Consider the following 67462-nt stretch of genomic DNA (forward strand, 5'->3'; position numbering starts at 1 on the left):
TTCCTCAGTTCGATTAAAGGTTCTATACCACCACCATCGTGTTCCTCTAAACGAGAAGAAGCGGACCCAGTATCCTGAACCATCAACTTCCATGGACGCCGCGAGCGCCGCCGCGACAGTAATCTTCTCCGGCGAACAGGTCACCGGAAAATTACGAATTTCATTTCTGGTTCGTTGTAGCCTTTCCAAACGTATTTTTAAGCCATATTTCATGATTTAAGACATGAATAACCTGTTTTAGGGGTCTGGAAGCTAGGATTTCAAAAGGAAGCTTAGTTTGAACTTTCAATATGGATTTTGACATATTCTACACTATTCTGTGAGTAACACCAACCTCTGAATGATTCTGGAACTTTCATAAGCCTTGAATGTTGTTTATAAGTGCTCAGAGAAGGAAGAGATAGCTTGAGAAGTGAGAAAATGGATTCTCAACCCTAGGTCACTATAGAAATCACTTCCATGGTAGTGTTCTACCATCCCTCTAGCCTTGCATGTGCTGTATAGGTACTGCATTAACCTTAAATTAACTCTGGACCAGAAAAGATTGAAGAGAACTAAGGTTTTAACTTGTTGTTGTAGTAGAATGAATTTTTGGAGTATTAAAACCCTAATTATGGTAAAATCATGAGGATTAAGAACTAAACTTGTGATTATTGAACTTAATTAGTACTAAGAGATGTTGTTCAGAAAACTTGAAGGTTAGAAATGATAAAAGAAAGTATGATTAATGAGAAAATAGTTAAACTATGCTTAATTAAGATTATTAGTAATTAATTATAAGGTAAGCATAAGCTCTTATGCCAGTGTTTGGGATGACTTATCCAAACAGCTTATGGTCTGCCATAAGCTATTTTCAGCTTATTTTCATAAGCTACTCAGGATAGCTTATGAGAAACAACTTATGCTTATGTACAACTTATTTTCAATTTATTTCAATAAATTTTTAAAAATAGCTTATGAATAAGCGCTTATGACCATAAGTGCTTAATTAAGCTGTTTTTCCAAACTGGGCCTTAATCTAAGTGTAGTTAACCATGTTAATTGAAAGTATACTAAAGACTTTAAGAGCGTAATTCCACCTAGATGACCAAGAATAATCATAAAGCTAAAGCTTATTTAAACATAAATTTTATAAAATATAAATATTGGGAATAATTTTGGGTTATGGTAATTTCTATCCCAGTTCCCTCCTCAGGATAACTTTTATACATGATAGACATGATAGGATAAGCGACAAAATAGTGTTATCATATCATGCTGACCCAACAAACAACATATTACAGCAGGATATGATTACTGCTATCATATCCTGTCTGCTTATCATGTCCATCAAACGGGTCCTAAGTTTGAAAATGGTCTCTCCCCAAGGTAAAGTTTGAACTTAGTCCCTTTGCTACATGGCTTCACAAGTCCTACGTGGAATTGCCATATATTTAATGAAGTCTACATGGAAGCTTTTTCTTGTTTTTTTTTGAAAAATTCATTTTTCCACCTCAAATTAACTCATTAACTCTTGAGCTAACCCTTATAACCCTTATTCACAAATTAACATAACTCCAAACCAAATCAAACACATGTAAAATCCCCAAACCCTATCTGTAAAATTCCCAAATTCTATCGACTCATCTTCTTCAACCGTGTCTTCTCCTCCTCTTCATCTTCGAGCATCTCTCCTTATTCCCATCCTTCATCTTTGAACTTCATATTCTCCATTTCCCTCCCCATCCTTCATACAAATTTCATAACTTGTATACTTACTTCCCCAACCATTATGTGAACCTGTATACCCTTTTGACCACATTTCTAGCAAGGTCATCAGACCACCACTTTTGGCAGCGACTAAAACTGGGTAGTTTCTCAAATAATAAGGACTAAGTTCAAACTTTGCTATGAGGAGAGACCGTTTTCAAATTTAGTGCACTATACATGAATTAAAACCTTATTTAACCCAAACTTTTAAGATTGAACCTATATCAATATATGATTTAGCTTTAAAAAAATACATTTCCAAGTTAATATTTGTTATTCAAATTCCCGAAGGGTAGTTGAAGTGGTAAGAGCTATGGACATAAGGGTTGGGTAAAGGATGAAGGGTCCATATGGTTCAAACGCAGAAGAGGACTAATTTACTAACATTATTAACAACTAACAAATGTTTATAAAAAATTTTATTATTCATGAGATTAAACAATTCTACACAAGAATTTGGCCGTTCAATCTTACAAATTTCATAATTAATAAGGGAGAACCAATATTCACAAGCTCATATTTGGATTAACATTTTTTCTTGCGAAAAATGCACAAAGCCACCTCAAATTTTAGTGCTTTTACAAATAGGCATCATTAACTATATATCATCCTAATTAATTCTTAAGCTTTAATCTATCTATCATCTATAATATATAAAAGCAAAGTTTTGCAGCCTTGGGGGCAAAAAAGTCCTTCAGCAATTTATTCCAATATCTATGAGAGCTGGGTATGGATATTTTTGTAAAAAAGTCATTTTATTTCACTCAGGTTTGATCTCAGCCGTTCATTCATATCAATTTCATTCATTCTTTCATTCAATGGATTTATTAAATTAGTGAAATACTTTTCAGTTTCAAAAATGTAAACAGACGCTTCCCCTTTCACCTTACCTTCTTCCTTTTCTCCTTCTCTCAGCCGTTTCTAGGTTTCAAGTCGTTTAAAACCTTCTCTCAGACACACTGCTTTTCCGTGTCTGCCTCTGATTTCAGGACCTCCTCGACACCCTCCCTCGCCCTTCCACCGCCGTCTGGAAAACCTTCATCATGGGCTTCATCTGCGACCGGGTGCCAGGGTTTTCATACTCGATTTGGGTTTTCCTGCAATTTTTCAGGTTGGTTTCTCTTTCTCACATCTGTGATTCGTTCTTCCTCCAAGCATCCATTTGTTCCCTTTGTTTTTTTTCCCAGTTCGTGATGGAGATGATTTTTGGCTAAGCAGATTTGATTCAAATTGTTCACTGTGATTCCTGTCCTGCAGATTTGGTGCGCCTTTGCTGGGATTATGGGGTTCCAGTTTGTGCTTTGGTGTCGTTCTTCTATGTTGTTCTTGATTGTGGTATTGAATTTTCTTTCATGAACCAAAAACACAATTTTCCTTAATTTTTTTCATGGTTTTCTAGACTTTTTAGACAGTGATTGGGTTTGGATCTCTTGATGACATGAAAAGGCCTCAGCTACTGTTTTACCTTGGTATTATATATGTTCTCTTGGAGTAAAAAAGGCAGGATGTTATGGCTCATTCTACAGAAGTAGAATTTATTGCAGCAACAGTTGTAAATCAATCCTTATAGTGTTTTTACAGTTGAGTTTTTTATTTGAGTTTTTAGTTTTTTTCTTTTTTTTTTTATAATTTTGGACATGAGAAAGTAAGGGTCTGTGGCTAAGTTGTGTTACATTGCATCTTGATGTTCATTCGAGAGAACTGGTGAAGGGGCAGGGGCTTAGTGAGCGGGGGGAAATTATTCTCTTCTATAAGGTAACCTCCCAAAATCTGCATTATTGTGTGTCTTTTAAGATTTTTATTTCCATCTTGGTTTAATTGGTGTAGAATTATCCAAGTTCATTCTCATTATATGCTTCACTTTGATGCTTATTCAAGAAAATTGTCTATATAAAATGACAATCACTGTATAATTAAGTAATTGTTATTTCATGAATTATTACTCTACAGTTTCATTTCTTCCATAACGGCTGATTTCAATCTTGCCAAATTACAAGTTATTTTCATTGAATTGTTATTATGATAGTTAATATAGCAAAGAAGCCTTTGATAGCTTAGGCAGTTTCAAACGGCATTACTTTTTATAATAATTGCCAATAAGTGGCATTCCTTTTAAGTATCTTACATTAATAGGCATTTGCATCAACATTTTTATTGCTATTTTGGCATTTTATTTGTGTGACCTACACCAGTATTTTGGCATCTTAGTGTTTATAATCATTCAAGTTAGCGAAACTAATGCACGGCCTAATACCTATTTTCTATGCACAGTTTAATTACCTATGTTATTGGTTGTGTAGGCTGAACCTAAAACAGATGAAGTATATGATCAGACAACTTTGCTTCCTGAAGCAGATGTGAGTGCGCTCTGACTTAGAATCAGAGTAAGAGAGTCCTACTGCTAACCTTATTTTAAAATCTTTTATAATCTTATTTCAGTTTGAAGTATCATTTACTAATTATAGAACTTGATCCACATTGTCAATTTCCCTCCCAGACAGAGATTGTGGTATCGCATCATAAAATTTGTTCTTTTCTCACTAGCTTTTCTTCTTTGCAGATATTGTTTCTGCAACCACAACTTTTCTTTTTGCAGATATTCTGTCTGCAATCGATCTCATCCCTTTGTTGCTTCAATATTCTATAAATGCTTCTCCTGGATGTTCCCAGTTGCATTGTTTTGGATTCTCTTTGATTCTACATGCTTGGATGATCAAGTAGCCAATTAAGGTTTGAATCTTATCTTGGTGTCTTCAATCCATACCATATTTTTCAACAGTGATGTAATTAGAGTAAATGAAACTCCTATACTTTATCCCTTTTTTCCTCATTATGCTTGCACATGCTCTTGACTTGCTTTTTGCTATGATTCCTAAATTCGTTAATTTGCTTTCAGAAAATGTTACTATACAGCATACAATAAGGTCTTAGTAGAGAGTGGAATGGAGGAATGTGCTACCCTAAATTTATGAGTTGTATCACTACCAAGAATGGTTATTTATTTTCAAGTTAGAGGGAAGAAAATAGGAATCACATAGCCATGCTGTTGGATTTTTATTTTGGTTTTGACATTCATATTAAGCATATGCATGATGCATCTGAATTTTAACATAGTGATAAAGCTAATGAATGAAAGATTAAAAAAGCACATGATAGTAGCTTCTTGGTTTTGATTGAATATGTTTCTGTTTATTTTTATTTTCGCAATTCCAAGAATCAAGTCTCAAATCTAAATGCTAATCTAACTGTTGCAAGGTTTTGGATTCTCTGATTCTGCATGCTTGGTAGAATGAGTTGGAAATTAAGGTGGTGAATCTTATCTTGGAGCCTTAAATTGATATCACAACCAGCTATATTTTTCAAGAGTGTGGTTCAAGTGTATCATCTTATCCGAACTAAAGACAGATGTTCTCAGGAACGAAAAAAGTAGGAGTAACGAAGAAGATAAATGAGAATGGATATGAGAATTCTTACTGAATGTACAAGTTGCTGCATTGTTGTCTCCCACCAAGGTATGAATCATCCGTCTTTTTACTTTTTTCACCTTTGTTATTTCTTTCCTCTTTCACTCCCATTCCATGTTATGTTTTTTTTGTTGCCTTCTTTGAAGTTTTATTTTTCAGCCTATGCATTCCCAAGACTATTCACAAGTACAATGCTTATAAGGATGTTGGTCTTTCTACTTACTGATTATATGAATTAGAATTATGTGAGCAGAGAGAGAAGGCTGGGACAGAAAAATGCTAAAATGAGTTATTTTAGATTGCAAGAACGTCAATCTTTCCAGAACAAGAAAGTAAAGTTCTCAGCCAGCAGAGGCAGCATCAAAGTGAAGGACAAGAAAGTAGTGGACAGGAAGATTCATATGTACAGGTTATTGTTGTTGATTCTCAAGAGGATGATAGTACGGATAATTGAAGCGCATAAGCTTTGTTGAGTTCAACACTACAGGTTTTGGTTAAAATCTGATGGCTAGAATGGTATATGTGGAGGGAGAAGGATTATGGAAAAATTGTCAAGGCATGGCACTGCCCATTAAGGTTATCCAAAGGCCTAAGTCACTTGATTTAGGAGTGCAATTCTCTAGCAGCCCTGATGAGCCAGCCACTGAGGGAGCTATGATCAAGTCTTCAAGAATTGGTGCTTTGGAAAACATACCAAAGAATTTGGATCAAAGATGATGGCTAAGACAATAGGTAGAGAATCATAATGTAATTACACCATTGAGTGTTGCTAGGCTACCGAAGTCATGACTCATGAGGACTAGGCTCCAAAAGTTAATTTAGATTTCTTTGTTTTTTGCTCCTTTCTAATTGTATATTGGCCTAAGATTATGCTTTAGCACGCATTTTCTAACAATGGAATTCACTATGTTAAAATGTTATATTTTCTTGCGTCTATAAACATCTCTTTAAAAAAGGGAATGTTATTTGAGAAGTATCTTTCTAGGGATTTTACTTAAATATGTTGTTTAAATTGGCATTGAAGATGTTCCTTTGCTAATGGAAATAGCTTTTGTGCGCTCTTAAATGTTAAAACTGTGAATTTTTTCTTACGGTTGGTTATACCTTTAGATTATTGAAACTTTGTGAACTTGAGTAAGCTTCCTTATCTTTATTCGACTATTTCAGTAAACACTGAGGATGAAAAAGTTATAATGAATTGTAAGAGAACAACAACGAATGATACTTGGGGAGCGGTTGATAATTCATCCAGTTGCTGAATTTAGGAGAGGGAGATAGCATTGGCTTTTGCTCTAAGGGTGACGCATAGTGACTAGGTCTCATCCGGTTAATGTTAGAAACATTCTTTTTGTGCCTTTTAAAATTCTAAATTAAAACTATAAAAAATTAACCCACTATACTAATTAGTATGACAATAATAGTTCTTAAGTTTATTCTTAATGTAAATGTTTCACTTGAAAAAAAATTAAAAATATGAAGACTTACTCAGTGTCTTTTTTTCTCAATTGGAAAAGTATATTTAATGTCTTTTATTAGCTCATACTCCCTCCGTTCCCTATTATAAGTCACATTTTTTGAAAAAAAATTGTTACAAAATATAAGTCACTTTCTAATATCTAGGAAGCATTAAATAAGTTTTTCCAAGTTCACCCTCATATTTAATATGAAAGAGATGATAAACTTTAGAAGTATTAACTTGGAGAGAGAAAATCATAGGAAAGTAAATAAGGGTAATCTAGGAAAGTAAATCATTTTCTTTACAAATTTATTACTAGTAACTACTTTTCTTAATCTAAGAGATTTAGTTATTTGTGACTTATATATAGGAACGGAGGGAGTATATAGTAATCTCATATTAATTTGTTTGATAAAAAATCAAATTAAATAATGGAAGTGCAAAAGTTTTAAAGAGCAATTTATACACACACCACATGTAAGGTAAATAGTTAGTGAAAAGTTGTTTTTGGCATTGATATAAAATTTAATGGAAAAACCTGTAACGTTAATTTTAAGGATTAATACTAATATATTCAATAATTCTAACTAATAAATTATGCCTTATGAAATTCTCAAACTGATATGAATTAAAAACTATTATTATGCAACCAATAATTTTTTAATAAAATACTACAAAACATTTTGAAATGGTTATAAACTATAATGATAAATTAGCAGGAGGAAATTGATAAATTAGATCTATCAAGTATTAACTTAAATTTGTAAAACAGTAAAATAAATGTCAATCATATACCCACTTAATAAACAATTATGTGCACACTTCAATTGAGGTGGTTACAAAACATCTTTTATGTTTTAAAAAGAAATTGAGGTAGTTACAAACATAAGTTAGACTTTATCTCAACTTAAATTTCAAAAATGCAAAATAATTTTCAATCATGTCCCCACTTCGATCGAGGTGGTTACTGAGGGGTTTTATTCATTGACATTGTGAGGATGAATATGAATATGATATTGTTTTTATCATCAATTTGCTAATTATTGGAAGGAAGGGGAAAAGACCACAGAAGAATGAAGAGAAAACATTGAGAGTGATTTCTCATTAGCGGTGGGTTGGGTAAATTGCTAATCTAATCGGCCTATTAAGCTTCTAGCTGAGCTAAGGATGATTGATATGCTTTTAAGAGAGGTTTCGTGCTTAGGTGTCACTCATGTTTTTAGAGAAGCTAATGATCTAACTGAGCTGATCACTTAGAAAAGGAGGGGTGTGGTAGGACTTACCCTTTGTGGAGTCTCTTACCTTAGCTTGGTAGCTCTTAGCATAAAGAATGTTTGTATTTCCTACTTGAGAAGGACGGTCTCACGCTTTTTCATTAATAAACTATTTCGTTTCCAAAAAAAGAATCAAGAGAAAACAGACAATATCATTGTGAAATTATAAAGCTTATATTAAATGCAACTAAATATTGCTAATGGTTGAAATTTGAATTAAGAATGAAACAGTAAGATTAAAATTGAAAGCCAATTAGTAAATACTAATTTGCCTATTCAACTTTTGTTTGGGTAGCTGAAATACTGATTAAGATTCTAAATTAAAATATTTTATATGAATGCAATTAAATAATGATTTAGATTATAAAAGATTCTGAGTTCAAAAAAAAGATTATAAAATATTCCATTAATAATGATTTTATATGAAAACATTAAATATAAAAAAAAAAGAGATTCAAAAACATGACTGCAACAAACACGCTGCCATTTAAAAAAAAAAAACACGTTGCCCATTTTTTAAATTTCAAAATTGAATTTAAAGCATTTAATTAGTACTCCCTCCGTTCCTATTTAACTGTTCGGGAAGAGAAGAAACACACATATTAAGGAGTGCAATTAATTTTGTTGGTTTTCATAAAAGTATTATTTGTTTTTCATTTTTACCCTTTTGATTGCATTTTATCTTTCTTCATTTATTGTTTCCACAAGGGTATTACTTGGAAAAACATCAACTAATGCTCTCTTGAAATTATAAGTGGACAAATATATAGGAACACAATATTTTCTTCAAAGTGGACAGTTAAATAGGAACGGAGGGAGTAATCAATTTAAAAAAAAAATAGTAACCGCATTATTTTCAACTGATTGAAAATTTAAAGGAAGACCTATTAATTGCATTAAATCCTGATATTGCAGAAGGAAATATTTTAATTGGTTCCTATTTTAATATCCAGATTTCATATAATTCACAAGCACAATAAATTTATTTTGTATGGCATTTATGTGATTGATCTACCGTTAACTAATAACGATCCATAAAAATGAAAAAAAAATGAAAGATTTAGGGATTCAGATGAAATTTTAAGTAGAACAAACAGAAGGGACAAATCCAAATATAGAAATTCTAAAAAATTTCATAATTTAATTGACCTACAGTAGATAGATTTAGTTTCTTGGTTCCAACGTGTATGTACTCAATTAAGTAGCATAATAATAATAATTTTATTTGACATTTTAATTTTTTTACGGTAATGTTGTTTCAAGTAAAATTACTAAATGCTATGTAACACTGTTAAGTGTATTAGAAAAATTGAAACCCGTGTCAATTAATACGTAGGGGTTGTGGACAAGTATTAGTGTGTAAATTGTTTGATCAAAGTAAAACGTAGGGGTTAGCAAAGTGATGGAATCCCAAGGGGATTTTAGTGAAGCTTACAATTGAATAATAAAAGTACATAAATTAATAAATTTATATTTTTTAATATGTTTTTAGAAATATGCTTCAAGTACTAACTTCCCATTACCTGTCTTATGAGAGTGACTTTTTTACTTCTCTTTTTCTGTCCACCCATGTGCCTCTTTGTTTTGTTTTAACTAAAGGTTGAGTGACACCATTAAATCTATTAAAAAATTGAAACTGATATCAATTGATACGTAGGGGTTGTGCACAGGTAGAGCTGTCAATATGGGTTCCAACCCGCGAGCCAGCTCGACGGGTTGGCTAAATGAGCCGGGTTGGGTTGGTTAAATTCCAGCTCGAAAAGAACTTGGGTTAGTGCAACCCGGCTCGTTTAACCCGCGGGTTAGACGGGCCAACCCGCGGGTCAAGCGAGTCAACCCGTCGGGTTAGAGTTATTTTTTATTAAAAAAATTATTTTATTTGTCTTTAATTTAAGGTTAGTTTTATAGATTACTTTTAGATAGAAAAATGGAAATTTTCATTTCTTTAAATTTGAGACAATTTTTTGTGTTTTATTTATTGTTATTATATTATTTATCTTATTTTAAATGTGACAGTAAAATAATTGTGTTTTTAAATCTTGTCAACTAAATTATTTTACTATATTTTGTAACCAAAAAGTTACTTTACTATATTTCAAATGTGACATACAAATTAATGGGTTGATAAACCTCTTTCTTATGAGTTGTTACCAATTTCTTTAAGTATTTTTGTGAAATTATTTTTTTAAAACATTTTCTAATCCAATTTATCTATTTTCTATTTTTTTTTTCACCCAACCCGCGAGCTCGTAGCGAGCCGGGTTGGGTTCATATTTTCCTGGCTCGTTAAGGCCCCGAGTTGACACAACCCAACCCGTTTTCAACCCAACCCATACGGGCTGACCCATATGGGTCGGGCTGGCCCGTATTGACAGCTCTATGCACAGGTATTAATGTGCAGATGAATTGATTAAATTAAAACATAGGGGGAGTTAGCAAAGGATTTGGAAAGAATAAGGTGCTTTTACTATTAATTTCTTTTTGTTTGGATGTTTATTCTGACTTCCTCATTTCTTTATTTATTATAATTATGGTATAAATGAACAATCATAAATAGGTACGAATGTAATTATTGAAATGGATAATATTTTGTTGCTTACTCAAATCAAATGCATTACATTATGTAACCAAAAAAATGCTTTTGCACCCAAGTCTCATCAGTCATCCTTTCTATGATCGATGATGAAGGTACTTAAGTTAATAAATTAATATTTTTTAATATAAGTTTAGAAATGTTATTTAAGTACTAACGTGCCAGAATTATGTCAAGACCGGTGTTTTTACATGACCTAGCATTCTCTAGAGTCACGCATCGTACCTCATTTATGATGGTGATGGCAGTAATTCTAATAGTACTTCAAATGTAGTTTACAAAGAAGTATTTTCAATGTAATATGATAAAAATGTAAAATATTATGTTTTCAGTTTTACTCTCAACAAAATAATGTCAATTCACATCAATGTTACTTCAACTAGCTAAGATGGACTAATCAATAGAAACAAAAATAATATTAATCTACCATTTAAAACAACAAGTCAAAAGATAAAAACAAAACAACAACACAAAATCTTTTGATTTATGCCCCTCTAAATATTTTTATTTGGTATACACCCTTATTTTGAAAATAATATGGAGGGATAAGTCTCAGTCGTCCCCTCCGCATCAATGTTAGAGGGACCAAAGACATATTTAAGCAAAAAAAAAAAACAAAAACAAACATTAATAAAAATAACAGATTTAACAAAAAAAACATACACAAAACTCAAAAATGAATATCCCTGTGCATCGCACGGGTAAAAAGTACTAGTAATAATTATAATAGATCATCTTGTTAACAATTTTTAGGTTTCCAATAATTGATTATTGATTTCTAATTAAAAAAAAAACATATTTTTGAACAAAAATGAATCAAGAACCTAATAGCAGCAAAAGTGAATTGAAAGCTATAATAAAAGTAATTCAAAATGATTTGGACATCCATTGTAAAATAAGAACAAAATAGTAGCAAAAGAAAATTGCATTTGTTTTTATCGAATCAATTGTAGTTTTGATTTGAGTTCTGAGCGAATAAAGACCTACATAAATATTAATGTACAATGATAACTTTTATACTTTAGTTTTTTCCAGAAAAAATCATGATGAAGGATTCACGGGGATATATGTTACCATGATACCATTGTTTATAAAAAAAAAAACCATGATACCATTGCAATCCCAAATCCCTCTTTTCGTTAATTTATTTTTATAAATTATTAGCCATTGATAACTTAACTTTAGTTAACAAGAGGACCTATTTTAGTGGTTATTAAAATTTAAGGATCAATTAGGATGATTTAATAGTTAGTTAATGAATCTATTTACAAAAGCTATAAAGTTTAAAGTGGCTTTATACATTTTTCCCTTTTTTCTTTAATGCATTTTTTTGTTTTGCAAATTCTTTTAAATATTTGAGTTTAATGGATATGCACTGACAGTGTAAAATAGTTTTACACAGTCATCCAATCAAAACATGCCACATAGGAGAGATAATTACATTTGACTTTAATTTTAATTAAAAGAATAAGATATTTTTTGATTTGGCGGAATTCAATTGGATGTCTGTGTAAAACTATTTTACACTGTCAGTGCATATCCATTAAACTCTAAATATTTTACGGGAGAAGAAAAAAACCTATAGTTTTTTTTTTGACGAATAATTGAGAAACTTCATTAATCAGGAATGGACGCTAAGTCCAAAAAAACAAGATTCTGAACACAGGGAGGAGTGCAACCCACCCAAACACGCCCAGGGAAACCTAAAGCGTACTGAGAAAGCTCATGGGCAACCTTATTAGCTAGTCTACTAACATAAGAAATCTTCCCAGGGAAAGAAGAAAAGAAAAACCTAATATCAGAAATAACTCTCCCTACATACGTGTTAGAAAGTTCCCCACCTATGATGGAATCCACAACACTCTTGCAATCGGATTCTATGTGCAAATTCTGGAAGTCATACTGAGCTGCTACCTTGATCCCCTTCAAAACCGCCATAGCTTCAGCGTACTCCGCTCCCAGCTCCACCGCAAGGTCCTCTGAAGCCGCCACCAAGACATTACCAAAATGATTTCTGAAAACAGCACCAGTTCCCACCGTTGGCCCGCACCACCCGCGTCAATATTTAATTTCACAGTACCCCTCGGTGGCAATCTCCAAAACTAATTAGCTGAAGGCTGATCTTCACTCCTCCTTGCACAAGCAACCTTCTGCTAGGCCTCCTGGAACTCCCGCACCGCTGAAAAAGCCTTTGCTGCAACATCCAACGCATCACTTGCTATCTCCTCAAAACACAACCTGTCTCTTGCAATCCATATGTGATATAGCGTGGAAGCAATCAATTCTGCGACATCCTTTGGAGCTTCCATAAGAATACTTCTGCACCAGGAAACAAGATCACACACCTCACCCACATCCCATGTTAAACCCAATGGGGTCAAAAACCACACCCTGCGACTCCATTCACAATCGCGAAGAGCATGTTCAACCGATTCAGAAACAGTATGGCAGCGAGGGCAGAAAATAGGGCATTGAACACCACGGTTCCAGAGTCGTTGCCTAGTAGGTACCACACCTTTCAAAAAAACCTATAGTTGGAGTGCAGATTTGAAATTATATATATATATATTTATTTATTGGTAAATATTAGTTGTTATGATGATATAGTTTGAACGACTTTTTCACGTTAGCCATACAAAGTTCCCCCCCTAATTTAATTTATAATATAAATAAGATAAGATCACACAATTTAATTTATAATATAAATATAAATAAGAAAAGATTCCATCAACTAATTAACAAATATAAAAAATAACACTATTTAATTTTTAATATTGATATCTTTATTTTTTTTAAAGTGGAATATTGATATCAATAAAGCAGAGTTATTTTCACTATACCTTATTTTTTAACGATCTCATATTGTTTTAAAAATAACAAAATCCAATTTTTTAAGAGATCGCATCTTTCTTTTTTAAATGAAAATTTTATTTCATCTTGTTTTTCTTTTGATATAAATTCCATCTTGTATTTAAAAATAACATAATCTAACTAAGTTTTTAACATATTCTGTAGTGATTTTAAATATTAAAATTGTATCCCAAAGTTTAATTTACATATTTGATAGGATATTTTTATTTTTCATTATATAAGAAATAAACTTAACACCGATATTAAGAAAGGAGAGTTATTTTCAGATGTTATCTTGATTTTACATAACAATCCGATTCCATCTTGTTTTTAAAAATAACACAATCTATCTAATTTATATATATATATATATTTGATATGATATGATGAGGTTGCGGTTAGGGTAAACCCAGTCTGTGTCAATCTAATGGCTGCACTTGGTGGTGTATAGCACCTTGCTTGTTCCACATGGTACGCCATTTTCTCCTCTCCTCATTCAATTATTCAATTTTATCGGTTATTGTTTTGCAATATGTTGCTATAATCATAATAATTTCAATTTCTTTCATACACATACATACATACAGGATCGACCAAAGCATCAATGTCTTCCATCCACCCAACCACCTTACCCTTGGCTTCTTTTTAAAGGCTATCCGCAGATCTTTTGCAGCATATCAGATCCTAACGAAACCTACTCGACAAGTATTCCAGAGTTTGAGGAGGCATATCTGTTGACTTGTCAACATGGTTGGTGCCTATCGGAGACATGGTCTGAAATATTATTTCTTTGGAATCCTACCAACTTCGAGAAAATCATCCTCCCACACTTAAAATGCGATTTCGGGATAAATCAGTGCATTTTTTCGTGCTCTCCAACTGCGACTGATCAGATTTGCTTCATATTTTTACTTCCATCCTTCAATCATCGAGCTAAGAAAATACTATTCTGTCAACTTGGAGATAGTCAATGGACTGAAGTGGATTATAAGGAGGAGACTAGTGAATTGTATCTTGTTAACCCGGTTTACTTTCATGGTCACTTGTACGCAGTTGAATACTTATCAGGTCGTCTTGTGGTAATAGAGAAGCGTGAACCCAATGGCTTTGAAATAAACTCTGCACATGTTTTCATGCCTCCTCTCCAAAAGACCTTCGAGTATAGAAGCTGGTTGTTAGAATCTAACAACCAACTATTTTGTATTCAAATTACTTTTGAACGTCATGTGATTATTTCTGTTGCGGTTCATAAATTAGATTTTTCTCAAATGGTGTGGGAAAAGGTAAAAAGCATTCCCGACAAAGTTTTCTTTTTATCAACTAATGGCTTACCTTTTGCTTGTCAAGCAGTCCATCCTGAAATAGAAGGAGGGCGTATTTATTTTATCTTAGAGAGCAAGTTTGTCTACATATACAACATTGAAGACAATAGTCATGTGCTTTGTCATGCTTTCTCTAATTTACCAACAAAGCTGTACCGCTCATTCTGGTTTAGACCAGATTTAAGGTATGAAGTTTTACCATTGATTTTTATCGACTGTAAAATTAATTTGAATTAAAATGGTGAAACAATATATTGTTCATGTTGTGTAGGATGACATTTTCACTCCAAGAACAAAGAGGAAAAACACAAACTAGAGGGGAGAAAAGTAGCGTTGTAGTCCGCTCAAATAAGACAAGGGATATAACTACTAACTCTTATGCATTTCCTTTTGAAGAACTTCATTTTGACATGATGAAAGAGGTTGCAAGATGTCTTAACGTGCTTGATTATTTGCATTTTCGAGCTACTAGCAACTTCTTCCGTTTAAGATTTCCACCACTTCAAAGCAGGTCACTCTCTTACACTTCAATGTCGAGTTTTGATGATCTTCCACTCTTTCCATTATTTGTTTTCTTTGAGAAAGAAAATGTCTTAACTTTTGTGCACCCAAAGTATGGGATCAAGTATAAATATAACATTAATTTGCCTAAAGATATCCAAGGAGATTGTCAAATTTTCGGCTCAAAAGATGGTTGGTTGTTATTAGCCGTAGACAATTTTTCTAGCATATTCTTCAATCCCATTACAAGAGAAGTGAAGAAACTTGCACATGGACCTGCACCAGAACAACAAAAAAGGAATACGGTGTGTGTAGGCATTTCACATCCCCCAACCTCTTCAGAATGTGTAGTTGTTGAACTCCATAGATCATTCTACTCGGATAACGATATGATAGTATACACCACTCGCCTTGGGGAGGAAAACTGGGAATTCGATATTAAAAACTCTAAGTTTGGTCTCTCCTACATCAACCCTTGTTTCTATAATGGGGTATTCTATTATCTGAGTTGTGAAGGAAAGTTGGCAACTCTTAAAGAAGATGAAGAAGGAGACATACTTTGGGAGGATTGTGAGAAGCCTGATGCTCCATGCACCGACTACTACATGTCCTTTCTTGTAGAATGCAATGGTAGTCTCTTGTCGGTATTTGAAGGTGCTTTTGGAAATTGGATTGGAGTTTTCAAGTTGAATGAGTCCGAAATGATATGGACGAGAGTTGAAAGTCTTGAAAATCATATGCTTTTTGTTGGTAAACAATCATATTCTGCAGTTGCCGATATTCCTGGAATGGAAAATAAAATATATTTTCCAAGAATTCATGATGAAAATACTGTATTTTATTCACTAGAAACAAAAAGCTACCATACATTTGAAAGCACTAAAGTGGTAGATTTTAGTACGAGTGAAAAATTTAATAGCAGTTGGATTCAACCAAGATGGCAGAGACTAAGTAAGTAAGATGCTGGAGAACGCTGGGGTTGGTAGCCTTCAAAATCTATTGGAGGGAGAATGATGGAGAAGTTTGTTGCTTTTGATATTTTGGGAGTTGCCTTGGAGGGTGGCTTGATCTTGTGGACTTTGATTTTAAGTTTATGTGTGTTGTGCTTTAATTCATCTTTTCTATTTTTTTTTTCTCTATGTACTGGGTGTCATTGTTCTCTTTTTGAATATTTGGTGCAATAATTTATTTGGAATACTTTCAATTTTCATGTGAAAACCGTGTTGAATATATATTTAGAAAATTAATATATATATATATATATATATATATATATTACTAGAAGACGAATCCACTCACTCTAAGATAAATATACACGTGTAGACCGTAAATATAAATAGTGATACTGTCTTTGTATTGTAAAGTGATTGTAGTTATATAGTTTTTATTTTTTTTTTGAAACTGTAGTTATATAGTTATTAAATTACACTATTAACTTGGCATGAAAGATTGTTGGCATTTAGTAAGTCTGTTCATGCCACGTTCAAAAAAAAAGTCTGTTGATCTTTTCTAAATTGCTTATTGACTTATACCTCATTTATATATTATCAAAAAGACATTCAACCACAAGCTTATATATTAAAGTGGATGTTAGTAAAGGTGAACCTTTTCATTCATGACTTGCTATTCCTTGCATTTATGTGTATGTTTGAGTGGTGATAATGTTGAAACTGGATAAATTGCTTGGTTTAAATCTGTTTTCCGGAGTAAGTTTTGATATGAACATGAACACAGCTGCATAATCATAAAAAGGAACGAAATTACTTTGCTCCCATTTTCTGCAAGCGTTGGGGGCAGTTTGGGCAGCAACGGTGTGGTGCATTTGGGAATGCAGGAATCAGGTTGTTTTTCAGAATGGAGTTTTTGATTTGGGGGCAGTCCTTGGATTTGATTCAGGTCAGGAGCTGAAGGTGGTTGAGAGTTAAAGTTAGAGGGTTTTGCTTTTCTTTTTATGAATGGTTGTCCAATCCTCTATTGTGTCTCAATGCTGTATAGCTGAGTTTCGTTCGGTTGGGGGGCTGCTACTGCTATCTTTGGGTGTTTGGTTTTGTTCTGCTAGTTAGTTTGTATTGTCCCTTGCTAGCTCTTATTTGAGTTGGTTTTTTGCTGTTTGATTGAACTCTTTGCTTTTGCTTTTGTTCTTTCTCTCTTGTATTAAAGGTTGGTGTTAGAATATAGTATAAAATCATTAAAGTGACACGTAAGCCTAAAAGCTGAGGTGGATAGTGTGCTTAGAAGTATAAACATTGAGGTGGCGTCGCTATAATAATTACTTAATTATAATAGATAGATTGATTGCTCAAACCCTTATAATCTTATGAAGCTAATGATGTTACAGATATGAGATATCACATGAAGCATAATTAAGCAACCAGTGAAAGTATCACAACAATTGAAGCCTTTTCCCATTAAACAAGGTCAACTACATTAATCAAATCATATAAAAACATACTATATATCTTGTTCTTGTAAGAGCAACATTAGTTCTCTGGGGAGAGGAGACAAACTCAAGCGAACTCCTGATATTGGTTCTTACAGTTGATAATATAATAATATCATGCTCACCACTATGATAACCATCTATGGATTTCACGTTCACATAAAATCCATCATGGCTATCATACATTTTTCCAAGCTTCGCTTGAATTGCAACAACTTGCCCCGCATATGGTGACACTATACCAATAGAGAGTTTCTCCTTGGAAGAAAAAAGCCATTCTGCAACCAGAAAAAAGGACTTGCTATAATTTATATTGACTTCTTTTCATCTAGGGTTCAGTAATGCTGATCGAAAGAAGAATAAAATTAAAATCAATAACATAAGAGGCTACAGCTGGGAATTTGTCAAAAACTTTATGCAAATTCTTCAGTATTGTGACAACAACTGTACCTCAGCCATATTTTTGTAGCTCCTACCTGCATCATCAAATTCTTCTCTTCCACCAATTATATTTATAAAATTATTGGGACCAAACAATGGCCCTGGAAGGCATTTCTTCCCGTAGTTACTCACAACATTTTGCGCATCACAAATTTTGTTATGAGTAGAAATATTGATTTGGAAATAAGCTGATTTGTGGATGCATTCTGTGTTGCATGTTGAGAAGGTGTTTTGGGTGATCCAGTAAGCTCAGCCTCTCAAACAAGCTTCTCCCAAATCCAGCTTCAGAAGAAACCTTACACACAAAAAAGAACAAACACAAACGTAAATTAGCTATAGAAGTGGCTTGTTGGAGGTAATTCACAAAAAGAAAAACAAGTTTTCAAATATGCATGATCCAAACTACTTACATTACTCCTAACCATGGAACTTAATTGACACTCATCACCAACAAGAATAGCGCGGCTTATTCCTGGAAGTAATAGAGGTATTACTGATTCGCATTCTTTCAGGTGAGCAGCTTCATCTATTACCAAAAGGTTCACTGGCTTCATTTCTACAGAATGTAGCTTATATGAACAGGAAGTTGTGCAAAATATTATTGATGAATTTTGGAAACAAAACTTTCTAATTGAAGCCTGGTGAAAAGATTTTATCAATTTGAGTCTATCAAGTTAATCTCTTGCAGTTTCAAAAGCAGATAGAATAGACATTCATTTCTCTTCTCGTACAATCTATATGAGAGATCATTGTATGAGTGAGAAATTCTATCTGATATTTCAAGACCAGTAAAAAGCATTTCCAATCCTTCAAAACGACAATTTTTTTCAATCTCAAACAAGGAATCTTGAAATGATTTAAGTGCTTCATCTAAGCACACTAAGTTCCTATAGTTATGTTCCAAAAGGAGAGATCTAGCCACATGTGTCTCCAAGATAGAAATGTAGGATTTCAATGGCAGAGCAGTACATGGAAATAAATCTTTCTCTCATAAACTCTAAAAAGGATTTGGGCTTATTCATGCTATTATTTGAAGTATTCCTGCTTATTGTGTTCTCCTTATCCTTATCCCCTCTCTGTCTCAAGGAATCTGTGATACTGAGAAACACAATTTGTGAGAAAATCAAACATTGATTTCACAGAAGAACTCCAGCCAGTAAAAGGTGTAAAGCATTCCATGAGGCGTTCCATTCGATAATCCAATTGTATGTCCTCAACATCTTCATCGATGTTGAGTCTCTTATTATTCCCTAGCAACAACTAGTCTCCAGGGGAACAGAACAATTCACCAGAGAGGGAGTCTCTCACAATGCTCAATAACCGCGAAGCCACTTCTCTGATGGCAACATTGGTCGAAGCACATACAAGAACTCTATATTTCATTTTCACTAGAGCAAAAAGCCATCAAGGGCAGTGGAGCTGTGATTGCAATCAACTGCAAAGAAACAGTCACATTGTATTGCATCATTTGAAGGAAAAAAATCTAATGACAATGAAGTGAGTTAACAATTAACAACACATTGTTCAAACCCTTATAATCTTATGAAGCTAATGATGATACAGATATTACTTTGATGAAGCATAATTAAGCAACCAGTGAAAGTATCACAATAATTGAAGCCTTTTTCCCATTAAACAAGATCAACTACATTAATCAAATCATATAAAAACATACTATCAAGATCAGACTATCTAATTATACCAAATTATTCAATCTAATTACTGTTTTAATAGTTTTTTTGCAGTGATAACAAATGAATTAAGTCAGAATAATCATTACCTTCATTCCCCGTGATCGACCTCCATTCTTCATCACTGCTTGTAACTTTCATTTTATCTGCTGCTGAACTATCTAGTATTTCAAAATGCACAAGATTCTTGTTCTTCCAATAGTCGAACATTGGCACGGAGAAATCTTCTCCATCCTCACAAATCCACAGCCTCTTTCTTGTACGTGTTGTGGCAACATATAGTAGCTTGAGTCCAGAACACAAAAGGTTGTGCTTGGAATCAACAAAACTTCGAGTGTTAACATGTGTTCTGGAGTCTAGCATATTCTTTTCCTTCATGTACTCATATATTATCCACCATCGCCTTTTCAAAGGTGAAGAGGCTAAAAAAATTATAGAGCAACACATCACAACAAAGGCCAAAGAAGTACCATAAGACAGATTTTTCAAGAAAACAATGCAGAAAATCAAATCCATGAAGCCATAGTCATTGTAACTTGGCCTCTTCTTGGTTGAACTCTCTGCTTCCATCATTTTCTTTAGTTCAAATATGTTGACAAAATGTCACAAAAGGCATGTGCATGCAATGCAGATATGAAAAGTGTTGGATTAAAACTTCACAAATGCATTTTTGGCTTGCTTGGAGTTTTTGAAATATGAACAGAACAACAAAGGTGTGTCTTCTATTCATCGGAACATAGAAACTTGTTGCTAACTCCTCGTATTTGTCCACTAATAGAATGTGCAGGGAAAAGTTTAAACTGTTCAGCTTCCTCCATAACTTTGCAACTTTTGGATGGAAATTATGTAGTGCTTCGAAGTAATGAAAAAAAGTTTTTGCTACTAATTAGGTGAGCTTTTTACTTCATTAAATGTAAGTTAATTAAATGAAGATCTCTCTATCATCATCATCTGATTTTTAAGGTAAATATTTTATTGATAGAGGGAAGGTTCATGAGAACACTCCTCTCATGATAGAGAAAAAAAAAAAATGAGCCTCATTAAAAACCTTCAATGGGAAAAACCCAAAGAAGGAAAAGAGTACTCCACACTAAAGAAACTCAAGACAAGAAGACACAAAACTAAAAATTAGACCATTTTTTTATTCTAATACTTAGAGTCCCATGCTCCTTATGCATCTGTAGAATAAGAGCCATGCTGCAGAAAGAAAGAAAAAATTAGGATTGGAAGTAAAAATAAAGAAACCAGATAAAAAATGGAAACTTACGGGTGACCCTTGAAAATGTTTCAGTCGGCAATCTCTGATGGCATCTCCGTTCAGCCAAACAGCATCACATGTCGGGCAGCGGCGGGAAGCCTGAGTTGCTTCAGCGGCCTTAGTCGACGCCTCAGCATTGCGCCTCTCTTCGGTCACCTTGTGCTTTTTCAGGCACTCGTTCGCTTCATTCTTGCATGACCAGACATGACCACAGTTTTCACAAGGAAATGTTTTTTTCTCTTCCTGTGTGGTTGGCTTTCCCCCGATGGGACGACCACTGTGCCTGTCATTGTTGCGCCTAGCTTTGTCACCGGCTGTGCTGCTCGCCATTTTTCAGAGGGAGGAAACAGAGAGTGAGAGTCAGAAAGAAAAAGTAAGAAGACAATGTGAGAAAGTAATGCAATGTGAATGATAGAACAGAACACAAGTATATATATATTGAGAGAGGGTGATGAGTATGAGGTAAAAAGAGAGTTTTTTGGTGTAAGTATGGTGTGCTTTTTGTATCTTCCTCTGTAACAAAAATAAAATCATGATTTGGAGGTGAGCACACAATCTCAGTGGCAAAGACGTTTATCTCAAACACACACATGGTTAAGTTGAAAACGTTTTACGGTGGGGTCCACTAAAATCATCTCAAACTCATTCCTTTCCCCTTCCCCTCCATTTATTTAAAATTGATAAATGATCCCCAAATACATTAATCTTCGACCCTGACATTTAAAAATAGGATTGAGTTGAAAGAGCAATAAGCAGTGAATGTGGTGTGCAGATAACAGTGAAGTTGTACATTAGGATAAATGAGGAAAACCGCTTACATAATTCAAGGCATGGGGTTCTAGATTGAACATGCACACACATAATTTATATATACTTTTTATAAAGAATTCTTTTGGCTTACCTCACTTTGGTTAAATTACCCTCATGATATATATGTTGCTATCTTTGACTTTTAATGACTATGAACATTAGGTTAAATGTTATGTAATTAATCTAGGTTTTTTTTAACTAATTAGTAGTAACTAGTAATGATATGTTGAATATGTTCTATTCATCTCGAGAGGGTGTCCTTTGGTTTGTTAAAAAAATTCTTATACGTTTGAGGTGTTGTGTGATTTTAATTAGGTTTAATTGCATTTTTTGTCCTGATGTTTAGTCTTTGTGTAATTTTAATTAGGTTTAATTGCATAATTTTGGTCCTCTTTGTTCCAATTTTGTGACAATTGGGTCCTATCGTTAGCCTTTCATCTAATTGCTAACAAGTAACAACAAGTAGCAATTTTCTAGATTAACTAAATTTCTTAAAGGGTGTGAAGTTGTTGGTTGGTTTCCTTGTGCTAGTAGCTCACAAGGAAACCAATAAAAGGAGCTGGAAAATACTGCATAATTACAGCATGGAGGGACACCACTTCGGCCATTACCTCTTTCCAGTACCCCATTTTGAATTTTGTTGGAACTTAGAGAGAAAATAGAGAAAGAAAATTGAGCTCAGAATGAAATGCTCTCACTATTGAAGATGAAAGTGTCTACAGGCCTTTATAGAAAGGCTAACAACCAAAACACAATTACAAAACCCATTTACTTTCAAGTTGTTGCTTCCCTTACTAAACAACCAAGAGTTTTGACCCAATGACATCATATTTCAATAAGAAAAGAAAAGAAAAAAGAGTTGTATTTACATGATCGGCATGTTTGATTCAATGCATTATTTCATTTGAAAATTACTGAAACCACAAGGAATACAGGGAGTGAGCACATGTTGAAAAAGTAATCTTTACCCTTTACAAAAAGTAAATGATGATTTTATTTCCTAAAATTGGTCTAAGGGTTATTTCACACGAAATTTACAGACCCCATGTCATGGTCTTCGCAACTGTGATCATGCAATGCAAGCACACCATCTTAATCCAAAGCACAAGAAATTGTTAACACAAACATTTCACACGTCATTAAACAACACATCAATTTAGCCGTTTTTTCAAAAAAGAAATATCTGTTTTTGATTGGGCTTGGTTCCAGTTTGGCCCATTTTGTTTAAAGCATTGCTAGATGGTATAAGATAGGGGTGTCGATAGGTCGGGCTCGGTCGGATTCGGGCCTGACCTTCGGTTTTGGTCGGGTGAAAACCGCAAAATCACCGGAACCGCCGCCGTCCGAACACACCCTTCGGGTAGATTGGGTTCGGGTTCGACGGATCACAGATTGATCGGTTCGGATCTGTCGGTTTGTTCAGCAGAAGGAAATTGAAAAAAAAAAACAAGAGGATGAGGAAGAAAGAAAGCAGAAACCAAGATGAATCTTAACAGAAATAATTTTTCATTACAAATCTTTGATTCAAATATATAATAACATCTAGATACAATCAGATCTGGAACAATCTCAACAAAAATTAAAAATCTTCGGCAGAAGCCATGGGATCAGTACCCTCAAATGGGAGCATTGTGTGCATGCCTGGATCGCAAGATGGCAGAGTAGCTTCTGGTGAAGCATCTGCTGCTGGTTCTCGGGAGTGGAGTTCTCACTTTCACTACTCACCCACCTCCTAACCCAGTGCGCTAATAACCCCTAATTTCTGAGTAATGTTGTAGGCACAAGACTGGTGGAGTGCGACGATCGAAAGGAGGAGATGGATGGTGGAGTGCGGCGATGGAAAGGAGGAGATAATTGTGAGAAAAGGGTTAGGGTTCGGAGATAGCGTTCCAGTAGGGAGAGAGGAGGAGAGACACGTTTTGATTGCAAAATGAAGGAGACTCTCTCTCATTAGTGTGACATGTTGGCGATCCACCCTAGGAGCAACGTGAGCCGTTAATAAAGCTAGATCTAACGACGTGGAACCTGTGAGAAGAAACACAACTCAACGGTGTGGACCCACACGTTTTTTTCCAGACACGCGTTTTTTATCATCCGACACGTTTTAGGCTTTATGTTGCACATGTGGGGCTGGGCTCGTGTTATTATTTTTTTTTTACACAGATCTGGTTCGGTCGGTCGACGGCCCAATCCGACGCCGACCGAACTAACCCATCTTGAACCGTTTTTTTTTTGTCCGATTTACCCGAGACCTGGACTAGACCGACCCGTTGACCAAAAAAACACTCGGTTTGGTCGGTTTTGGATCGGGTCGGGTCCTAATGAACATCCCTAGTATAAGATACTCAATTATTCATGGATAACACAGTGACATGATTAAGCTAAAGTGATAGTCTACTTTTTTTTTTTAAACTAAAATAATAATTTAAGAGAATTAAGAGATCATCTTCTGTTTCATTACTATTCTCCAATTAATTATTAAGTGAATTAAGAGAACTCTTATGTGTAATTTGTTCATTGTTGTTATTTACTTCGCAAAGGTAATGCAGTTGCTGCTTTTTGGCTAGGTTAGATTTTTTTTGTCGTTTGATAGTTTGGACAACATCTCCGGAGAAACTTTTTTCTCTGTTGTTGGCTGACTCTTTGAGTACAGTACGTTTCTTAGACTATAAATTTTGATTCTCATTTTTAGTTTATTGTAAAAAAAAGAAAAAAATTATGAAAGAATACAAAATATTCAACGCCTTTTATTTTGATAAAATAAATCTATTTTATTTTTTAAAAAAATACTCTTATAATGGATACTTAAGTAATTTCACTTGTGTATTTGGTCACCCTTATGTATTTCTAGTGTCCAATTCGGTCTGCAGCATCACATCAAGGCTAGAAGTAGAACTCATCATGAAATTTGAAACGAGGACCACAATGACATAACAAAAACACAGCTGCAGCTAGGGATGTTATCAATCGTTTTTTTCCCATTTTTGTAAACCTTTTATGAAAAAATGCTTTCCTGTTCTAATTTATATCAGAAGAGTAGGTAGTAGTACTTAATTAAGAAAATGAAAGCTTGGTCAAACTCGCATAAAGGGTTGAACGTAACTCAGAAAGAAAAGCAATACCAAGTTTCACATATGTCATGAAATTGAAAATGATTGTAACCCTCCATGGCCCACTTTTGCTATGAAGAGCTTGTCCAATGATACTTTTAAGCATGATTCCTTGCAACCTACATTAACCCAAATGCTAGCAAGAATATTGAGTTTGAATGACCTAGTTTCATTCATTTGGGTATGCTTCCATGAAGTTTCCTTTATTTTTTGTTTTGTTGAGAGGGACCATCAATGCATAAATAGATAGACAGATAGCAGCATTACCATTACAAGAGCTGAGGCAGAAACTACTACAGCACATGCACATGGGAATAATAATCTTTTAACACACCAATTCCACCTCCATCTCACCAAATTATGAAGAAAAGAGAGGTAAATAAGTGATATGATATGTGATGTGACAGGAAATGCAGAGAAAGAAAGGAAGAAAAAAGAGTGGAAATGATATGTAAGAGAAAGAGAGGTGTGAATATATCACAACTCCATGCACCAATGCACCAACTTCCTGAATTTCCAAAATCAGAAAAAGTAAAAATCACAATCACAGATTCCAGAAGGAAAAACAATGCTTAAAGTAGAATAGTATAAACTAATCAAACATCGAAATAAAAAGCCACTCTATCACAAATCAAACCCAATTTTTCACACTTCATCAAAACGACGCACATCAATTCGGTCGTTTTTTCTCGGACTAACAAGAAAATATGTGTTTTTGGATTGGGCTCAGTTTCGGTTTGGGCCCTTGTTTTGATTCTTAACAAAAAAATATTTGCTTTTGGAGAGATTTTGGGTTTTTTTTACAAAAAAACCAAGGGAGATATATTTTGGATTGGGGTTTTTAATTTTTTATGCATTGAGACTCTGGTTTTTTTTTTCCATATTATTTTTATTCACTTTTTTATTTATATTTTTTCTAAATTTTCTATCACATCAATCATTATAACTCATCTTTTTCACTGATTTCTATGGTGTTGGGTGGTATCATTATAACTATTGTATACATGTATGCATGAACTAAAGATAAATATTACGACTTTTTTACAGGGGTAGTACAATTTTCAAAGAAAATTACCAAACTAGTGTAACTTTTGTTTTAATTACAAAAGTAGTGTAAATCGCCACTTGAAGTGGCGATATCTTTTTTTTTTTTTTATGAAATCGCCACTACCAGTGGCGACACCAAATTTTTTTTTTTGACTTTGTTTATGAGTGACGGAAAAGTGTCCGTCACAAATTCCGTCGCTAAAACTTTTGCAACGGATGTATTCGCACTTTTATTTCCGTCACTAACTTCTTTTTCATTATTCACTGGGATTTTGAGATGAAATATACTTCGTCGCAAATAGAATTCCGTCGCTAGACATTTTGTGACGAATGCTATCTCTCTTCACATTGGGTCACTAATACCTTTTATATTATACTAGGATTTTGTGACGGATACGATTCCGTCACTAACAAATAAAGTAAAAAAAAAAAAATTATGGGGTGTCGCCACTACCAGTGGCGATTTCACTAAAAGCAAAAGAAAAAATAAAGTGATATCACCAATGAGATTGGCGATATGCACTAACCTGGTAAATAAAAAAAAAGTTGCTCCATTTTGGTAATAAATCTTTCAAATTGCACCATGTAGGTAAAAAAGTCAAATATTACCCTGTCCCGATATTTGAACTCTCTTGCCTGAACATACGACGACATACATATTCATGCGAATAGTTAAAAAAAGAAATAAAATGTTTATTGGGGATTTTGAAATCCCTGCAAAATAAATGTATAATTTTGTGGCAGTTTGGATAGCAATTTAAAGTTGTTAGAAAATTTGTTTTTCTCATTTTCTATATTCACTTTTGAAAGAGCTTATTTAAATTTTGGGGCAAATACAAGGGTACCTCCACATTTGATACATGTTCTCTTCATATGCTCTTATATATTTTTATCAACCAAATAAAACATATAATTATAGGTACAAGGGTACCAACCCAATTATAAATCAAGTTACAATCCTTTAAGACATATAGAAGGATACATCAACCATGCATTAAAAGAAATATCTTTAAAGCAACTAAATCTCTTCATTTTAGCTCAATTTTGGATTAAAAGTGTAGTAAAAAAATAATTTTTAACCCAACATTTCTTATACCTTAATTTGTATTTGTACGATGAAATTAGGTGATTAGTGAACTGAAACAAATTCAGCAACTAGAAAGTGTAATTTCTCTATTACACATGTTTCAGTTTTTTTAGGTTTCAGAGATTTATTAACCTTATACTGCTACAGATTTAAAAAATAAAATTGTAATTGGTGATAAATAAAGTTATAATTGGAGATACCTTCATTTTAAATTTAAAAGCATTAAAAAACTTCATAACAACGTCGTAACAGCATATATTCATCTATCGATCAAACTGCACAGTAGCCACACAATTTCACAAGGAATTTAGTAATTTACATACACTCCTGGAGCAAATTATTTGTATTATTTGTCTTTGAAGTTGGGGAGGTAATGAAATAACATCATCCAAAAGTATTTCAACCGACATGCGAAAGACCGCCGCCACTTTCAGCATGCGTCCTACAGAAGAATTCATGTCAATTAGTAAGGAAAAACGACTATAACAAAGTAGCAGATGAAACATAAAAAAATATGCTTCATATGAAACATAAAAAAAAGGATCATGAAAGCAGCATTTGGAATGAGAATTAACACCAATAAATGTATTTAAATCTTGAGCTGGTGCCTCTAAATTGACCCAATGAACCATGAACTATCCTTCACATGTTCTAGAAATTTCAGGGGATTAAAACCAACCAATTGCAGAAGCAATGCATAAACTAAGATCAATGAGCATGAGGAAGACAATTTCTAGGGAGGAATGATTTATGATTAGCTAATAAGACAAGATGCAATTAAGTAAGGACTTGCATAAAAATGCCAAATTTGGAAACTTAACATCATTGTTGAGTTCCCACCAGTTTTTTCAAGAAAGTAAATTAGACTTCAAGATTACTAATCTCTGCGAATGAATGTCATGGATGGATATAAAAGTAATGTGCTGATATAATATAAGGTCAATAGTTCAGTACTTACTTGTGGTCAGAAGGATTTGGCGTAATCTCATAAACGATAGTAGCAACAACATCCCTTTTTAACTATACAATAAACAAGGAAGTTGGTAGTTAGACCTCAGACAGTCAAACTAGATGATAAACAATAAGTAACCATGGATTTGGCAGTTGAAGTACCTGAGTAGCTTCGCCTTTAAAGCCAATGTAGTGTATTTTAGTTGTGTCGCCTCCAAAACTCTCAGGAAAGTGCAATGTAATATTTCCAACACTTTGAAATTTAGAATATCTAATCAAATGGATAGATACATTAAAAACCATGATGGTAGAGACAAAAGACAACTCCAATGACACAGAGCAATATTACCTATATTGAGTGATATTATATGAATATGAATAATGAATACAAAACATTAAATCACATGGGAAGTGAATTGCATACACAGATTATTGCCGTATGGAATATCTCAGAATATTTTCAGGCACAAGTGTTTGCAGACAAGGCCAATGGGATAGAATAAATAAATTCAGCAGTATATAATTATTACCTTGTCTGGTATTCCAATACTCCTTGCATATTTTCAGCCAAATCCCATTCCTTTAAAAACGAAAAAACTGTATCATACAAACTGGTGTGGATTTGTTAATTAGTTCCTTGAAAATCTTAAGAAAAAACTATACCTGAATGGCTTGCATGCTTTGTGCATCTGAAAAGTCAATACCATCTCGATTGATGAACCTAATTCATGTTGATGGTTTAGCCTTTTGTGTAAAAGAATATTTGCAATTAAATATTTTTTTGGATTTTTGTGGTATTGCATCTACTGATTGTTAGGTACTGAGAAAATAGGTGAAATAAGCCTAATTGGTCCAGAACACTATATGTGTTACCATTATGTGAAACTCAGTCATATAAAAGAGCTTGATAAAATATTCAGTTAGAAATATAATATAAAATCATTCACGCATCTTTACCCAACAACTTAAACTTTCAGGATAGCTAGTTCATGACATGTATTTAAGCCTCTATGACCCAGTAATTTGGAGTTTGATCTTCATTTCCCCTATTATTTTAATAAAACTGGAATTTCAGCACAATGTAGGCGGGCATGTGCGTTGTCTACCCTCTACACAAGAACCAATTGGGCATCCGATGACAAACGTTGTACCACAGTTGCCCGACAAATTAAGGCCAACGGGCTCTTGCATGAGGGGCGTTAGATATATAAAATAAAATCATTCATTTTGTCTTCACCCAACAGTTTAAACTTTGGAAACAGTTAACTCATGACAGATTTGTCCTTATTTGCTAGTTTCATCTTTCATTTTACGACCTTTCTTCCAGAGGTTAAATCCCAGCCCCGATATATTTACATATGAACAAAAGAAAAATGGTCACCTCATAAAAGGAAGCATAGGAAAGCTCATTTGTGCGAGCATTCTAAGATATTCATCTTAATTACGCTGAGATCCAATTATCAAGGCAAAAAGTGCATGAGCATTAAACAACATAGCAAACGGGGGGAATGTATGACAGCGAAGATGGTTATCTAAAATCAGTCTGCCATAAGAATAATCCAAATAAATCTCACAGGCTGGGCTTGAGAGGAGACAAATATATATCATAATTGTGAAACAATCTAAAATGATAAATTCCATAAGAGGAACATTTGAAATAGCAAAATGATAAAGTTGATGCCAAAGCAAAACACAATTATTTTCAGGAATCAATGCCAAAAACTTACTAAGATAATCAAGAGCAATAAGCAGCTGCAAAACCATAACAACTTACGCTCTCATCTTGGAAGGACTTGTTCCATCAGCTCCACCAACAATAGATATGCTCTTAATCTTGACATCTGAAGTAAATCTATCACAGAAGCATAACAAGTCACGTAAGAAGTTACAAGACCAGTGTTGTAAATCAAAATTGAAAATGTTACAGTCACTGTGAGATCATACAAAACTTCAAGGTAGGCAACATAAAGAAAAACACTAGTAACAAAAGGAAGCACTAATCAAGACACATTTAAATACAAAGTCACTGACACATGCATATATTGTTATTAAGAAAATATACACTTCTTTTCCTTTTTAACATCAACCCATATATCACATGAATCATAGTACATAGTTCAGTTCAATCTTAATGAGAATTTAGATTATTAGCATGTTTATACAACAACATAAGATGAGTGTAGGGCATAGCAACTTACGGAATGAATACAAGTAACTCAGGATCACCCTCATTGCTTTCCAAGTGACCCTGTTAAAACCAACATATTATTACATGTTAAAGAGGGTACAAAACTGCAGAAAAATGAATCTTAAATATTGATATGTAGCAACTGGAGCTGAAAGCATTACCCCAGAAGAATTCAAACGGTCTTCCCAAGCTTTGAAAACTGACTTAACACTTCCTGGTGTTGCCTCATTGAGAGCAGATACCTGAAACATGTGTATTGGATGAGCTAGCATTGTTAGAGGCCAATCATTCAGTTCAAATTCAAGAGAGTGAGAGCGAGAGGAAAAAACCTTAGAGAGGTCGATGTGCTTGTAGAGAGACCAGTCAGTGGAACAATCATGGTCTTCGCAACTGTGATCATGCAAACACGACATCTTCACCGGAACCACAAGAAAGAAATCGTTGATTCCTTTCTCTTCGATTGGGGTTTAAGTTTGTTTCACACATCATTCAAAATCAAAACGACGCACATCAATTCGGTCGTTTTTCTCAGACAAAAAAGAAAGATCTGTTTTGGATACTTGTTTGGGCCCATGTATTATGGTTTTTTTTATTATCAAAAAACAAGATATTTTGGTTTGGGGTTTTGATGCATTGACTGCCTCATTTATTGTTGGCCAAAAATATAAACTTCCATATTATTTTGACATTTTCATTCACTTTTTATTTATATCTTTCTCTAAATTTTTTATCACATCACTCATTATATTTCACATATTGCTCGTTTTCACTAATCTCTCTCCAGGTGGTGGAATTGGTGGACTAGCATAAACGATAAGATAAATATTCTCTGGTTTGTAGATGCAGTAACATATGCGTTTATGCAAAGAGTTAAAAAAATAAATAAATATTTAGAGAGGGTTTTGAAACTTGCGCAAAATAAATGTACAACTTTGTGGCAGCAGTTTGCACAGCAATTCAAAACTGCCGGAAAATTTGTTTTTCCCGTTTTTCATATATTTTACAAAATTCATCTATGTTTATTGGTGGTCGCAAGTGTGTTGAGGGTCAATACATTTCCTATAAGCTGAGCTACTTTCTTAGAATGATAATGATTTTTGCTTCCAAGAGAGGGTCTCCTCATTTTCTTAATCACTTGCTTCCTAAATAGTTACAAGCCAGACTCTTTTTTTGTTTTGTTTGTGAAAACAAGCCCAGATTCTTGAAAGCCTATCACTAGAGAGGCCCAAGCGAGAAATGAGGTAAAAAGTGGAAATCTATGTCTGTAAAATCCCCAAATGAAACAATCAATGACTGTTAATTAATAAAGTCCAGTCTGACTCATACTATAATTGGATGGAATGAGCTTGCATAACAAGCAATTTTTGCAATGGCATAAGTTTCACTCTTTGCCATTTCAGCTCACTCACACAAAACCCTTTATTCCATTGTTTTTCTCACAACACAGTAGCAGTCTCTTCAGTTTTCCTTAGCCATAGCCATGTCCATTCCAAGGTTTTTACTCTCTTCATCCAAGCAACTACGTTCCACTCGTCAAGCTCTCACTCTTCTTCCAAGGTTACTTTCCAAAACCCCCGATCATTCTCTGTTTTTCATGAACCACTAGAAATGTAAACAGCATTCTTGATATTTATGCTTTTCTGTGATAGGTCTGTTCCCTCTAGGACAACACAATCTGCTAGCTACAGGAACTCTGCTGAATCCCACTCTTCTCGCTCATGGGGTGCTTATGTTATTGTATGTTCCCCTTTTTCCTTTCTTTCTTCTGTTATTGTTGTTATGTGACAATGTCATAGGGTACTTATGTTGCTGCCTAGTTGTTTATGTTGTTTCAAGTAAGATTAGATGCTAGTTTTTCATTTCCTATTTTGATTTTGCTGCAGTCAGCTGCTGTTGTTGGATTTGCTGGGCTTGCAGCATTTTTTCATTACAATGATCTCAACTCATTCACTTTAAAGAGTCTCAAGTTCAAGTGTTTGGGGAAAGGTGTTTATTTTTCTCAACAAGTCCCCTTTGTATTTATTCTTCTGCATCATCGGTAGAGTGTGATTTTCTTTCTCTCTTTCCTTATATTAATAAAGCAGGAAGCTCAGTAATAGATAACACATTGTAAGATGGTGTATGATTTTGATAGTATTTCTGAATCATTGGCCAGCAGGCCCAAAAGAAGAGCTGTTAAGCCCAAATACTTAGCAGCTATGCTCAATTCATACGCTTGTTATTTACTGATTCTAGACCGTTCCCTTGTTAGAGAACCTCCATTAGATACATGACACATGTGCAGTTCCCCTTGATTTATGGAATCCATCAACTAGATAAATAGAAAACTGATGAAGTGAAAATGACATGAAGAAAATTTAGCTATTTGCTTTACCAATTTGTTTTGTTTCTGTACTTTTCTGCAATTTTGTTCTAGATCTATAACTTGACATGAAATTTCTTCCTATCAGATTTATTATGTGGAATTTTGTCGCATTAGATTGTGGCTACACATATTGGCTTCTCAGTGCAGTTGCATGCACAAAAGGGAATTTTGACAGACTTCTGATAGTAATATCATTTGTGGTACTGATAAAAGAGGGTTAGAGGGGGTCTCACACTATAAGTGATATGTATTACTGGTTGTAGTTTTTTTAAGTTTGTATCGGTGAAGTTCATATGTTGTTGGAACTTATTTCAGAAGTATGCCCTGATTGTTTTATTTTTATAGCAAGCTGTTAAATCCATTCAAACAGTCATGCCAAACATATTTCAGATTGAAAACTTCCATAATACAATCTTTTGCATTACATATGTGGGGTGGTGATCAGTGTCTAGAAATAAGGAGCTATATATCTTTTGCTCTTACCTAGTTATATTACATAGTAACCATTAAATTTTGGATCATGAATCATGACTGCATGCCAAGTCTACCCAGGTCACTTTTAGTGTCATTTTATGAGTACTTACAGTCACATGAACCTGTGTATTTGGGGAGGGTTTTTATTAAATCGCTTGACAACAAACACATCCCGCTAGATGCTTGATTTCTCTTTTAACCTTCCTTGGTGACTTTGTGAGGTCCATATCCTAATATCTAACTTTGCTATCAGATTAGTCCCATTGATGATGAGTTGTCCAATTGAATATTCACACAGGAAGTGTCCATGACATCATTGGTTGCTAGTTGGTACTTCTTATTCTGGATCCATTATTGTTTTCCTAAAACTGTATCTCTTCTTTTCATGGGTCTACTGTGTTACAAATTGGGTGAATCAGGAGCTGGGGATAGATGAGTTCCATTGCTTTATGATTTGGTCAGAATTGTTTTGTCTAAATTGATCCATGACTTGCAAACGAAAATCATGCAGTTGAGACTTGAGAGGATCAAGTAATACTTTGTAAGACCCATGCATAATCTACTAAATGTCTTTATTCTTATCCATGACTATTTGTGGAATCAATAGTGAATTCTGGTTGAAATGGATACTTTCTGAATTTTGGAGTTCTCAATTTTCAATTTTACACACCATAGCTTGGTGGGTTATTTGATCAAGTGTGATCCCAACATAAGTTTGAGAGGATATTTCATGTTCATTGTCCTGACTGCTCTATTCGTTGGATCAGGTCATGCCAATAGACCCAAAATTAGGGGTGGTCCCTTTACACTAACTAATACAGAAAATCAAACAGTTACAGAACGTGATTTTCTTGGGAAATGGGTCCTCCTTTACTTTGGCTATACCTCGTCCCCTGATATTGGACCGGCGCAACTCCTCCTTATGAGCATGATCATTGATATATTAGGTTTGGCCCTTCTATCTCAGTTTTCTGTATTATAATTTTCTTTTCTGGATTTACCTTAACATTATGTATTTTATGTTGATCAAGAATCAAAACATAAGGTTAAGGTTCTGCCGGTATTTGTTAGCATTGATCCTCAACGTGATACTCCCTCACAAATTCGTGCATACCTTAAAGGTTAGGTTGTCTTGGTTGCAAAAATATTATAATTTCCAATTACTGAAACTTTTGGCTCCTGTCAATGATGTTTTATGTTCTACCCTCCCCCTCAATTTATTTGGCCTTATTAACTTTTCTTGCCCGACTGTCCAACTGGTCACATGTACTGCAGTATTTGATTCGAGAATCATAGGATTAACTGGACCCGTCGCTGCTGTTAGGCAGATGGCACAAGAATATCATGTTTATTCTGAAAAGGTAGAAGAGGATGGTGACGATTATCTTGTTGACATTTCCAAAAACTTGTAAGCCCTTGTTCTACCCTCATGCATCCTCCTATAGTTCTTCATGGTTGTACTTAACATAGATATAACCTCTGTGAAAACAATCAGGTTTTTCTTGAACCCAAGGATGGAGGTAAAAGAATGCTTCAGAGTCGAGTAGAATGCAGTAGTTGCCAGAACTCAGAAGCCATATGGAAAGAGTTGAATAAAAATCCTTCTTGATGCTTTGGAGTTTGGACTTTAGAGTTTAGAGTAGAAACTTGCTGTTTAAATTCACCACTTTTCTCATACGGAACATTTTTAAGCTTTTGTTGAACAATGATCATCCTTGTATCTAATGGTGATATTTAGTGATCGTTTTTCAGGGTGTAGAAGGCAAGAGATTTTGTTTTAGTGATGTTAACATTTTAAGAAACTACTTGCTTTCTGGAAATCTCAATTGGATTGTTTTTCTTGCGCTGTAATCCTCTCTTCTAACGTTAGGTGTTGTGCTTCTTTTATAGTTTACATGTCTCTAACCTGTAGCTTCTAAAAGGAAGTAGAATTTATAGTAATTTTCATAGTGTATTTACACGGAGGCTTGATCCACCAAGCAGCTTGGATCACCTTATTAAAGTTCCAATTGAAGGCTAGTCAATTGAATAAGAAAACCTGAACAAGTGAGGTGTTTTGAAAACTAACATGAAAAAAAAAATCATGCAAAAGATAACATAATAAAGAACACAATAGTGATAGTATTCCCTTATCATGAAAATTTCCCCAATTCACAATGGCCACATCAATTTTGCACCCACGTGTGTTTTATTTCTTACAAATTTCTATCCAGATCGATTAGGGACTATTTTCATCTCTTCTTTAAGAATTCATATTCTTCTTCACCAATATAAGTTTAGCTCCTTTTAATGCAACTTTTGATTCACTAACACGATATGATTTTGATTCAATGTGTTTATTGTTACTGGAGATTTTTTTTGTGAACAATCAAACAATTTTATGGGTGTTAACTTTTTACTGTCCAATCATTCTTTTAGGTTTCAAGCCTCCTGCAAAATACATTATTCCATGCTAAACTAAATCCCAACAGAAAGCCGGATAAAAGATTAAGAGCATCTCCAATGGTAGGAACTTATTTTGGGACTTAACTCAATTTTTGTGGGCCCAAATTGTCACATAGGATTTAAGACACTCATAAGGTCTTCATGCACATTTCACTCTAGTGGTTGAGATCTTATTTTACTTTTGACTGGACCCACGGTACCTAATATATTTATACTATTTATTTTTCTCCCTAATTTTTACTTTGGTTATGATATTGAAGGAGAGAGAAAAAAATATTATTTTATTTAAGATCCCACATTTGAGAGTACTTGAGCTAAGGCACGGATCTTAGCTTTTGCTAAGATCTCATGTCATGTAGGATAGCTCCAATGGTGAGATTTAATAAGATCCGGATCTTATTTTAAGGTCCCAAAATAAAGACTCCATTGGAGATGCTCTAATAGGTCATGCCAAACTATAAAAAAAGCCAGGTCAGACCTTAAAATTTGGCCTACGACAGGTCACACGTCGGGCATGAGCCGTATAATTATATTGCAGGTTAGGTTCGTATCGCTCAAACCCTAGCTTGGCTCGGCCTTCACTCCTCGGTAGGCATATAGTTGTTTTGGTGTTTTAATTTTTTTTTTTTGGACGAAGTGTTTTAATTTTCCCAATCACAAAAAAAAACATCTAAAGCCTAGGACTAGAGAGGCCCAAGTGAGAAGTGTTGGAAAATCTAAGGCTGCAAAATCTGCTATCTTTGTGGCCCATGAAACAATGAGTATTAATCAATGTTGCAAAAAGGAAACACTGAACCGATCCAGAGATGATATAGTCTGGTCAGAGTCATACTAGAATTGGATGAATGAATCGAATTCAAAACACACAACACAAACAAACTGGTACCAGCAAAATTGAATGAATGAGCTTGGAGAACAAGCAATTTTTGCAATGACATGGGTTTTACTTTAACACAAAACCCTTTCCTTCATTGTTTTTCTTACAACAACATAGTTGCACTGTCTTCAGTTTTCCTTAGCCATAGTCATGTCCATTCCGAGGTTTATACTCTCTTCATCCAAGCTACGTTCCACTCGACAAACTCTCATTCTTCTTCGAAGGTTAGTTTCCATTTCCAAAACCCTTAATCAGTATTTGAATTTCAATTTGGGGGTTTTATTGGTGTTATGCTTTTTTTTTCTCTGTGATAGGTCTGTTCCATCTAAGACAACTCAATCTGTTAGCTACACGAATTCTACACAACAGGGTAAACCAAAATACGAGCTCCATCCTCGATTCTCTCCAGAATCGCACTCTTCACACCCTTCTCGCTCATGGGGTGCTTATATTATTGTATGTTTCCCTTTTTCCTTTTGTTTTTCCTGTTATTAGTATTATTTGATTGATATATAGCAATCTCATAGGGTACTTATGTTGTTTCAAGTAGATTGGATGCTAGTTTTTCATTTCCAATTTTGATTTTGCTGCAGCCAGCTGCTGTTTTAGGATTTGCTGGGATTGCAGCATTTTTTCATTATAATGATGAGAGGAGAGCTGTTCCAAAAGGTATTAACTATTTACAATCTAAAATTTTTATTTGACTTATTTTTAAGGGAATGAAGTACAAATATTTGGGGACATGTGTTAAATTTTATCCATAAGTCTCCTTGTATTGTTATGCCCTTGTGTTTATTCTTCTGCATCATCTGTAGAGTTTGATTTCCTTTCTTTCTGTCGTTATATTAAGAAGCAGGAAGTTCATTAGTAGATGAGTACATCAGTCATCGATAGATGGTGTATGATTTATTATGTGGAATTTTGTCAGATTACTTTGTTGCTAGACATGTTTGCTTCTCAGTGCAGTTGGATGCACAGAAGGGAATTTTGGCCGATTTCTGATAGTAATATGATAATATCATTTGTGATTTGTGGTAATGTTAATAGAAAGTTAGAGTCTCAGACTATAAGAGAATTTCTAGCAACACACTTCAACATGATTGGTTTAATTTTTAAGAAGTAAACACCCCCACATTTTGTAATAATTGAGAGAAATATGTTGACTATTTTGTAAAAAGACCAACCATAGAGAGTGAGTGAGATTGTGTTCAATTGAGTGTGTTGCTAGCAATCCTTATAAGTGATTAAAACACTGGTTGTAATTTTTTAGTTTGTAGTTGGAACTTATTTCAGAAGCATTCCCTAATTGTTTTATTTTTGTAGGAAGCTGTTAAATCCATTCAAACAAGCATACCAAAGATATTGCAGATTGAAAACTTTCATAATATATCTTTCACCTGGCATATGTAATTAAGTGCTATATATCTTTTGCTCTCACTTAGTTTTATTATTTACTAATCATTGAGGTTTGGATCATGAGTCATGACTATAAGCCAAATCTACTCAAATCACTTTTAGCGTCTTTTGATGATGACTCACATGAATCTGTGTATTTGAGGAGGGATTTTACTACGCTAGACAATACATCCAGCTAGATGCTTGATTTGTCTTTTAACATAGCTTGGTTTTGTGCTGTTTTCGAAACTTCAAATTTAGGCGTAAAAAATGAAGTGTTTCTATTTTGTTCTTCATATGTATCAGCCAGTTACCAGTGAGCTACATATGCTTTGATGATGATACCTAGTATATCAAGAATATAAAATCTAAGTAGAATGTTAGGTCTGTATTCTAATATCTTGCAATTTTGATATCAGATTAGTCCCATTGATTATGAGCTGTACAATCAAATATATTTACAGGAAGTGTCCATGACATCATTAGTTGCTACTTCTAATTTTGGATCCATTATTTTTTTCCTAAAATTGTTTCTCTTCTTCTTATGGGTCTACTGTGCTTGAAATTGCCAAATTGGGGTTCGGATTTGAAGCTGGAGCTTGGTATAGATCCAAGTTCACCATTGCTTTATGATTTGGATCAGAATTGTTTTGCCTAAATTGATCCATGACTTGCAAAAGTAAACCAAGCAGTTGAGAGGATCAAGCCAATACTTTGCAAGATCCATGCATAATCTACTATATGTCTTTATTCTTATCCATGATTATTTGTGGAATCACTTAATACTTCTGCTTGAAATGGCACAGTTTTTCATTTTGGAGTTCTCAATTTTCAATTTTACACACCAAAGTTTGGTGGATTATTTGATTAGTGTGATCCCAACATAAGTTTGAAACGATATTTTATGTTCATTGTCCTGACTGCTCTATTTGTTGTATCAGGTCATCAGGGTAGTAGCCAAATTGCAAATGTTGCCAATGGACCCATAATTGGGGGTCCCTTTACACTAATTAATACAGAAAAGGAACCTGTTACAGAACGTACTTTTCTTGGGAAATGGGTCCTCCTTTACTTTGGCTATACCTCATCCCCTGATATTGGACCAGAGCAAGTCCACCTCATGGCCAAGGCAATTGATATATTAGGTTTGGCCCTTCTATCTCAGTTTGCTGTATTATAAGTTTCTTTTCTGGATATACCTTAACATTGTGTATTTTATTTCGATCAAGAATCAAAACAGAATCTTAAGATCCTGCCAGTATTTGTTACAATTGATCCTCAACGTGATTCTCCCTCACAACTTCGTGCATACCTTAAAGGTTAGATTGTCTTGGTGCCAATACTATCATAATTTACAATTACTGAAACTTTTGCTTCTTTCCAATGATGATTTATGTTCTACCCTCCCCCTCCCCGTCAATTTATTTGGCACTATTAACTTTTCTTGTTCCCCTGTCCATCTAATCCACATGTACTGCAGAATTTGATTCGAGAATCATAGGATTAACTGGACCCGTCGCTGCTGTTAGGCAGATGGCACAAGAATATCGTGTTTATTTTAAAAAGGTAGAAGAGGATGGTGATGATTATCTTGTTGACATTTCCCACAGCATGTAAGCCCTTGTTCTACCCTCATGTATCCTTCTATAGTACTACTTCTGTATGGTTGCACTTAACATAGATGTAAGTTGTTACACAATCAGGTATTTGTTGAACCCAAAAATGGAGGTAGCCAGATGCTTCGGAATCGAGTATAATGCAGAGCAGTTGTCAGAAGCTATATGGAAAGAGTTGAACAAAAAACCTTCTTGATGCTTTAGAGTAGAAACTTACTGCTTAAATTCACCACTTTTTTCTAATGCGGAACATTTTTAAGCTGTGGCACAAAGAGAATTTCATTTTTTCTCTCATCCCTAATTGTGATATTCAGTGATTGTATTTCAGGGGGTAAAAGTCAAGAGATTTTTTTAGTGATGTTTAGTCTTTTAAGAAATTACATGCTTTCCGGAAATGTCAATGGGATTGTTTTAAGTTTTGTCCTTGTTTTGATACCTTTCAACAATGACATGAAGAAAACCAGCTATTTTTGGAGAGGAAACTCTTAAGATGAATACTCATTTAAAATAGGCAGTAAGGTTGCTAATGCTGGGTTAGATTGTTGGTGTATGCTCATTACCAATAACTTGGACGGGGTTCTTTGCTTCTTTTTTCTAAATCCGAGCTGACAAGTTGGGTCAGAAAATCGAATTGACAATCAAAACTCTTTTTTTAAGTCAAATATGTTAGTTGAATCTGCCTTCAACTGAAAACAGAACATACTCAGATGCTGCAAATGTCAATTTTGATGCCAAATAGGTGTGCTTAGTGTATGTTCAGTAATAAAGTTCTCTTGAAAGTTGAGGCACTTTTTTCTTAAAGCTACAAAGGGACAAAGGGGAGCTTTGAAGTGAACCTTTGGCTTTATGGCTGGACGTGGTTTTTGTAACACGCAATGCAACCAAACACAATGTTAATCTCATTTTACATTTTAGAAAAGTCTAAAAGAGAAAGAAGCATATCAGTTTACTTGATTTTAAGCAGTATCTTTCACACCCGACAACCATGAGATGAATTGTCTTGAGACTCAGAAATCATATTAAGTTAACAACTTTCTCCTAACAAATCTTTCTCCAATCCTTAAATCGATCAGTTTTGCTTGATCTTGTTGGTGCATGTGCCTATTTGGATTGAAAGTGATAAATAGCTTGACACCATGTCACCATTAACCATAGTATTAATCCAGAACACCTACTAGGCATTGATATGGCATTGATATAGATAGTACCATAATTATTGAAGAATACAAAGACAAAACGGGTTGTCAGCTACCCGGTGCCCAATTCAAGTTGGGCAATGATGATCTGGAACATCCAACAACAATGCTAACAAAATTACAGACTCACTCACTCACAACATAACAAACACACATTCTTCTCCCACTCACTCACTCACGCTTGTGCATGTCCGGATCCGGATTCAGATCGGGTCCGAACCTCGTGACCGGTTTTAAGCCGGGCCTGATCCAAGCTATTACGACAATAGTTCCTGACAGCCCAGAGCTGATACGGGCTTGTATCAGTAGCGAGCCACTGCTCAATCTCAAACTGCTCCTGAGAACATGAGATGTGGGCCCCAGTGGAAGTAACCTCGACGTAGTTGGCATACCAGCCGTGGTGGTCACCGTAGCCGTCGGAGGTGACATTGACGGCGCAGACAGGTGCTTCGAGACATGGCCCCCTTCCGCTGAAGATGTCAAGGTTGCCGCGCTCGAAGTAGTTGTAGCCGGAACCCATCAAACCACCCCAGGATTCAAGATTCTTGATGTAGATGTAGTAGCCGTACTTGTCGTATAGCTTGATTCCGATCTTGGAGTCGGTTCCGCCCTTGAGGACTGAGCCGGTGCGGACGTAGACGGTGTAGACGCAATCGGCGTCGTCGGAGCCCTGCATTGAAATTCAGAGAGTATATAAAAAATGAGATTGGAATGAAGGAGGGAGATCGGAGAGAGAGAGAGATAGAGGTGTTCTTACGGATCTAGCGGTTCCGGCGAAGGAGAGTGAGAGCAGAACGAGGAGAGCGATGAAGGCTGTGGTGGATGCCATTTTGCATCACAGTGGTGTGGTGTGGTGTGGTGTGTTGTGTTGTGTTGTGTTGTGGTGAGGAAAGTCGTAGGGGCATTGTTGATTGATAAATGAATATATAAATAGCACGAGGGGATGGATGGGGCACACATGCTTGAACTTGATTGGATCCACGATTCAGCAATCTGGAATTTTTATTTTATTTTTTATATTAAAAGAATATACACTTTTTATGATTGTTTGGCTATTAAAGATGTCGACATAAATTAGTTAATATACATTTTTCACATAAACATTTATTTATAAGCATTATAGACATAAATAATTGTGCATAAACTATTAGTAGTTAATAACTTATGAAAATAAATTTAAAATAATGTAAAAATATGTCATAAATTGTTTAGTATTTACACAAACTCTCTAAAAAATTCAAATATTTATCTAAGTGCTTATATAATGGATAAATTCAAATAAATTCTTCATAACGAGATGTAAACATGTGTCCTATTATCATCTCAAGTGATCTCGAATTTTAGTTTCAAAGTAAATTGATTCTATATTTTTTTTGTGATCTTAGATTGATGTGATTCATATCAGGGCCCAAAATGAGAGACCTGCCCTCTTACAATAGCAGGCTTGTCCAAATCTGGGTCCAGTTACAAACTAAGGGGAATCATTTCTACTTCTTTTTTTTAGTCTTCTATGATAGTTTTATGTTTCCATGTAATAGCTTTTTGGTATTTCTTATGGCCAATTAATGATGGATGGACCATTCACCAAAAACGTAAAATAATCACATTATGATCATACTTTTTCAGCATAGAACAAAGGCATAAATTATTTGACACAATCAAGCTCAAATTGGAGAATTGTGAACAGTTAAGTTTTCTTCCTATGTGTTAATGTTCGTCCATATCCAAAGTTATGATTTTTTTGTTTTATTTTGATGAGTATAAACTTTGTGCCTTCATCGTAACAAGTAACAATGATATAGCTTGCATGTAACAAGACTAACACCTGATTCATGTATCTGGAGTTTGAACCTAAGAGGCTAAGACCTCTTATAGTACAAGAAATTCACTAATGAGATATATAGTGTACATACAACTGCTATTCCAACTTATTAATTGCATCGAATATATGTGAACAAAGATATAACTAAGTTGCATCGACTATGACCATGTTATAAAAAGTTCAGCTGTTCGTTGACATTTGATTCTTATGGTTATAATTGATTCGACTGTAAGTAATCAATTGTACTATATTGTAAGTAATCAATTGTACTTTTTTTTGGGTCAAATGTGTTGTAATTTTTCAAAAATACAATTTTCGGAGATCCCCACACAAAACCAAACGCACTATTGTTATTAGGTGTTGGACTTTTTGGGGCTTTTTTGTCAATCGCCTTTTGGGTCATTAACAATTTGAGACGTTCAACTAATGGACCGAAGTTGACCAAAAACAAAACTAATAGACCGAAGAAGACATTTCATGAATGGGCGTTGAACGTTTAGTCAATTTATTTTCTGTAGCTGTATTTTTTACCAATAATATATCTCTCAATAGTCCAATTCAATTTTTGTAACTATTACATTTCTTTATATCGACAAAAAAAATACGTTTCTTTAGGTGGATCTTTATATTGACAAAAAAATACAATAATAATTATTTATTGTACCCTTTTATCGCAAAACTAATATGTTTTTTCATGCCATTATCTATCATTTTCTTTTTTGAACTTAACATCCATTCATAAAATTAAATTGGTATCCTTTTCTAATCTAACATGAATGTGTGTGACTTGAAAAAAAATAAAAATCAGTATTCACACACCATTAAATTCTTTTATGCATGAGTAGGATCAAGACTAGTACGTAGTACACACTAATAATAGATAACAACCTGTCAACTAATTATGTCAGCAAAATCTTAATTTCAAGTGAACAATCTAGAATTAGACTCATACATCCTCGAAACAAAGCTGTAAAAACTCCCTGAAAACAAAAAAACAAAGACCAAAACAACAAACTCCATGCGCTGTGTGGGTCTTTTTTCCAAGCTGTCACCACCCTCCTACCTCATTCAACACCTCCACCACCCTTAACTTCCTCCTATTCCTATGCATCCAATATTTGTTGAAGTTGAAAGCCTTACCAGCCTCCTCCTTCTTCCCGCTGCACGTGCACGTAGTAGTAGCCTCCTCTTCCATTGCCCCAATGGAAGAGCAGGCCGCCATCGTAGAAGCCAAAAACGGCCGCGCCGCCATGTCGCCGCCGCTGCCTTCACCTCCCGGCCGCAACAACAACGTCAACAACATGGTCGTCGTCCAGTTCCCGAAGGACCAAATCTATCGCGTGCCACCACGCGAGAACGCCGAGTTCATGGAAAGATACCGCAACCCTCCCAACACAAAAAGACGGCGCCGCAATTGCTGCTGCCGCTGCCCACGCGCGTTGCTCACACTCGCGCTAATCCTCGTCGCCGTTATCGCCGTGCTCGCCATAACACTCGCCTCCTTGTTCTTCATCCTCAACCCAATTGGGCCCACGTTCTCCATAACCCACGTGGCGGTGAAGAATACTACGCCGCCGAAATACGAGGTTTCGATGAGGGCAAGGAACACGAACGAGAGACTGGGAATGGTTTACGAGGACTCCGAGGTTGCTTTGCTGGTTGAAGACAGCGGCGACAAGGTTGCAGAGGGGAGGTTTCCGAGGTTGGAACAAGATCGAGATGGGTCCACGCAGGTGAAGATTTTGCTGACGGGGACAAAGGGAGCGAAGAGCGTGGGTGGTGGGAAATTGAACGCGCGCGTGGGGTTTGATTTGGAGATGGGGCTTCGTGTGAGGGTGTCGCTTGGGGGGTTTAACACGTGGGTTATGACGGCTAACGTTGTGTGTGAGTTTGATGTTAGCGGTCTTGGGAACGGTACAAGGATCTTGTCGCAGCATTGTGATACTAAGTTCAGGCAATATTGATTCAAAGATTTCATTAGGATGAAATTTGGAATATTGTAATGTACTTCTTGTTGTTGTAGCAGTTATTGGATTGGATGATCATAACATGGCAGGCAGGCATATATCAATTGAAATTGAACTATGAACTCATCCTTCTCCATAATTAATTTATTTTCTTTTTCTCTTTTGTTGTTGGTCTTTTTACTAATTATTTCTTTATTTCTTCATCCCTTGTTGTGTTTTCTTACTGAATTCTTGGGTAGTCAAACAGGTTCCAGTTCTAGCAGCTGCTTTTCTTCATCTTAAAAGTAGAAGATAATGGTGTTTTATTACAGAATAAGAAACAAGTAATGAAAAAAAGACGAAGTGTATATTCAAAAATTAAATTTTACAATGTGAAAGCACACATTCACACGGGAAAGGAATTTGGAAATTAGATGTTACAATGTGAAAGCTGTAACTATTGTAGCAAAATTTATTATTAGGCAAGTTTTGACCTGCACAAAAAATGTAATGACCTCAGCGTTATTTCAAAGATAGGTTCAGTGAAATAGACATACTAGTGATTTTGTGAGAGACCCTGTGAAGCTTCAATGTACCGTACATGAGAGAATGAAGATAACGACAAATAGTCGGTTATGTCATTCTTCATTCCATATGCATGAGAGTTTTATCCATCACAAATGTCATATCTTGCTAGCACACATCTAATCTTATGCACTCGAGCCCATATACATTATAAGGCTCTTTACCACCTCAATGGCCCACCACCTAGGTAATGTGGGACCTTGAGAACTTTTAAATACTCTAATTTTCAATAAGTAAAAGAAATATTATTGTATTTTAAGGTATTTTAATTGCATGGAGTCTTTCTGTATTGTTACATCCGGTGGAGCACCTTGGTGTAGCGGAAGTGTCACGCGTTAATAGATGTTAGTTGGCGAAGTATCTTAGTAAAGGTCTTCGAATCATGGATGACCAATCGATCTCTTTCTTCTATAACTTAGACGTCTTAATGACGAGCAGATATCCTTGCCAAAATTTTGAGGAGGAAAGAATTTGATCAGGGAGGTGAATTCAGCCATAATGGAAAATTTCTTTAAAGGCACATAACCCTTAAGATTTTAAGCAATTTTATTTGCATTAAGTAATTGTAATGAGCTTGGTTTGTTGTCAAAGTAGCTAATATTTTAAAATGTTATTAATGTGCATACCGAACTAGTCTAACACTATTCGGTCTATAGCAAAATGTTTAGGACTTGGGTGTTATCTACATACCGAGATATTGTAGCACTAACTCGATCTTAAAAAAGGATTAGGCTTCACAATTTCATGAAGCAAAATGTTTAAGACTTGGAGGATCGTGTACATATCGAGTTATTCTAACACTAAGCCAACGAAAAGTTGGATAATCAAATCTTCAAACATCTTACTCCTCAGGCGGACATCATGGACAATCGAGGCAAACAGAAAGTCACGGGTTAGGAAACCCCCTACTTAACCAGTCTATTGTAATCGTGACATCCTATTAATCACATAACAAGTGGCAAAAATCTCCAACAACTCAAAGGACAAGAATGAACCTTAACCTCAATTTGATAGACAATTTCACTCCAATTCAATTCTTGACTAAACTAAAAACTTCTAATGTTTGGCCTAGATTCCCAGAATTTGAAGAGAACAAATACTAAGACTAAAAATTGGATATCTCATAATCTTAGACAAGTAACTAATGATATGCCAAGTTAGGAGAAACTATTCCAGAAGTGTGTATTGGTCCAACAATGGTCACCACACAAAATGTTCACAAAATATCTTATATGCCTTTGTGACACACAATCTAGAGAATCACACAAAATGCACGACTCTCTTACACAAAAAGAGAGGGTGAATCTACATATATGAATGCCCCATGGAATACCCCCAATTGCGAATGCAACCACTCGTTGGAGGGCTTTTTGTTGGTTCCAAAAAGCTTTTTGTAAGTTCCAAACCTAGCCCTTAAAGAAAGAGCTCAATCTTAAGCCAATATACCAAAAGAAGAAGTTAGAACAAGAGCTATTGATTTGGAGTTTCAGAACTGAAGAATTATATTTAATTAAAGTCACTAATGCATGCTCACTTTTTATTTGCTCTGTTCCGCGCCAACATTCCAAACTCACTTCAATTTTTTAAAGGTTGTAAGTTGTAACTTATATCGCATCTAGTTTCTTTAGTTACTAGTTATTCAATTGAAAATAACAGCCACTTTCATTATATAACTAAGCATGTATTTAATTGCATGTATATGTACTTCAAAGCAAAAAAAATTTGCAGAAAGCAGATATGTGAGGTACGTGGAGCTTTATTAATGATAATAAAGAAGTAATTAATTAGGGCAGGCCAGTATAATAAACCAAAAAGGAAAAGCACTTTAAATTAGTGTAATTATTTTTTATGTTAAGCAATTGAAACTTCAGTTAAAACAGACTTGCTTTTTTCTGGCAAAGGCACCTCTCCCACCTTTTTCGCAATGTGCACCAGCACAAGCACATGTCAGTTGGGGAAGCCTTTCTTTTATCTTCTTAATTAGTGGAAGAATTCATGTAACCTGAGACCAACAGGAAACAATATTTTTTCCATTTTCAGTTCGGATCACTGTTTGACCCTCTGTTTGTGGACACTTGTGCCCTGTTTGATTGATACAACACACGCCTCAGAAATGTAATTTTATCAAGAAAATAATTAATGGGTTGGTATGCCTCAAATGAGAAGTGAGAGATGGAAGAAAAAAGAGCTAGTTAGAAATCATTTGACATATGTGATCAATAATCTAATGGAGAGGGAAGAAAGTATTCTTCAACATACCCTTCATGTTTATTGACAATACCCACGAGTGACTAATTTATGAGTGACCCAATAAATAGATCTGGCATAAACTGTGATACTATATATTCACATAGCGAATCCTAAAAGACTAAAATAGAATTATCACAGCTCAAACTTTAATCCCTCATAAGACAAGTGAGCATATGTTCTACATTCCTTATGTTGCCTATTATAGACCAAGGCCTTAATTACATAATAAAGTCACTTTATTCCTTCTCAAGTCTCGCCTCACTTAAAACGTTAGTCTTCTCCTACGCGGTCAACATTTAACGGTGATAGCGCCATCCCTTCAATCTCAGGCGAGTGTTCTCAAAAAGCTCTCAGTTGGGCCTTTCATCAAAATGGGTCAATTGTAAGCCTTTTGAGCTGACTACGTATCGGACATACACAAGTTGTTGATCGGGTCGAACTAGTCTAAATACTATCTTAAAATTAAGGTTATACCTAATTACTAAAAATCTAATTCAAAATTGAGAATTGCTTTATAATGTGTAAAAACTTATTTGTTATATCTCGAGTCAGTAGGACATCTTAATATCTAAATGGGAATGTAAGAAAAATAAAAACTCAGCAATAACAAAAATACAGTTATAAAAACTCTCAGCAGTAACAAAGATACAGTTCTTTATTTTCTAGTTTTTTATTTGCATTCATCACACTTGTTGACATTGATTATGGGTTGTGATGTAATATTATACTGCATATATATTATATGCAACTTGTTTCATAGTTTCTCCCCTTTCTAACTTCATTTGTAATTTTTCTTCTCAAATTTGCTAGTGGCTAAGGGGAGAGACATATTTTATGGTATACTCATGTTACAATCAGTGTCCATTGGGCAGTTTATCAACACGTATCATAAGGAAAATGAAATAAAATCACGGAAAAATAAATTAATATTCTCATGCATGAACAAGATGCAAGATACTGGTACACCACACATGACCCATCCCCCTCTGTCACATTCTCAATCACTCCACCAATGTTTGCACTTTAATTGCACTCTCAGAGTCAGAGGTGTGTATATCAGAGATGCAGAGAGGTTTCAGAGCACTCACAGTTTATAACCAGTCCCTCAATTAACAAAACAGCATTATTGCTTTGCTCCCCAATACCAGGGCATCTTAGGGTCACATGGAGACCCATGTGGTCAAGGAGTTTAGCGTATCTAACCAGTTCAGTGCTCAACCTAGCAAATCTAGATTTATTTATTCACAAGAGCCAATACTGACAACCATAACTCTCTCACACAAATTGTGCATGTTTAGAAATTCTTTCAAAAACTATGATGAAATTATAATGTATTGGATAAAAGTACAAGTTAAGAAAATTACTTTTGTACAACAAATTTTTAAAGTCACAGTGATTTTTGAATGAGTTTATAAATTATATACAACAATTTTTATGAAGAATTGATTTTACCTTCAAAGTTAATTGTAAAATAATTTTTAAATATATTCTGAAAAATCATGATGAAGTCAAAATCACGTTAAAAAATCACAAAAGCTTAGAAAATTAAGTTGTTTATGTCCAAGTGATTTTAACTCGCTGTATTTTCAACTAAAAAATCTAAACATGCATTAAGTACATATTTATAGACCTTCTATAATTAATTGTGAATTTAGAATCAACTATAGAAAAATGTCTACAAATAACTTAACTTGTGAGTTTCAGAATTAATTCTAATAAAAGAAAAGGGATCATAAAAGCATCCTATAACACATGAATTTATTCCTCATATTAGACTACCCACAATGGTGTTGAATGTGGGTAGTTTAATGTTGAAAGTGGGGTTTAATGGTGTTGAAAGTGAGTGTTGAAAGTTGGAGGGAGGAGAGAGGTGTTGAAAATTTTCAACACTTGTGAAACCTGCAGCATGGGACACGTGGCATGGCCTGGCTGGTGACCGCCAGGCGCGTGCCACACACGCGCGGACAAGGCGCGTTATGGGCAGGGCGTGGCAGCAGGCGGGTCCCAGGCGGACCGGTGGTGGGACGCGTGGCACGCGTCGGTTGGGCACCGTGCGTGCCACGCGTCAGAGGAGAGAGAGACGGTCTGATGAGTGACGCGTGTCACGCGTTGATTGGTCCGGACGATTTTCTTTTATCCTAATCTTTCCAACTCAATTATTTCATTCAAAAAAAATTTTAAAAAATATAAAAAATTTACCAAAATTCATGATTTTTTTTCTCTATAAATAGAGACTTGGTTCGTTTGATTTGGACACAGAAAAAAAAACCAAGTTTTCCATCATCTTATTCATCTTAATCTTTCTACTATCCCCTTTATTAAGTGTTTTAATTTAATTTACGTTAAAAAAATATTACGTTAATTTAATTTAATTTAAATAAATAAAAAAAACATTAAATTAAATTAAATTAAATCGATAATAGTTTGTTTAATTTAATTTTTATCGTAAATTTTAATTTTATGAAATCATAAAAAGAAAAATATAAAATTAAATCAAAATATGAAATAAAAGTGGTGGGGTAGGGGGTAGGGTGTTGAATGAAAAACCATTGGAGTGGGTAAAAGTTGAATGAAGTGTTGAACTGGAGAGAGAAGGTGATGTGAAGTGTTGGGAAGAGAAAAAGTGGAGTGTTGAAGGTGTTGAATGTTGAAACCATTGTGGGTAGTCGTATGTGAATACAAACCAGGGCAAATAGTGTTCTGTGGGCTCGACCCTCTAAGTGGGGACCGATTCCCCAAGCTAAGACACGTGTTAGAAACTTGTGTATCTCCATTGGCAAGAAATTAACACCTGTACTTAAGGACCACTTACAACCAGCATAGCTTCTGACACCTTAAAATGCCAATGCTAAAAAAGACCTAGAGGTTCCAACTTCCAAACCTTCCTTTATGTATGTATGAGTCCTATTACTGCGTGCTATTCACAATAATTGGTTATATATTATACAAGTCAGATATGATCTACACTAGTTGGTGCTGTTTCCTTGATTATAGCTAGTGATTCTCCATTGATTATTTTTTATAGTTTTTAACTCCAACGTTGGGGTTGGTGGGAGCAAGTGTGTATAATGGGTAACCAAGATCTCAAATTATTATATGTTTTGAAGTACATTGTTTACTGAAATGGTAGAGTTTAGAGTAGTGTATGTATGTACCTAGTATAGTACCCATTTTCTTTCTTTCTCTTAAGATCACGAGCCAATGAATGTTGTACACAAAGAGGGGAAGAAGAAGGGGAATAATATATTACAAAGACTTGGGAAAAAGGAAAGAAAACAATTGGCAAAGCAATGGTGTTCGACTTTTGGCCTCTCGCCAATAATTGAAGCTTTCAAAAACATAGTTTATTTCAACATAGACATCAATGATAGTTAAATCTGGTGGACTCCTTCTTTCCACGTCCGACACAAATTAACAGCTGAGCGTTGTCAAAGGTTGGAGCCATGTTGGTGTCTCTATTCCAAATATCTATGTTATTATTCCGGGTCGCTATGAGTCGACACAACTTTTGCAAACACTCGGTAACACCTGCATTTTGTTAACAGTTTAATTTCAACAGCATTGCATAGCTTATATTCTTAAAACAATATAATTTCCCGAGTTTAAAAACCATCATTGCAGGTGTTGCCGAGTGTCTGCAAGTGTCTACTCATTATTTTAGTTTTATTCCTCCCATCAAACATCATCTTTTGAGTGGATTCTAACTATTTTTCAACCTTATTGATTCCCTAACCCTCTCTTGATTAATTTCACTTTCACTAATCTAACCAAAAGATTTAACTTCCTTGTCCTCCCCACAAATTTTAATTTGAAACCTTCCCTTAATTCACAATTAACAGATCCCCTTTATAAAATTTCACCCTGAAGATCAGAGAAATAGGTTCCTTCTTAGTTAAGCACCTATTATTCTGCAGTCACTGTTTCTATCTACTTTTTTCCTTGTCACCTTTGCTATGTGCATTATAACACGCAGCAGATTCTAAGCCATAACTTAAAGTCTCGATCATTACATTATCGATTTATTATTAGCTTTTGTGTGTTTGTTTCTTGTTTCAAGAACAAGGGCACAGCTTTTTTTCATGTGTACCATATCTGTGGACTGTGGTCATTTCACATGATATATATGTGTGGTTGTTTTTTTAACATTAGTCTCTGCCATGTCTTATTATATATATGAACGTGCCACCAAGGCTGGCTTTTGGTTCATAAGTTAGTGGACATGCACCCAAGTATAATGGAATTCTCACAAACCTACCTTCTTCCATTTCCTTTAGAAAAGATGCAGCATCGGTTTTGTTATATATCAATATGTAAAATGTAAGACCTTTTCTATACATGGGACATCAAAAACTCCTTTCATACTTTATTAACCAAGTTGCATGTGATGAGAGAAACTTAAAGTACTTTAACTACCAAGCCTATAATAATATCTACAAATAATACTTAAATGCCAAGTTGCTCACCTTCAATACTGGTAAAATATATCTAGAAAGAATCCCCTGATTCATTGGGATTGTTCCCTAAATGGAATCTCCCTATGTCTCACTAATAAAACATTGTCATCTTAATTAAAAAAGTCACGTGTGAGGCATTTGCAAAATAACTTGCATAATCATTTTTAATTGACATGTCAAGATTTTATTTATGGGACAGGAAATTGAAACACCACTGTTGTTAGTAGCTAAACCAACCCTTTACAAAAAAACCATGTCAACAAGTTTATTGCTTAGCCTTAAGAATTCAATTGAACATGTTGAAACAAGGTGTGAGGGCTCCTTTATAATACAAGGGCCTTCCAAATGGTGGTTAATGTAGGGGAAATGGGTCATGCTATTACAATTTTGAGGGGAGAGAATTAGGGAAACCTGGTATTGAGAAGGGATAAATCAATACGTTCTCCCTAACAAATGACTGACTCAGGCCAATGTATATTTAGTGCTAGAATCCTGACGAGATGCTCGCAACCTGGTCAGTCATATATTCTCTAACGGTTCATGGTCCCAATGGCTTGGAGTCAAGAAGCTTTGGCAACAAAACCCTTGTAATTTCAATTATGGTGGCTGATTCACTTCGATCAACATGTCTCCTTTACCTTGGATCGAGCTTGCATGTGCTCACGAATTGGCCCTATAACTCAACTGTCCACCAACCAAAATTTCTAAAACATCTATTTAGTATTCTCTTGCTTTACCAATTATTGATCTAGATGGTGATCTAGAAATGTTCAATTTTCTGACCTTATGCTATTTTTAGTCCCTTCCCCTGATCCATTTCACACCTTATCTATTATCTGTTGAGTGTGTGGTAATAGAATCCGTTACAACATTTCCTAATACTCAAAGGAGTATAGAAATGTCAGTATACTGCATGACAGAACGAAAGCTGTGGGAGTTTATCTGGCATGGACAAAGAAGCATTGATTCAAACGTTGAAAAATGACATAACATACATACATAGGGTTGAATTTTTGGAGCACCAAAAAGGTGTAGCTAGCCCACAACAAGTGCTACTTTTGAGTCAGCTTCAGATACAAGACATAAATATTCTAATAACCCACTCGATAAGGGGACCCTCCTACTCATATTACCTGAATCTCCAAGCACCCAATCATTGATGCTTAAGATGATCTTATCTCCACATTAACAATATCTTAGGGAGTCCGTTTTTCCTCCTATTGCATACAAGTTGCTGTTAGATATGCACGTGCAATCATCAATGGTCCTATACACCATATAAGTGAATGGTTTTAGGGGTAGGGTCTAGGCAGGGTTTCATTTAGGCATGGTTGTGTACATTGTAGCATGACCAATTGTTATCCAAAAGAAGAATGTTCAAATTATGTTGTGTAGCCTTCACCAATAAAGTAACCAATATAATTGCTACTAAATCATAGCATTATAGGCTGAATAATTGCCAAGAAAAAAACAGCTAGGGTCATGCCTCCAAAGAAAACAGAGGAAACGCACCCAAGAGAACTACAAGCAAAACTAGAGACTTAACAAGCTCTAGTTGTCAATAATATTACAAGCATTACTTGATAGCCCATAGTAATGTTTGAATACAAAACAAATAATACTGATTGGAGCTTATTTAGCGCATTTCTTTAGTAGATAAACTCCACTAAACTCGTATCAAAACAAAAAAAGTTGTTGACAGTAAAATAACATTTACCATTACATAAAGCAACTAAGTCCTTATTATCACTAGACTATAATAACTAAATCATTATAAGGTTCTCAGTTAACACAGATAAAAACAGAGAAAAGCCATAAATCAAACAATGCCCTTATGGTTTCTTTTCTTTTTCCTCATGCAAAAGCAGATATGATAGATGGGAAACAACTTACCCCTTTCACTTCTTGTCCCAATTTAAGGCCAAAAGACCATCACCTCACACGCTTGTATTCAAGATGTGATAACTCTTTTAGTTCTTTCCCCATGTAGTGTATTGTAAAAACACAGCCAGTTCTGTGGTTCTGAAATGTGCCGGAAGGAATACTGTTAAGGTCGATATTTTCAATGGTCTCTTCACCACAAAACAACAAAACAATTCGTACGAGATTGCAAACCAGATGGAAATATTAGATTAAAATAAGCATGTAAAGACAGAGAACTTATAATAATAATTTTCTTCATAAGTAACTTTATAATATTAATCCATTCAGAATTACATCTGAAGTTACATAGACACTTCCCCCCGTACTATGTACTACTTGGCTAATTACATCAATGGAGACATGATTCAAACTCAGAAAGACACTTTTGTCTTTCTTTCTTCACAGACTAAGTCTTTGTTCTTGGTTCTAATATGAACAAGACATTAAAAACTCAAAAGGGTCATGTATCCTACCCTGGCAGAACTTCAATTTTTTATGGCAGGGTAGGGATGTACAATGTCTTCAATCAGGTCATTTACACCAAGCAGGATTAATTAACGTCTTCTCTGGGACACTTGTTTCCACTCCACCAATCGTTGAAGGAAGTCCATAACCTGCATGAAACAATAAATAAACAATAGATATTTTAGATATAGCACTATATATAAAATTGTACAGAAATAGATGAAATTATGAAATTATACTTGCCTCATTGGGTTCTTGTAAAGAGTATGATGCAGCAGTGTCTTTTGGAAATTTCGAGACAAGAATCCCAAAACCTTGTCCTCTGTCTCTTAATTTCTGCAGATGATATACAAAACAATTGAAAACCATTGGTTAATTCAACTGATCCCCAAACAATAAACAAAAATACATACTTAATGCACAATAGGAAAACATTAAACAAATCAGTTAAGATCATTGGATACCTTGAATGCATCTTCATCGGTCTTATCATCCCCAATATAAACAGGAAAGACATCGTTACAGTTGGCAAATCCTGTTGAAAGCGATTCATTGTTTAGATATCAATGGGAAAATTAAAAAATTGCTATATATTTAGAAGCTTTTAGGCATGTAATTAACAATCTTTAATTTGTAAATTAATCCGACAGGGTGTAGCTGTCGTCCTCTGAACTCTAGTTAATGGTCAAATTCAAGGACTTGAAAGAATTATCCATCATGTGATCATGAACTATACCTTCTATATGACCATTTGGAATTAGTATGTATAATAAAATATATATTGCTTGTTTAACTGTGAAGAATGAAATTAACAAGTATTAAAACATTACGTGTTGAATTGAAACTCACCAAGTGACTCTAACAAAAATTCCAGGGCCTTCCCTTTGTCCCATTTAATAGAAGGACGAATCTCTAATACCTGCAATAAATAAATGACTTTGAAAGTGAGATATCTCTTAGTTCATTTTCTTAATCCTCCTTTCACATTCACCTTTAAATTAAATCATATCATACCCCATCAAAAATAAAACAAAGTAGTAAACAGAAAAATAAACAATGGCCCACCTTCCTTCCTTGTGATAGACGAAGTTCAGGGTACTCTTTCAACACTGATCTAACTTGGTGTGCCAGTTCACTCCATTTCTGTGTAACATACAGTTTAGTACTTTATGAGATAAGGATTCTTCCACAAATGGAGAAATAGTCAAAAATAAGAAATTAATAGCAGCAATAAAAATAGATGGATTTGTATATATTTTAACTACCTTTTCATCAACACAGCGAAAATGAACAGAGAGGCAGAACTTGTTGTCCTCCACCTTGGAACCAGGAATTGATTTTGTATTCTCTACAAGTCTATGGTACACCTAAAAATTGATACAAATGAGGAAAAACAGTTTATTTTTCACTTACAAACTTTTCACAAACAGAAAAGATGAGAACATGTAAAAGGAAATATTGACCAACCACATTCATCATTGGAAGAAAATCACTAGCAGGTTGAAAAAGAACTGCTTCTGCTTTCTTGTCCTGTATAGCAAATTCGAAGTAAAACTATTATTTTTCCTAGAATATGTAAAAGTTAGAGCCTAATTACTATAAGCTCTACGTGTTATTCAGACATTTGTTCACAATTCACTCACCTTGTGATTTTTTGAGTCTCTTGTAGGCCCTGAAATATCCATTCCATGGCTTCCAGCATAATACAGCTCAGCCAAGCGAACAAAATTGTATACCTGAATTTGCAAAAAAAAAAAGAGAATCAAAACTAGTCCTAATTTTCAACTCAGAAATTCAAAGGAAGAATTGAAATTGAAAGTGTACCTTGTCTTTGCATCTGCCACTAACTATAGCAGTTGGAAAACACCTTGCAAGTTTCCTCACAGTTTTTCTCATCTGTAACAACAACAGAACATGTTGTTAGTAACCAATACCTATAATCAAGTACAAGGTTCACAGAACAATAACATGATTGTTGTAGGCATGAAACACTAACCGAATCCGACATGAAAGCACGGTCAGGGTCCTGGACAATTGGTGACAAGGTACCATCATAGTCAAGGAACATAACAATTTGTTTCCCATTTGCAGCATCCATAATCTGCTCAAACATGTCTAATGCAGACGGGTGGCGAAGCTGATTGACAAAAAAACACGCCTTAGATTCCAAACCCAGATTTCAAAACCTGTCTAGATTCATTGAATGAATGAGTATGAATCATTGAATCTTACAATCCATGAGCTATGTTCTTCAGCCAGAGAAGAAGTAGTAGTTGATTTGGCGTGAGTGGGAGAAGAAGCTCTCATGGAGTCAATCCAGGCGTTGATTCTCTGTCCACCGTTGATTTCAAGGTTCTTGAGAACCCTCCTCCGTGGAATGGGAATGTAGCCACCAGGCGGCGCCGGCGGTTTGGGAGCCATGGAGGTGATAGCGGCGTTGATCCCTGATTTGGTCTCGGCCACAACCACATTCTGCTGAGTCATCTTGTTCACTGCAGAATAATAATAAACCCTAATTGCTATCAATATAAAAGAGATACACATATATATATATATATATGATTATGATTTGTTAATTGTTTAAAGGTAGTGAAATTGGACCTTGAGAGTTTCAGAGGGAGTGAATTGAAGTGGTGGTGGAGAGAAGGTGAGTGGTTTTTTTATAGAGGAGAAGAGGCTAATTGATGAGATGAAGCGGCGGAGCGAGGAAGCGGGATGCGGCGGAATGCGGAAGAAGAGGCGGAGGGAGAGAAAACAAGAGAATAATGGGAGAAGTTGAGAGAGTGAGTGATGAAACAATAACATAGCCCCTGGGTTTGATTTATAGTTGGAAAAAACACCGGAACCTCCAAAAGACCAATATTCACTGGTAGGGCCCACTCACTCACATCTTTGGCCCGGGCCCATCAACCCGATATCCTTGAGGTCCCCGCCACCACCACACACGCTACTACCATCTCTTTCTCTCGTTGGTTCGGTTTTTTTATCACTCGTTCGAAAAATAGTTGTAAGTTTATTCCATAAACTATATACGAGAATCAAACCTGTGTGCTATCGCTTACCGGAATCTAACTTGCTTATTACTAGACACAACACGTGCTTTGGTTTAGGTGAATCCAAAATAATTGCAGTTCAATATCAGATCCTATACCAATACTAGTCATCAATCTTTTTTTACAAGTTTTATATATTAAGGGAAGTTTTTTATTTTGATTGATTTTTTCCCTTTTTATTACGCGGCTTAATTGTTCACTTTTATTATCTGTTTTAATGTGAAGGTGGAATTTGGACGTAAATGAATTTTTTTCTTCCTTTTTTATTCCCTTTTTTCCTCTTTTAAGTTTTAACACATTTGCTTCCAAGTCTCATTCAAGGTCTTGGTTATTTTACTTTAACCGACTGAAGAATAGTATCTCGCCACGTGCCAATAACGCTCAGCCGACTCATTCATTCGGATTTCTGCCACCTTGCATTCAAGCTGCGTTAAGATTTAATAAAAAAAAAATTAAAAAAAAAACTCACTATTCAGTATTCACGTACGAATTAAATTAGGATATTCTCTATTGAATTGACCGTATCTCTTCAATTTTCATTATGAGATACAGAAAAATTTCCAACTTAATACAATTCAAGGAAAATTACAATTAAGATGATCCGAATTTAGTATTAACACATTTTTTCGTATTGGTTACTTGAAATTCTTGAGATTTTATAAAAAACTATTGTGAGAACCATTTAAAATGTGAGTTATACTTATGGTTTAGTAACACTAACATGAATTTCAATTACTTTTAAGGCCAATGCGTCTTAAATTAAGATGATAAGTCGCATCTGTAAAGAGAGCGTTTGTTACAACAAAAGGAGATTATCCCACCACAAATTACAAGAGAAATTAACTGCAATAGACGCTAAAAGATGTGCAACATTATTAGGCTGACACTTGACATGAATTTCAATTAAATATAATGAGAGATATAAAAAATGAGTGCTGCTGAATTTAATACTTTAGTATGGTAGGTCTATATAATAAAAAAATGAATATCTATTTACTGCATAAATAGTTATACACATTAACGCTTCTTAGTCGTCTCTTTATGTTATTTTTTTATTTTAATTTAATTATACTAGTGTTTTTTTCCCGTGCATTGCACGAGAATATGTTTTTTGTATTTGATATATCAATTAACCATGAACGTGATTGTGCGAGTTCGTTTTTAGCTATTATATTTTAAATTCTAAGTTATTTATGTTTTAATTATTTTTTAAAGTTATTCCCAATATGTGTTATATCTTTCTCCATTAATTCCCCCTTAATTCTCTTCTTTTTCTCCCTCAATTTCGTTCCTCTCTCTTTGACATTTTAAATTTACAATTTCCTTATATATTTTTCATTCGCAAATTAGGGAAAATTTTAGATATGCAGTATCTTAGATAATTAGGTAAAATCTTTAAAAAATTTAATGGATTATAATCTCAGCACTACATATTATATTTTTATATTGTAGATCATGAGAAAGAATAAAAGGAGAAATCAAGAGATTATATTTATAATCTCAGCACTACAGTTTTAAGATTTGTTTTGGAAATAAATTTAGTGAAGAGTATTTTTTTTTTGAACTCAAAGAGTAATTTAGGGAAATCTTAGATAATTAAGGCAAATCTTTTAAAATTCGGTTTTAAGATAAAATAAAACAACAGAAAAATAAATTGACACGTGGAATTTGTTATCTAACAAATTGACACGTGGATGTTTTCTTATGAGATTGAACCAGAAGCTACTACCTCAAAATATCAGTCTTATAGAAGGTTTTTCTTTTCTAATATATATATATATATATATATATATATATATATATATTGATTGATATTGATTAACTGAATCAATTACATTTATGTGGGCTTTACGTAATATCGAATCCTTTTTTCTTAAAGAAAACGGAATCCTTTTATTTGATGGTGTATCAAAAATTCGTTTCTGAAATTTATCTTCTATTTAAATATCTTCCTTTTATAGTTATTTGATTTGATGTGCTAATAATTGAGGAATTTTAAAGGAATAAATGTTTTTAATTAACCAGTAATTCATTATTCTTAATTTTTTTCTCCTATTGAGTACTTTATTTTATTATTTAATTTATGGTTTTTTTATAAAGTAATTAAATGGTTTTCTCCTATATAGTGATTGCTCATTAGTATTATTTATCGCAAAAAATTACAATTAAATAATATATTGACTTTTTATTCATTTTGGTCACCATTTATTGTCAATGATTTTTGTTGATTGACCACAATAACCTCCATCTATTTTTCATTTTATGATAATCAGTGTTTATTTTACACTTAATGATATTTATGACAGTCATTATAATTGATTGCTTATTCAACGAATAATTATCTTTTTTGAATAATATCATTAGTACATACTAATTGTTTGAAATCAGCATTCATGGTACCGATTGTATATATATTTTTATTGAAGGTCTGATCTGCATTCATGGTACCACATTCTTCGGATCTAAAGATGTGTTCGAGTTTAAAAATAGTAGTCTGTAAATATTTAAAGCCCGATGAAAAACATGCTCAACTAATCCTAACCAGTCCCACTAACTTGAAAAGCTATAGACCTTTAAAGAATTGAGCTGATGACCGAATTATTAATGTTGCGTCGAGACTTTAGCATGGTGATGATGAAGAGTTAATGAATTGGAAACAGAAAATTGAACTATACCAGCAGCTGCATGCGCGTTGTAACTAATTATACGGAATACTGTAAGCGGCTACACATCAGCCTAATTGAGATGCATGCGCGATTACATTTAAAACAACACAGATTCATGAATTGAAAACAGAAAATTAGATATATATTGACAGCATTGCTACGTGGCATTTTGTCATTAGTGGGTATAAAAGACCATACAATATAATTGTTGGTTCCTTAAAATGGCATATCTGTTTAAAATGAAAATCTAGTACGTACTAGGATGATGTTAGCAGTTTGTAATTCTGTGTTCCCCAATATCTAAGTATATGTTTGAAATAGAGGTAATGCATCAGATTCAATGCACCTTTCTAATTAACTTGTAGTTGTGTGTAAAAAGTTACTCCTATTAAACTGATCATGTGAAACATGCTACAAGCTAGCTAGCCTTATGTTATGGTGCATGGATTACATTATTAATGGATCATGAAGCACATGATGGGATCATGAATGTAATGGCCAAATATTGAAGAATAAATTAAATTAAAGAAAATGAGAGTGCGTGTCCATGAATCGAGAAAGAGATGAAGCCTGCACTGTGTTGGGTGGCCTTTTAGTTTGGCAGCATGCAAACGGGTAAGGAGCAGCCACCTATTTAGCTTAAATTTCTTACCTTTGGTATTCAAGTGTGGACAACTTACAAATATATACAAGTACAACTTTGTGGAGAATTTCAACTTTTTTTTAATAAAAGAATTAAGGTAATAGGAAGTTAGGAACGAACTTGACATCCTTGCTTTATATAAAGGTAAACGTATGTGTTTAAGCAAAACGAATGTGTTGTTTTATGTCTAGGAACCCACGAGGATTTTTCTTATGAAGCAAAATTCAATCTCACAAGCATGTATAGGTTTTTTTTTTGTTTTAAATTTAATTACCCTAGCATACTCTAACTATTTGGATAAAATGTTGAGAAGTTTCATATGAATTGAAGATACAATCTAAGGTATAGAACAAACCTTGCATTAATTAAGTTAATATTTGTGATAAGGTTTTTTTTTACGTTAATATTTGTGATAAGGTTAATATATCCTAAATGACCCAAGAAAAATTTGGGTTAAATAACATATCATCCAATTACATTTAAGATAAGTGAGTTGAAATTTCTATATTTTATTTATTAATTTATTTCCAACTCACTTATCTTCAATGTGATTGGATGATGAGTTATTTAACCCAAACTTTCTCATTGTCATTTTTATTTATTACCTGTGATAGGATTAAAACTTAAAGGTCCAAATATCCTATCTAAATTTGAGCGTGGAGCATGAACATATATTCAGAAAACTCATTTTAAGTTTTTATTCTTATATAGTCATAGAAGAATCAGCACTCATGAGTTAGCTTATTTAACATTGCCCGTGTGCGTCATTAATTGTCCTGAAGGTGTTGGTTACCATACGTACATGCACTCCTAATTTGTCAAAAGCAAAGGGAATCAAGGCACTACTTCGATCATTTCAAATGGATCTTTGACCTCCTCGTGTGTCGGTGCCTGAAAAACGAATTTTTAAACGTTCAAGACAAAACGTATGCATTGTAATGCAACCTAGCTTGTTACATAGAATAAGAATTTGTTGACCATTGTTGTTTCCTTGCATGTCAAGTTTCTTAATGCAAATTTTTCCTTTTTTTTTTTGAACTTAAGTGTTTCAACCGATACTCATGAGACTAATCATCTTAACTTGAAGATCACGTTAAGTAAGTAGTATCTTCCAACAAATCCTTCTATATACACACCGCCTAAAAATTAAGTTATAAATTAAATGCTTAAAAAGTCTAACTATCTACCAACATGTTTCGAACCTAGCTAATTTGTGAATGCAATTTTTTCTTCATCAACTGAAATGACAACGATAGGGAGTTCTTATAATTATAATGTGATAATTAAATGGCATAAGCAAACAGATTCGAATATTGAATTTACCATACTATTTTCACATGCGAGCGAATTAGGGTCCTCCTTTCCTAATTCTCTTTGGTCTTTCAAAATATGATATATTATGCTCTTTGTGGTATCTTTGAAAATCTTTCATTATACGTTTAGATTCGAGTGGTAAGTACTTCTTTTTAATTTCCTCCATGTGCATGTAGGAGATTCACTAGTCAATACTGGAGGCCTCAGAAATCAGAATTCTAGATGAGCATATAATTAGATTAAGATTCACCTAAAAAGTTGAAGTTATTGACTTATTATTCTTCTCTTTTTGATAAAAAGTAATAATTAAAGTTGTTAGAGTTTTGTTCTGTTCATTCAAGTTAGTGCTCTTCACAAGGTCGACGAGCTCAAAGGACAGCCCACTCCGATTATTGGCCCTACGTTTATGATCATTTTTTTTTCCTTTTATTTATAAAGAGATAAATAAACTAACATTAGAAATAAACGCACTCTATTATGATCCAGTCACCGGATTGTTAACTATCTTTGTTGATGTCAACATAACTAGTCAACAATTATTTTCCTGATTCAAGAATTAGTTTTTACATACGTTAACATAATACAATGAATGTTAATTATATACACTTAACTCACCTGTCAGCCAAAGTTTAACTGCACTCTTTCACGGACCCAAAAGAATATTTTTAGACTAACATTCTTAATTTCAAACTTGAAACCAGTTAACATATCTAATTTACCGTCCACATACATTGTTACAATGCTACTAGTCATCTTATCTTTTCACCGTTTCCGTATACCCTATAGCTCTTAATTTATTTCATTTGGTCAATAATACCAAAGTTGCGCCCATTTATCCGTGTCTTATTGCGGTTCTGCGCGTGTTGTAATGTAGAAAGAGAGTAAAGTGTTCTCCAGCATTTACAAGCTCCTTTTTGCAGCAGAAACTTCCCATTGACTTGGTCTATAGAAAGAGAGTAATTAAGGTGTTTTGTAAGATATTTTTTATCGGCAATGTATATATATATATATATATATTGAATGAAAGTACAAGGAGTACTTCAACTCAATACAAGTAGAGAAAAGCAAAGTGAAAAAATACATATAGATTACAAAATACAGAAAACAGCATATGAAGCTGCTGCCAATTCCCACCACTGAACCCGAATTTTCCCAGCTACTTGACTAACGACCCATTGGAGGATTAGACAAAAGGAAAATTGTCTCGTTAAAACCTTTCTAGGAAAAATTCACTTTGGGATAAAACCCTAGCAAGAAAAAAGAGTACAATATTTGAAAATCTTCAAAAATTAATTTTGAAGTAAAAACAATTTTAGTGAGAAGTAAATATGAGTATCTTCTTAATGTCAAAATTGATATAATATAAAGACGTTCTTTCAAAATCTTGGTAGAGAGATTCTCCGATCATGCTTGCTGCTGGCGCAGTACTCGGTGCGGCTTGTAGCATAGTGGAGTAGAGTCCATAACAAGGGAGGTAGGACTTGTGAAATACAGTACATTTCATCGCTCAAGTTAACTATGAATCACAAAGATCGAGAAAATATTTTTTTAAGTCTAGCAGACCAAAATAAGCAATAATGACAATGCTTAATTTACAATGTTAGTCATACCTATATTTATAGAGATTAAAATTTCATTAACTCCAACAACTTGTTTTTTTGATAAGCCAACTCTAACAACTTAGTGCTTCTTCAAGATCCAACAACTTGTTAGGGCATGAGACTTTTTATTTGTTTTCCCCTGCATGCGTAGCTAACACAAATTAAAACAACACGTAGCTAAATTAAGAAGAAAACAAATAATGTAGACGGGGCAGTTACATGAATGAATGGCAGATAGAAAGGAGGAATTCAGCAAACACAGCATGTGCCAAGTTGATGAAATGATGGATCGTCTTTAAGAACATGCAAAAGACACTTTGCAGTGGTCGGTTGACATATGCTGATTCTGAGAGACTAAGACTTATTAGACTGAGACTGAGAAGATCAATGAATGTAAACCAGAAATCACATGCTGCAATTAGACACTAGATGCTTCTGCGATTAATTGTCTGTTTTATGTATCTGTCTAGTTCGCTATGTGCCTAGAACAATACCTACATGAAAAGTTGCATGCAATTCGAGGCCAATGTGTATCCATGATTTCAGTTTAATTAGGCGCTTTTTTGTTTTCTATGATCGATCGGGTTATATATGGCATTTAATTTGATTTGATTTGGTAGTTAATTAATGCAATTATGCAAATAATTAACACATGACAAATTCGAAGTGAAGCATGAAAGTATTTTGTAGCTGACAGGCTTTTAGTTTCAGTCATTTGTTCGTTGAGATGAATGTTAAGTCTTTATAGGTGTTAAGTCTAAAACAAAAATTAGCACATGACTCCAATGGTTGAAGTTTCATGACATGAATTGTCAACACTTGAAAACAAAACATAAAAGACATGCTCTTTTTCTAAAAGCATTCCATTAAGTGTATGTGTCAATATAACAAACTAACTAGCTTTCCGCTTTTATGTACATATATGCTTAATTGCCATTTTTTATCCCACACTTAATATATATGATTGTGCAAATGAAATTTCGAACTTTAGAAATCATAGTTTTGGTCCCCATGTTTAGTGTCGTTTGTAGTCTTGGACTTCCATATCCAAATTCCATAAAAAACTAACGACTTAAGCATAAAAAAAAATTAAAAAAAAAAAAAAACCCATAAACATTTATCACCTTCATCTCATTTTTCCATCATATTCCATCATTAAGTCCAGAAAATAAAACACCTAGAAATCAAATATCATCTTCACCTCCTTCATCATCTTCTTCTTCTTCCAAATCATGATTTTGATTTCTATGTTTTTTATTATCTGAGTTTTTTTGGGCTTAATGATAGATGGAGAAGATGATGGAAGAGGGATATGTAGACGATGAAAATTGTTTCTGGGTTTTTTTTATTTTTTAATGTTTTTTTAAGCTTCAACCATTATGTTTTTACTGAATATGGACGAAAGTTTAAAATTTAAAAGAACAATAAATGTGGGACCAAAACTAATTTTTTAAGGACCTCATTTGCAGAATCTCGTTAAGTGGGGGACAAAAAATGAAATTAGGTCTAACTTATATATTATTTTGTCATTTTCTCTTTTCTTTTTTTACTTTCATATCAAATGGTGTATTTAAGTAAACAATTTAATTAGTGATTGGGAACCTTATCACATGAGCGCTTAATCATATGTTGATTTAGAAAAGTTATTAAAATAAGCATAAGCTCTTATTCATACGTTAATCTGAATAACTAATTTTTTTGAAAGCAAAAAAATTATTTCTGCTGTGAAATTCTGCGAAAATCGCTCTCTCATAAGAAAGGAAAGCCAAACTATAGCCAAACTATAACCAAACATGTACAAGTAATCACCAAGCACTAAAATACGAAATCAGAACCCCAGCTAACTTTAAAATAAAAATCTCCAATTTAATAACAAAGGAGAGATACAATAAAATTGGATTTGACTTTTCACTTTTAGAATGTAAAGTAAGTCATTATAATCATTAATATTCATTACTTACTTTGAAAAGACAATGAAACATGCAACTTCATGAAAGACATAGATCGACCACTGCTTTATAGAAAAAAAAATCAAAAACAGTAAAATTAAATTCAACTTATAAGGGTTGCCACTTATAAGTGGGTGCGTTTCATGTACACCAGTCAATTAGGTGTTGTATCCATACACCACAAAAATAAACCACATGATATACTATTAAAAAAATCAACGGTAGAGATTGAAGATAGATAGGTGGTTTAAATTACATTCATACCCTTATAATAATAAAATGAAAAAATAGTTGTGAAGCAGAAGAAAATCATCGGCGCCGTTGCGGAGGAGGTGAGCAGCGACGGCGGCGACTAAAGCAGTGGTGGGTGGTACATTTTCATGACTTCTCTGTTTCTCCCCATAGATTTCGCTTTCCACAGCTTTTCTTCCATCGTCTTTTTCCGCCAGCGTCTTCAGCCCAGTCACCGGATTCATCAATTGCAGGTTTTCCACCCCTACCGCACATAGCGCCGTCCGCCATTCAAATTTGTCCTCAATCAGTTTAAGAAAATGTTTCAGGTGGAAGAACTCGGATTTGTGGTGCTCTCGATGTTGGGTTTTAGAACTAATTGTATCATAATATACCTTCCAAGTTGATTTTGAATCCTCTGTTTCTACTGACCTGAGCATTTCATGTAATAATCCTGGTGGCAATATCATCACGCAGAAATCAAATTGTTTATCCCATCAATACCTATTTAAGTGCAAAGAGGAACATAAAGGAAGCCCCAAGCATGCAATGCTAGCAAAAAGTTGGCAAAATCAGCATGTTTTAAACAAAAAGTACTTCATTATTCAGTAATTCAAGACTTGTTTAAATCAATTTATCAGTAATGCAAACAAAGCACATAGAAATAGAGGTCCTTAAAACTCGATCATGAGGAAGTGCTTGCTAGGGCAGATATATTGATGAATCGATAGTGATAAAGGAAGGATTGGGAAGAGAAGAGAGGGCTTACAGTCGCAGGTAATTTGCTTGAAATATTTGTGGTCCGCGACATAGGAGGAAGAATCAGAATCTGACATAGACATACTCTACTAGGGTTGGAAGGTAGAAGACAAGGACAACTTGGTGTTTTCCCGCATAAATTTGATGGTGTATGAGTAAACCACTTAATTGACCGGTGCACATTAAACGCACCCCTTATAAATTAGTCATAAGCCATTTTCATAAGTTTTTCAAACACTTGTCCAATAAAAGTTGAAATAAACTATTTCAAAGGAGTAGCCTTTTAATTTTGAGGCACATTGATATACATAGATATTCGTATTTGTTGCAGTGGAGAAAGGCATCAGAATTTGAGTTTAAACCGTCATAACTACCACAAACCACATCGATCAACCACCACTTGCACTTTCGGTTAAAGATACGCGCGTGGACCAAACTGAATTATCCTATAACATATCTTTCTGATTCCAATAGTTTCTTGTGAAGTATATTATACCATGTTCATGTATGAACGGCTCCAATTTTGACACCTCATTCTGTGTAATTGGCCTTATTTACACGTGTAACACTTGTATCTTGTTTAATGCGAGAAATAAAGATCTGCCGCCACTTTTAATATTAGAAAAAGAAGGTATATGATGGATGATTTGATGAGAGAATAAAAAGGATACGGAGAAGAATAATAGTGAATAAAAGATTGAAGAGAAATTGAGTGGTTTTGGTATCAATGATGCTTGAATCCCGAAGATATTACTATAGTTTTGGTTTGGTACGTCATAGATATGAATTTTTTTTAATAAAATAGTAGAATAGAGATAATACACTTATATATAAGTTATAAACTATTGGCGATAATGTCAATGACATACTAAAGAGATGGAAAAATAGTGGATGCGAGATATGGAAACTCTATAATGTAAGATAAATTGTGTGGTTTAATTTTGTATCAATGATGTTTGATTGAATCTGGAAGATATTACTAGAAAAGAGTGGTTTTGGTAGATATGAAATTTCTTCTTTAATTTTGTGAGCCATAGATTGGGACTGATCTTTAGAAATAATGTCAAAACACAAAGATGATGAATGTATCATGAATCCACTATCGATGCACATAGTTTGCACTTTTTAGCATATGGTATAGAGTATAGATCTGCATTTCATTCCTTTATTTGGAACATCATAATATTCTTTTTATTACCTT

The 67462-nt window shown here is 34.3% G+C and overlaps 7 protein-coding genes and 1 long non-coding RNA gene across 13 annotated transcripts; 4 read left to right on the forward strand and 4 right to left on the reverse strand.

Moving 5' to 3' along the window:
• The first annotated feature begins 2590 nt into the window (after positions 1 to 2590).
• LOC130711157 (uncharacterized) lies at positions 2591 to 5610 on the forward strand. 6 transcript variants are annotated; one of them, XR_009010593.1, is made up of 6 exons: positions 2592 to 2860; positions 3007 to 3084; positions 3449 to 3504; positions 4050 to 4133; positions 4310 to 4479; positions 5005 to 5610. It is a non-coding gene; the product is annotated as an uncharacterized LOC130711157 (long non-coding RNA). The 6 variants fall into 6 exon arrangements; XR_009010588.1 differs by having other exon boundaries at positions 2593 to 2860; positions 3007 to 3504; positions 5005 to 5261; positions 5360 to 5610; XR_009010590.1 differs by having other exon boundaries at positions 2593 to 2860; positions 3007 to 3504; positions 5005 to 5261; positions 5373 to 5610.
• A 15146-nt stretch (positions 5611 to 20756) lies between these two features.
• LOC130710203 (uncharacterized) lies at positions 20757 to 21437 on the reverse strand. Its single transcript, XM_057559387.1, has 2 exons — positions 21049 to 21437; positions 20757 to 20978 (listed from the first exon to the last, which is right to left on the reverse strand). Exons 1-2 carry the CDS (start codon positions 21367 to 21369, stop codon positions 20952 to 20954), a joined length of 348 nt encoding a protein of 115 aa, XP_057415370.1. The 5' UTR covers positions 21370 to 21437; the 3' UTR covers positions 20757 to 20951.
• A 5835-nt stretch (positions 21438 to 27272) lies between these two features.
• LOC130715534 (uncharacterized) lies at positions 27273 to 30724 on the reverse strand. The gene is made up of 9 exons (XM_057565648.1): positions 30562 to 30724; positions 30394 to 30474; positions 30243 to 30292; positions 29819 to 29896; positions 28708 to 28765; positions 28575 to 28624; positions 28207 to 28315; positions 28052 to 28113; positions 27273 to 27535 (listed from the first exon to the last, which is right to left on the reverse strand). The coding sequence occupies exons 1-9, from the start codon at positions 30643 to 30645 to the stop codon at positions 27493 to 27495; spliced, it is 615 nt and encodes a 204-aa protein (XP_057421631.1). The 5' UTR covers positions 30646 to 30724; the 3' UTR covers positions 27273 to 27492.
• Positions 30725 to 31580: 856 nt separating this feature from the next.
• LOC130709878 (protein SCO1 homolog 2, mitochondrial-like) lies at positions 31581 to 34922 on the forward strand. The gene is made up of 7 exons (XM_057559010.1): positions 31581 to 31789; positions 31882 to 31969; positions 32116 to 32218; positions 33839 to 34018; positions 34103 to 34192; positions 34347 to 34479; positions 34567 to 34922. The coding sequence occupies exons 1-7, from the start codon at positions 31713 to 31715 to the stop codon at positions 34616 to 34618; spliced, it is 723 nt and encodes a 240-aa protein (XP_057414993.1). The 5' UTR covers positions 31581 to 31712; the 3' UTR covers positions 34619 to 34922.
• Positions 34923 to 36321: 1399 nt separating this feature from the next.
• On the forward strand, positions 36322 to 39698 carry LOC130711834 (protein SCO1 homolog 2, mitochondrial). Its single transcript, XM_057561594.1, has 7 exons — positions 36322 to 36617; positions 36708 to 36849; positions 36987 to 37062; positions 38730 to 38933; positions 39018 to 39107; positions 39269 to 39401; positions 39492 to 39698. The coding sequence occupies exons 1-7, from the start codon at positions 36544 to 36546 to the stop codon at positions 39598 to 39600; spliced, it is 828 nt and encodes a 275-aa protein (XP_057417577.1). The 5' UTR covers positions 36322 to 36543; the 3' UTR covers positions 39601 to 39698.
• An 863-nt stretch (positions 39699 to 40561) lies between these two features.
• Positions 40562 to 41520, reverse strand: LOC130711835 (PLAT domain-containing protein 3-like). Its single transcript, XM_057561595.1, has 2 exons — positions 41358 to 41520; positions 40562 to 41270 (listed from the first exon to the last, which is right to left on the reverse strand). Exons 1-2 carry the CDS (start codon positions 41427 to 41429, stop codon positions 40776 to 40778), a joined length of 567 nt encoding a protein of 188 aa, XP_057417578.1. The 5' UTR covers positions 41430 to 41520; the 3' UTR covers positions 40562 to 40775.
• Positions 41521 to 43624: 2104 nt separating this feature from the next.
• On the forward strand, positions 43625 to 44510 carry LOC130713401 (NDR1/HIN1-like protein 13). The gene is made up of 2 exons (XM_057563173.1): positions 43625 to 44336; positions 44446 to 44510. The coding sequence occupies exons 1-2, from the start codon at positions 43625 to 43627 to the stop codon at positions 44508 to 44510; spliced, it is 777 nt and encodes a 258-aa protein (XP_057419156.1).
• Positions 44511 to 53817: 9307 nt separating this feature from the next.
• LOC130715109 (probable trehalose-phosphate phosphatase J) lies at positions 53818 to 56847 on the reverse strand. The gene is made up of 12 exons (XM_057565155.1): positions 56647 to 56847; positions 56278 to 56537; positions 56042 to 56182; positions 55870 to 55941; positions 55689 to 55781; positions 55513 to 55575; positions 55311 to 55412; positions 55111 to 55188; positions 54895 to 54964; positions 54510 to 54580; positions 54289 to 54381; positions 53818 to 54194 (listed from the first exon to the last, which is right to left on the reverse strand). Exons 2-12 carry the CDS (start codon positions 56527 to 56529, stop codon positions 54135 to 54137), a joined length of 1095 nt encoding a protein of 364 aa, XP_057421138.1. The 5' UTR covers positions 56530 to 56537; positions 56647 to 56847; the 3' UTR covers positions 53818 to 54134.
• Positions 56848 to 67462: the final 10615 nt, after the last annotated feature.

Source organism: Lotus japonicus, chromosome 4 (assembly GCF_012489685.1).
Source record: "Lotus japonicus ecotype B-129 chromosome 4, LjGifu_v1.2".
Classification (NCBI taxonomy): domain Eukaryota; kingdom Viridiplantae; phylum Streptophyta; class Magnoliopsida; order Fabales; family Fabaceae; genus Lotus; species Lotus japonicus.

What these genes read in the sequence shown, in the direction of transcription:
- LOC130715109 (XM_057565155.1), bottom strand. Translation starts at nt 56,529, where the DNA reads ATGACTCAGCAGAATGTGGTTGTGGCCGAGACCAAATCAGGGATCAAC. An exon ending in GTGGCAGATGCAAAGACAAG is followed by an intron (nt 55,782 to 55,869) that starts GTACACTTTCAA and finishes TTGCAAATTCAG; the next exon opens with GTATACAATTTTGTTCGCTT. An exon ending in GAGACTCAAAAAATCACAAG is followed by an intron (nt 55,576 to 55,688) that starts GTGAGTGAATTG and finishes TTTGCTATACAG; the next exon opens with GACAAGAAAGCAGAAGCAGT.
- LOC130710203 (XM_057559387.1), bottom strand. Translation starts at nt 21,369, where the DNA reads ATGGCGAGCAGCACAGCCGGTGACAAAGCTAGGCGCAACAATGACAGG. An exon ending in AACATTTTCAAGGGTCACCC is followed by an intron (nt 20,979 to 21,048) that starts GTAAGTTTCCAT and finishes TTCTTTCTGCAG; the next exon opens with CATGGCTCTTATTCTACAGA.
- LOC130711834 (XM_057561594.1), top strand. Translation starts at nt 36,544, where the DNA reads ATGTCCATTCCGAGGTTTATACTCTCTTCATCCAAGCTACGTTCCACT. An exon ending in CATGGGGTGCTTATATTATT is followed by an intron (nt 36,850 to 36,986) that starts GTATGTTTCCCT and finishes ATTTTGCTGCAG; the next exon opens with CCAGCTGCTGTTTTAGGATT. An exon ending in GTTGACATTTCCCACAGCAT is followed by an intron (nt 39,402 to 39,491) that starts GTAAGCCCTTGT and finishes TTACACAATCAG; the next exon opens with GTATTTGTTGAACCCAAAAA.
- LOC130713401 (XM_057563173.1), top strand. Translation starts at nt 43,625, where the DNA reads ATGGAAGAGCAGGCCGCCATCGTAGAAGCCAAAAACGGCCGCGCCGCC. An exon ending in TGTTAGCGGTCTTGGGAACG is followed by an intron (nt 44,337 to 44,445) that starts GTACAAGGATCT and finishes TTGTTGTTGTAG; the next exon opens with CAGTTATTGGATTGGATGAT.
- LOC130709878 (XM_057559010.1), top strand. Translation starts at nt 31,713, where the DNA reads ATGTCCATTCCAAGGTTTTTACTCTCTTCATCCAAGCAACTACGTTCC. An exon ending in GCTCTCACTCTTCTTCCAAG is followed by an intron (nt 31,790 to 31,881) that starts GTTACTTTCCAA and finishes TTTCTGTGATAG; the next exon opens with GTCTGTTCCCTCTAGGACAA. An exon ending in GTTGACATTTCCAAAAACTT is followed by an intron (nt 34,480 to 34,566) that starts GTAAGCCCTTGT and finishes GAAAACAATCAG; the next exon opens with GTTTTTCTTGAACCCAAGGA.
- LOC130715534 (XM_057565648.1), bottom strand. Translation starts at nt 30,645, where the DNA reads ATGTCGTGTTTGCATGATCACAGTTGCGAAGACCATGATTGTTCCACT. An exon ending in GTATTGGAATACCAGACAAG is followed by an intron (nt 28,316 to 28,574) that starts GTAATAATTATA and finishes CCATTTGATTAG; the next exon opens with ATATTCTAAATTTCAAAGTG. An exon ending in CCAAATCCTTCTGACCACAA is followed by an intron (nt 27,536 to 28,051) that starts GTAAGTACTGAA and finishes ATTCTTCTGTAG; the next exon opens with GACGCATGCTGAAAGTGGCG.
- LOC130711835 (XM_057561595.1), bottom strand. Translation starts at nt 41,429, where the DNA reads ATGGCATCCACCACAGCCTTCATCGCTCTCCTCGTTCTGCTCTCACTC. An exon ending in TCGCCGGAACCGCTAGATCC is followed by an intron (nt 41,271 to 41,357) that starts GTAAGAACACCT and finishes ATTTCAATGCAG; the next exon opens with GGCTCCGACGACGCCGATTG.